This window comes from Chenopodium album, chromosome 4, assembly GCF_948465745.1.
Source record: "Chenopodium album chromosome 4, dcCheAlbu1.1, whole genome shotgun sequence".
NCBI classification, from domain to species: Eukaryota; Viridiplantae; Streptophyta; class Magnoliopsida; order Caryophyllales; family Amaranthaceae; genus Chenopodium; species Chenopodium album.
This window is the reverse complement of record NC_137837.1, coordinates 41,473,263-41,545,351: the sequence shown is the minus strand read 5'-3', so window position 1 is coordinate 41,545,351 and position 72,089 is coordinate 41,473,263. Positions and strand designations below refer to the sequence as shown.

The following is a 72,089-nucleotide window of genomic DNA, read 5'->3' as shown; positions in this document are numbered from 1 at the left end:
CCAATACCGAGCCAGAAATATGCGTTCTAATTTCGACCGGTTTTTCGTATTGTTTGCTCGATCCTGCTTCCTGATTAAATTTTTTTCTCACTTTTCTGAAACCCATATGTGTTCTACATATGGACATAACCCTCTGGGAATTCATGCTCCATCTACCCGATTGAACGCTCCTGGCAACAAAGGGTACATCCGAGATGTTGAATTCACCAAACCATGGAAGCGAGTTTTTTCTAAAACTCGCGGTGTCCCATCCACTCGCGCCAACCCTTCACGGTTAGGCTTCCGCGCGGTGCATCCGGACAATTAACCATGGACCCTATTTGACTAAACCATATCCCGAACTTTAGAGAACTAGAGCCATGGTTAGGTTGCGAACTCATTGCATCATATTGTGCCTACTTGACTAATTGTGCATTATTTGTTGTGCATATATATCCTCTGTTTCTCTTAACCGTTTGTTGATTTGTGTTGAGACTAAAATTAATGACTTAAAGAACTTTGCCTAATTAATTAATAAACTATTTAATTTGAGTCAATAAAGTTTATTTTTTTTAATCAAAATTGACCTAGTACGACTTTAGCCATACCCCAGTTGACTAATAATACCGAAAACAGTCCCAGACCGAAGCTCCAATATTGGCGCCAAAGTCTGAGCTGTAGCGCCACATTATAGTGTGTAGCGCCAGACATTTATTAAATTGTCTGGCGCCAACCACCATAGTGCGACGCCAGTCCTGTCGCTTGGCCGACAGTTCGGATTATTTGTCGAGTCATCACCTAATGTCTAATTAATCAGTTTTCTGTTTAATTCGGTTAATTTTGCTGACAATAATGCTTAATTGAATCAATGTTCGAGTTTAGGCACTAAGTCCCATGGTCTTGCACAAGAGTCCAAGCATGTCACTTACACTCAATGCACACACCAATACACATGTTTTGACCATGATTAAGAGAGTTTTGTGTGCGCGTTTTTTTTTCGTCATTCTTTTAAGGGGGTAAGTTGGATATTAATCCTCCAATAAATAATAATAATTAGTTCCCTAAAAATATGTACATTATTGTTGCCAAAAATATACATACTTAAATATACATACTTTTATTTTTTTTTAAAAAAAAAAACCATAAAGTCAAGTTGATTCGAGTCAAGTAATTAAAACGCAAATTGGCTTAATTCATAGCGCGTGGTCAAGAAAGGAAGGACGATTAATCAAAGATAACCTCTTCGTACAAGTCCAACTTTTCGACAAACCTATAGCCCGCAAAAGGAAAGCAATGGCAACTCAATAAGAAGTCAATGATCTCAAGAACCAACTAGCTACTGTAACTGAGACACTGAAGCTTCTCGCACTTAAGATCGATGATCCCGTGAAACAACAACAAATGGACCTCATGCAAGAGAGCCTAAGCAAGTTGTCCAGTGACTATAAGTTTCAAGAACTCACATCCCAAGGGGTCTCGGTGGATAAAGATCTTCTTCCGCAGAAGTTCAGCGCCAACGACATCCCAAAATTTAGGGCAATTGACAACCCTTACTTCCATTTAAGAGCATTTGAAACGATAATGAGTATCAAGGGTATCGATAAGAAAGTCTTCCCTTCTCTGTTCTCACTATCTCTCGAGACCGTTTGCCAACAATGGTTTTTTTCTCTCGAAAAAGAAAAGACCTCTACCTGGGAATCCATAGCAAACGCTTTCGTTGATAGGTACAAATGCAACATTCAAGTCGAAACTGACCATAGAGAACTTGAAATCCTCAAACAGAAAGAGAATGAAGGCTTCACTTCTTTCTTTAACAAGTGGAGAGAAACCTCAGCTAAAATGATTGAGGTACCAAGTGAAAAAGAGTCTGTGAGCATGTTCATTAAAAGTCTCCAAGAAAAATATTCCAAACATCTTAAATATCAAAATAACCTTCATACCTTTAAGGCTGTTTATGATATTGGGATCAATATTGAAGATGACTTGGCTAAATCTAAAGCTGCCAACAATAACTCCAACAGTGGCTGGAAAGGAAAGAAGAACGACAATCCTTCTTCTTCCAAAACCGCCCACTCAAATAATGTTAGCACCTTTAATCTAGGAGAAGTCCTCGCCATGAACAATCAAGGACAAAAGAAACCATTTAGGAGGAACTTCACTCCTATTGGCATGAGTTATGACACCGCATTTGATCGATTAAATGCAAAAGGTCTTATAACTCCCATTGGACCATTCGGGGATCCACCAGTTGAGAAGAGGTCGCCTAACTGGAACCCCAACGCACATTGCAAATATCACCAAGGTAGGGGCCATTCTACCGAAAGTTGTTGGAAGCTTAAGGAAGCTATCCAAGACCTAATTGATAGTAACAAGCTGTCGTTTCCCCCTGCCAGTAAGAAGCCAAGTATCGACAATGCACCTCTAGCTCATACTTTGGCTATCTCCGATGAAGAAAACGAAGTTGACCCTTCGTCTCTCATTAAGCCTGTCAAAGCAACCAATGTCGAAGAAGGAGAAGAAGAGATCTTTTTCGATGTCAGAGATAACCTTCCAGAACCAGCAAACAAGGAAGACATACAATTGCTCACACTGTTTATGAGGGAGACATCGCAACTATTACGTGAAACTCTCAAAGTTGTGAACAAACTTCACAAGAAATATGATGAACTTCCATGTCCAAAGGATAAACCTAAAAGAGAATTCACACCCATAGGAATGACCTACGATGCTACTTTTGATCACCTCTATGATCAAGGACTAATCAAACCTATTGGTCCAACAGAGGATCCAACACTAGAAAAGCGATCTCCAAGATGGGATCCCAAATCCTACTGCAAGTACCATCAAGGAAACGGTCATACCACAAATGAATGCTACAGGTTTCAAAACCTCATTCAAGATCTTGTGGAAGCTAATAAGATCTCTTTACCTCTAGCTAGCAAGGGAACGACTTATGAGGCAAAGTATTTTCCCTTACAAGTCACCAAAAAGCCCAAGAAGAGCAATAGAGTTTACACTCCAATTGGGATCCCATATGCACAAATGTTCAAAATGCTCTCCGAGAGTGGCAAGGTCAGACCCCTCGAACCGAGACCATTTGAATCATTAAACAGGACGAATAGATATTACTGTCAGTACCATCAGTCAGGGGGGAACACCATAGAAAACTGCTTCAAATTCAAGGATTTGGTGCAGAAAATGATTGATGAAAAGGAATTAATCCAAGTTCAACAAGAAGAGGACATAACTGTTAATGGAGTTTGGGACAGTGATGAAGAAAATATCTACCTAAAGGACATAGTAGGACCTTCACCTTCTGTGTCATACACCACAGACGACATTTGGGCTGAAGAAGATTCATCAATAGATGTCCTCACAAGATCCGGGAGAATGCAACCTCCCGTTTTAACACAACCTATGCCTACTGTACAAAAAGTTCCCATACCTATCATCGAAGACAACGACATCGTTAAACAGTTTAAGAAGACAAAAGTTGAGATGAATGTATGGAAGCTCCTGGCAACATCTCGAGAACATAGGTTGGCTGTAATGAATGCCTTGGATAAAATCGGCACAGATTCTGACACCACTCCTAAGGGACTAGCTAACTTCCTCACAAGTGACCTCCCTAGTCCGATTAATCTAATCACCTTCTCTGATAAAGATTTACCCCCAGAAGGTGACAAACACTACAAGGCGTTAAACCTCACGGTAGTCTGCAAAAGGATGAATGTTCCCATGACTCTTGTAGACAATGGATCAGCTATCAATGTCTGTCCACTTAGGACTGCGAGGATGCTCGGCATAAGGGATGAGGATTTAACTCCGTCCACACAAGGAATAAGAGCTTACGATAATACTCGCCGTCAAGCTCTTGGCAAAATTACCCTAAATGTGACGGCAGGAGCAATAGAACATGCTACTACCTTTCAAGTGGTAGACATCAAAGCCTCATTCAATCTTTTGTTAGGACGCCCTTGGCTCCATGATCTAAAGGTCGTCCCTTCATCTCTCCACCAACAAGTGAAAGCCATAGTTGGAGGAATTCCAATCACTATTGACGCTTTGCCGATGAGAATCAAATCCATAGAAAATCCAATCATCAATGTGGAGCACGACGAAGATGACGAAGACCATGGGGCTTTAACGAAGAAGTCTCCTTAATCCAAGAGGATGAAAGGACATCTCTTTGCCACGACCCCCATTCCAACATGATTATCAACACCATGTTGAAGAAACAAGGACACTTCCCTAGGATGACCTTAGGAAAGAAGAAGGAGATAGCAAAATTGATATAGTCACCTGGCCTCCCTAAACTAGATACTTTCGGACTTGGTTTCGAACCGACTCGGAAAGATCTCAAGCGAGCCCAGGACAAGTTGAAAGCACGTAGGGACGCTCGCATGCAAAAGAAAGCAATCCCAATGGATCAGTACCCTCTTACGCTTAATGGTCAGTTTATAAAAGAAGGAGAGGACTATCCATGCCATGAATTTCCCGAGCCATTTGTTGTAAATGGCATACGACAACCAGGATTCGAGATTTTCATGGGATTACTGTTTGGGCGAGAAAAGAATGAGCCAGTTTATGAGGAAGATAACTCCTCACTCATTCAAACGGTCCTACAAAGCGAAAACTTCGACCCCTCAAAGCTAATTACTCCAGCCGAAGGATCATTGCAACGGTGGCGCAAGACTATCAAGGTGACTACTCCGAGTGGAAGGAAGATATCAATCACGACAGGGCAAGGGCCGATGTTCGAAGAGTCGTCAGAGTTAGAGTCCGAGTCAGAGTCTCTCCCTTTAGAATCTTCTAGGTCTTTAGCAATAATACCGCCTCTTCCTATTTCTTCTCCTAGGATAGTTAGTGATCCTGTCCCTGAGGACATATCACTCTTTGATGTAATGATCTCAGAGTATAATAATACTTCTCGTTCTCCTTATTTCTCGTGTTCTTCCCTAACCCAAGATGACGAACATTGCTTAGCTAACGATGAAAAAGATAAAAAAATTATTAAAGCAATGGAAACACTTGAAAAGAAAACACCAGTAATTGAAGAGACTGAAATAGTCGACATCTCGAATGATTCAACTCATAAAAGAGAAGTTAAAATCGGACTAACGTTAAATAGACAAGAAAGAACCGATTTAATTAACTTACTTAAAGAATTTATCGATGTATTTGCTCGGTCATATGAAGATATGCCGGGCATTAACAGAGAAATAGCTCAACACACTATACCATTAATCCCAGGAATGAAACCTGTAAAACAAAAGTTGCGTCGAATGAAACCCGACGTAGCACTTAAAATAAAAGAAGAAGTTCAAAAACAAATAACTGCAGGTTTCATCAAGGTATCTAAATACCCCAAATGGGTCGCCAACGTCGTCCCAGTTCCAAAGAAAGACGGAAGGGTAAGGATGTGTGTCGACTATCGAGATCTAAATAAGGCAAGTCCAAAGGACGATTTCCCTTTGCCTCACATCGATATTCTAGTAGACAACACGGCAAATCACGCGCTTCTCTCATTCATGGACGGATATGCAGGGTACAATCAGATTCTCATGGCAGAAGAAGACATGGAGAAAACGACCTTTATTACACCATGGGGCACTTACTGCTACACGGTAATGCCATTTGGGTTGAAAAACGCAGGTGCTACTTACCAACGTGCAGCAACTGCCTTACTCCATGACATGATGCACAAAGAAGTTGAAGTATATGTTGACGACATGATTGTGAAATCAAAGGACCGTCCAGGCCATCAAGTAGCCTTAAGGAAATTTTTCGAAAGGCTAAGAAAATACAATATGAGGTTGAATCCATCAAAATGTGCTTTTGGAATCACCTCGGGAAAACTCTTGGGATACATCATAAGCTCTAGAGGAATAGAGATAGATCAACCAAGATTAAAGCAATCATGTCGATGCCACCACCCAAGACCGAGAAACAAATTCGAGGATTTATTGGCCGGTTGCAATACATAAGTAGGTTCATATCAAAATTGACAACGATATGTGAACCAATCTTCAAAAAGCTCAAGAAGAATGTACCAGTGATATGGGATGATGAGTGTCAAAAAGCCTTTGACAGGATCAAAGCCTATCTCACAAATCCTCCCGTATTAGCGCCAGCACTTCCCGGAATACCTCTTAGGTTATATTTGACGGTTACCAAAGAGACAATGGGAGCCATGCTAGCACAAGAGGAAGAAAGCAAGGAGAATGCAATCTGTTACCTAAGTAAGAAGATGCTCGAATACGAAACACGCTATACACCGCTCGAGAAATTGTGCCTCGCTTTGGTGTGGGCCACAACTAAGTTGAGACATTACATGTTGGTGCGTACCGTTTTCGTAGTATCCCGATTGGATCCACTCAAATATTTGTTCGATAAATCAACACTCAATGGACGTATTTCAAGATGGATAGTCAACTTAGCCCAGTTTGATGTGCGGTTTATGCCACAAAAGGCTATTAAAGGATCTGTGGTGTCAGACTTTCTTGCAGACTTTCCAATAGAAGACTCGACACCAATACAGGATAATGAATTTCCAGATGAAGATTTGATGGTCACCGAAGATGATACTTGGACCTTGTATTTCGACGGAGCCTCAAACCAAAAAGGATGTGGCGTCGGAGTGCTACTAGTATCACCTAAAGAAGAACACGTCCCAATATCAATAAAGCTTGATTTCGACGTTACCAACAACGCTGTTGAATACGAAGCATGCGTGGTAGGCCTTGAAACAGCCCTGGCATTGGGAGTAAAGAAGTTAAGGATATTCGGAGATTCTTCTTTGATTATCAATCAGATATCTAAAAGGTGGAAAGTAAGGAGCGAAAGCCTAGCCCCTTACCAAACTTATCTGGAAACTCTTACCGATTAGTTAGAGAAGGTAGAATACACATATCTACCTAGAGAAGAAAACCAATTTGTTGATGCCTTGGCAAGATTAGCCTCAATGGTTAGGATTCCCACGGAAATCGAGCAAATGCCTCTAACTATTGAAAAAAGGCACAAACCAGCATATATACAGGCTATAGAAGATGACGACTCAGTTCAAGACGAAGAAGAAGAACAAGAAGAAGAACCATGGTACACAGACATACTCAACTATGTCACCAATGGAGAATACCCTCCTCATGCTGACAAAAGAGCAAAGCGAGCATTGAGACTTTTGGCTTCTCAATATGTACTCATAGACAACGAGTTACATAAAAGGGTACCTAAAGGTCGAGCTCTCTTATGCGTAGGAAAGGCGGATGCACAAAGAATAATGAGAATGGTTCACGAAGGAATCTGTGGAACTCGTGTAAATGGCAAAATGTTAGTCCAGAAAATAATGCGAGAAGGGTATTATTGGACTACAATGAATAGGGATTGCCATCAATACGTGAAAAGATGCCCTAAGTTTCAAATTTATGCCAATTTACAACATGTTCCTCCATCTTTGCTCTACACCTACACATCACCATGGCCATTCTCTACATGGGGAATTGACATAATTGGCAAAATTACTCCCCCAGGGACAAGAGGCCACGAATTTATTCTAGTAGCAATTGATTACTTTACAAAGTGGGTCGAAGCGCAATCATACGCTAAACTCACTGCAAAACATGTAGCACTCTTTATCGAGAGAAATATCATTTTTCGATATGGAGTCCCACATGAAATGATAAGTGACAATGGACTCACTTTCAAGCCGAATGTGAAGAATTGCTACATAAATATGGTATCCAACATCATCATTCGTCCCCTTATAGACCTCAAGCAAACGGAGCAGTTGAGGCAGCTAATAAGAATTTAAAGACTATCATCGAGAAAATGACAGAAAATTATAAGGATTGGCCTGACAAGCTCCACTTCGCACTGTGGGGTTATCGCACGTCAATCCGTACATCAACGGGAAATACACCATTTTCTTTGGTATACGGAATGGATGTCGTACAACCTGTCAAACTAGAAATACCATCTCTACGCATTGCGCTAGAGAGTAAACTCGATGAAGTTGAATGGACTAGGGCACGATATGAAGAATTGATCCTACTCGGCGAAAAACGATTAGAAGCTCTACATCACACTCAGTGCTATCAAACTCGTATGGCTAGACATTTTAATAAGAAGGTCAAGACAAGAAATATCAAAGTAGGAGATTTGGTATTAAAAGCCCTAAGGAAAAATGTTTTAGATCCAAGGGGAAAGTTTAGACCTAATTGGTCTGGCCCCTACATTGTCAAAACAATCCTGTCAGGTGATGCAGCAAAACTAACTGATATGGATGGCAATGAATTCTCAAACATGACCAATCTTGACCAACTTAAAAAATACTACCCATGATTACTTGAGTAGGATACTCAAGAGAGCTACGTTTGGCCTGATTCCTTAGGAAAGGATACGTAGGCAACCCTTTACGGGTGCGGTTACTTTATTTTTTGACATCTCCGCGTTCCAGAATCAACTAAAAGACAACAAAAGTCGGCAAATTATTGGTGTCGCATAACAGAGTCTGGCGCCAGCCATAAGCAATTAGCGCCAGCCGATGGTATTGGCGCCTGGCGCCAGACCTCAATAGCCGGCGCCAAACTGCAATTACTGGCGCCAATTCAGCAATAAAATCTGGGCGAATTTCGGTGTTTTTTCGGAAAATTTTCGACTTCCGTACTCGAAGAATTTCTGGAAAATTAATTTTTTTTAAATTTTCATTGCTTTAATAAAATAAATTTAAAGTAACAATTTAATTGAAAGCTGAAATTTCATTAATAAAATAACATTACATTGTTAATGGAATTTAAATAAGGCTGAAATAAATTAACTTTAAATAAAAATTAACAATCTAATAAATCTAAAGCTAAGCAATGTTCTTAATCTTTCTTTTCATTTTTAGCTCTTTTCCAATTCTTTTCTGTTTCCTCCTCTTCATCCATTACTTTAGCTAGTAGGCATCCTTTAGAGGACCTACATTCAATTTTGGAATAGATTGTTTCCCCTTCAGCTAGCACCCCATGATTCTTTTCCACCCAAGCTTTTTTGTCCGTGGTGTTAGCTTTCCTTTTTCCTTTGTCTCTAGTAGTATTCTTCTTCCTAGGTATTGTAGGTGTTTTGAATTCAATTCTTGCACCTAAGCGTTCTTTGGTCGGTGTCACCCTATCACCTAGACGATTCTTCACATCAGTTCTACCCTGATCAATTGAAGATTTCTTCAGCAACCACTTCTTTACATCATTAGGTAAAGAAGGGGGAACCTTTTGGGTAATCACTTCCCATAAAGGTCTAGCGCTCCAGTAAGTGTCGGATCTATCTACTTCTTGAGATACGGGGTACTCGTAGGGAGGACGAAGATCCCCGGAAGGAATATTTTGAAGTAAGCCGTATTGTCTCTTTACCCTGCAAGGATAATAATATGTCACGCGAGACAAGCTTGGAAGACGGCAGAAAGGTTGCTTGTTAACACCAACCATCCTTTCTATTTTCCACCATGGGATGACCCACTTGATAGCAAAATCACGTGATTCAAAGACTTTTCTCCACCCATGACGCCCAATTTTGGGGATGCGCTTCTTCCTTCTCACGAAGCAATTGGGAGTATATTTTTCAATGTCGTCCGGAGGGCTAATTAATCCTAGCCTCTCCATTAGCCACATCTGTAAAAAAAAAAAAAAATTGCAATGCAAATAAATTATTATTACAATACAAAAATATATTTTTTGATTTCTGTAATTAAAAAAACCATTTTTCTACCTGTAATAAAATTGGAGAGCCGCGAAGAGGCGCTTTTGGGTCCCTTTTCAATTCATCTAGACTAATCATAGTCTCTCCAACTATCAGTGGCATTGGATTTCTCCCTGATTCAATTTGTTCTAGTACAGTGGTTATAATTGATTGACCCTCGTTATTTTTACCACTACTAAGAATAAATTGATTAAGCATGCAAAATAAGAACGCCCTTCTTCTATATATATGAAAGGATTCAGAAAGAGGTTTATCAAAATAATAGCGTGTGAATTCTTTCAGATTAACTATATTGCCATCTACTATTTTTGATAAATCCCTATCCTTTAAATTAAAGAAGCGTTCGAAATCCTTATAGTAATATGCATCTACTCTAGGGATTACTACCAGGTCTATTGCAGGGAAGCCTAAGATAGCACCAAATTCCTCTGGCAAAGGGCTAATTTCATCATACCCTATTCTAAAACAATGTGTATCAATATTCCAAAATTCTAAAGCGGTATTTATGAAGTCTATGTCTAAATCTACCCCTTTGATGCCATAAATCCCCCCCAAGTGAAATAAATCTAATTCTTTTCTTTCTCTAGCATTAAGAGATCGACACCATTCATGAGTATATTGGGTGAAGGTTTTAGTGGCTAAAGACATGATTATTATTTTCTAAAGAAGAGAATTGTTTTATTCGCTGGAATTATGAGAAGAATCGGCTGGGCAGGGGGCTATTTATACAAAAATTGCGAAGAATTTCAATCTGAATGAAATACGGAGTCATCATCAATTAACGTCAAAACCCCGACATTGGCGCCACCCTCCATTGCTTGGCGCCACACGCTAAGTGTAGCGCCTGGTGCCACGCGCCATAGTGTGGCGCCAGCTGGCGCCACGTCATCAGGGCAGTTGCGCGTGCTCAGCTTGCGTTTTTGATATTAAACTTGAGTCGGTTACTGACTTTATGGCCCCGTTTGATTTTTTCTAAATATCTTTTCTATCTTTTTCCTTAATTAATTAAATATCGCAATTATTTTTAATTTATTTTATTTTATTTCTTTTTTTGGATTTTATATTAATTTTAAAAAAAAACGGCTTTTTTCCGTTTTCTTTTCCTTTTTATTTTTTCTTTTTGGGGGAGAGAGTCGGATAATATCCTCCATCAATAATAAAAATGACGGAATTTTTGCGCAAAATTGTTATCACACTTCCTCTGCACACACTAACATACACTAACATAATAATAAACAGTCAAATGAATTTACGATAACATAAAAATACAAGTGTCGCTAAATGATGAGTCAAAGGCTAAAGTTCTATAAGTCAAAATAAAATACATGTACAGAAACAGACTACGGTGCCGGAGGACGTAGGCCCATCATGCCATAAAAATGCGCCGTACGAGGAGTCACCTCTCCACCAGCTCCAGCCTCAGCACCAGCTCTAGTCTCCGTAGGAGGAGGAAGACTCAAGACAGGACCACTCCAGCCAAAATCAACCTGAGGCTGAGACCGCGGAGGCTTCTGCGCTGACGAGCCAACCTCATACATCCCACCACCTCGGAAAGCCGAGGTAGCCTCTCCTACCGGTGCAGCAGGAGCACCCTCGGAAGAAGATCCCGAGCCCTCAGCAACGTCGGCTCGAGCAGCCTCGGAACGACCACCTCTACCTCCTGACGAAGTACGACGACGTCTCGAGCTAGACCTCGCCGGATCTCTCCGCCCCTCAGGTCGCGTACGGGTGTGAGAAGCGATGGGATGACCCTGCAAAAAAAAGAATTAAATCAGAAACAAAGTAAAACTGAAACCATAATGCAGAAATAATGAGTAAAAAAGGTTACCTCTCGGACAACGTCGTCCCGACGACAGGTGGCCGCGTTCCTCATCCGGACGAGCTGGCTCCGGAAGGCATCTATACATCGTGCCATAGCCGAAACCACCTCGCGTGAGAACTATCAGAAAAATAAGTCAGTGAAAATACATGATAACTGAATACAAAATTCTGAATTAAAAACTAGGCTTACACTAGTCTGGTGGCGAGGAATCGACCGCTCCACGAAGCGCTCGCCCTTAGGAGCCGGAGAAACCATCTCCTCGATCGGCCCGTATATCCCCTGGTAGTGAATGGACATACGGCCGGCACAAACTCAGTGGGACCATCCTGATAAAACAGAGAGGAATCAGTAAGGTATTACTTGGGGGCTACTTAGCGAAAAATAAAAAGCTAAGACTCTTACCCTCACATCCTCAGCCAGTACAGGGGCTGGAGCTAATAAAGGTAGTAGCTCCTCAGCGTAACACCGCCCAAGGATCACATGGGACCGCCAGAAGGAACCAGATCCCTCGGCCATGCTCGACAACTGTCTCTCGTCGAACATATGACGTGGCGGAGGAACGGGAACGACGAAAACATCAGAAGAGTGCTGTCTAGCAACTCTCTCCCCTAAATACACAACCGCTCCGTAGGTCCCCAGAAAATAGCGACGCTCAGCAGAGTACTGTGCGGCTAATCCAGGGACTGCCCAACCGCCCCACGGACGGTAATCTACCTCAGGTCCCTATAAAAAGCACCAATCAGGCAAGAATATGTCTAAAACACCACAGAAGAGCAAGATAAACACTAAGAGTTGTACCAAGATGATCCGGCTCCGGACACGTGCAGTAGACATGTCCACATGGTGGCCGCCCCAAGAGGCGCTCACCAGATATCCCCTCGGCGACGGTCTCGCCGGCGCAACGGAAGGGAAATACTCGTAGAACCAGATCTACAAAAAGTTAAAAGCGTGAGTAAATGCTAACAAATATGTAGGGCTAAACTTTGTAGGGAACAATGTTTACCTCTACGACCTTCCAGACAGCAGACAAAGCAATGTTCGTCCTAAAGGACCGGTGACGACACGAGTCCCTCAGAGCACGAACGAAATCAGCGTAGGCCAAGCTGGCCCAGTCATAAGTCCCGATCCGCTGGAGATCACGGACAGCAGGGAGGTAGTAAAGCAATGCCCTACTACCCTTGTCAGGGGAGAATGTCCCTGACAACAACATCAGCACAAAGATGCGCACCCGCTGCTCTCGGGTGGTCGCATCGTCATCAAGAGCCGCTGCCAGCGTCGAGCGGCGAATCCTTCTAGCACTGAACTGAGTCGCTTCGACCTCAGCTCGGGCCCGAATAGCAATCGGCCCCAACAACTCCTCGACCTCTAAAGAAAAGACGTCGATCCCACCGTCAAACGGCAGCGGCACAGAAGTGAACTCCAATCCTGTGATGAGACTGAAGTCTGTAGGGGTGACCATCATCTCGCCCCAGGGAAAATGGAAAGTGTTGGTGGTGTCCCAGAAGAACTCCACCAAAGCGCGTACTACGTGGTGACCCCCGCTGGAGGCGACCATAGCCTCGGAGGTCTCGAACAGAGTAACTAGCCCACAGGACTCCCATAGGAGTCTCGTCTCACGATCTCTGGCTATGTGCATCCTGTACAAATCACCTAGACCATCACAGCCAGAGCCGTGATGTCGTGTCCTCCCAGGCTCGGTTCCCCGACTCACCCTCTCAGAAATGTGGTGGACAGGGGCAAAGAACAAAGTCTGCTCGTCCCACTCCGGGAGCCGACCAAGCGAAGTGGACGGCGTGGCGTCGTCCTCCACGGGCTCATGCTCCCGTCTAGTGTTTCGGGACCGTGAACCTGAGCCTCGTTGTCTAGCCATGCTACATTGTGCAGAATCATCATAAATTAAGGTTCTATAGTATCTAAGGTTCGCCTAGCCGCATGATACTATGTTCGTAAAAACAGAGTACGTAGTACTAAAACAGAGCACAAATTCAAGTTGAGCATGACAGTATTTTTTCAAGCAATAAAACAATTTCTTGCAACACTATAGTGATTATTGTGACAAATTGAACAAGAATTGCTAGCAAAAACGTCAAGAACAAACCACATTGTTCTTCACGACCTTAAGAGGTCCAACAATGGCAGATTGCTCATTTCTTCACCAAATTGAGTCAAACAAGTCTCAAATTACTCCCAAGGCAATATATAAGCATAAATAAGCAATTTAATGGCATAAAACTTGACAAACAAAGCAAATTGAGCATCATAGAATTCGAATTTCCATAAAATTCGTGAATAAACATGCCAAGAATTCATAAAAATTGGTGTGAGTTTGAGGAAAACTTACATAGATCGGGAAAATAGATGAAAAGATCTTTGATTTGCAACAAATTTGAGCAAATTCGGTTGAGAAACGAGTGAGCAATGAGCAATTGAATCTTTCGGTTTCTTCGAGCAGCTTTCGCGACGAACAGAGCCAAGAAATGAACTGAAAACGGGAATTTAAAGAGAATCCCGTGCTGGCGCCAGTCCCTAGGCATTGGCGTCTCCATCTGGGCTTGGCGCCTGGCGCTAATGCAATTAGGTTGGCGCTGATGTTTTTTCAGCGACGCCAAAGCAGCCAGCCACTTGTTGTGGTTGTGCTAGCCTTCTGCAATATATTTTGGGTTCCTTGGTACGCCAGTTAGCCCCTCTAATCAATTTGACATAATTAAGTAATTGGCTTGATTACGTAAAGTGATCGACCTGATAAAAGATCGTCTCACTTAGCTTAAAGCGCCTAAGCATTGGCTCATTAGCAAAAGGCACCGACATATAGGTTCAAGAGCAAAGGGCACCGACATACAGGTTCAAAACAAAAGAGCGCCGACGTACGGGCATAGCAAAGGCAAAGTTCAGGCGAACTTTTAAAGATCGACAGGCGTGGATCTTCGGTAATTTCCTTTGGAATATTATCGCATCAAATGAGGATGACTTCAAGAGAAGATATCTTCGACATCATTCCCTAGCTTGCGGAAAGTTGTCACAAGCAACTGAAGGTAATTTCGGGCGAAGTTGTCTTCGATCATATTCCCTTAGGCATGGAAGATGATCATAATGCGGATGAGAATTATTTCAAGAGAAATAGTTTTCGATAGTATTCCCTTGGACGTGGGATATTATCAATGCGGATGGAGATTGTTTTGAGAGAAATAATCTTCGATGGTATTCCCTTGGACGTGGAATATTACCATTGCGGAGGAGGATAGTTTCAGGCGAAGCAATCTTCTAAATTTATTGGAAGCGGTTACAGGCGTAGCGGTTTTCAAGCGGGATGGCATTCTCTAGCTTGCAGGAGGTCATTAAAAAAAAGTAAAGCAGCAACAATCGGTTACTTTCAGAGACGTGTGCTCGACGGTGCAAGATCCGCGTTTCTTAACTCTTTTATTTGTTTAACTAATTCTAGTTTTGCAGGTATCGGCGTTACAAGATTGATTTAGGATCGCAGAACGTTCTGAATCATTCTCCGTCCCTATCGTTACTTTGACTTTTGTTTTCGAAACTTGCGTTTCTCCAAACTCAGTCAAAGTGGGGGGCTTCTGTAGACACCCAAATGTGTCTCCCCAAAACCAAACTCAGTGATGAGTACTTTTCACGTCGAATCATAATCGAATGAAACGAAAGTGTGGAAAGGTCTAGTGTTGCGGAAAGTTTTTATTTCTTTTCTCTTCTCCCTGTTTTGGAAAACTTTATTTTTAGAAAACAGCCAATCAAGTTTGGTTGGTCCATGATATGGGTCCAATAGTGGTGTAGTTGGATGGGGCTTGCAAAGACCTTTCCAACGATATATTATAAGCCCAATTCCGAGGAATATTGAGGAAGTTATGGCCAATTTACTAAACTGGGCCCGGTTTGAGCTTTATGTACGGCCCAATGATCTAGGGGAGGGCCTAATATGATTTATCATTCCTAATGCAATTAGGAATGGTTTTAGTCTTCTAGAATCTTCTAGAAGGTTCTTTTCATTCCTAATTCAATTAGTATTGATAAGTTGACTTTGTTGACTTTTCAGAGTTTTAATCAAGATCAAATAGCATTTTCGAAGGAATTATATTATTTTATCTTCCAGTACGGGAAATTTATCAGATTTTTGAAAACGCGTTGAAATCCAGACTGGCGTCCAACCCCAGGCCTTGGCGCCTGGAACCAGGCTTGGCACCAGGCGCTAGCCATTGGCGCCTGGCACTAGCCACTGGTGCCTGGCGCCAGCTAGCCAGGGTTGGCGCCAATCCTGTTTCGTGATCGTCAGACTCTGTTTTGTTAAATTATCTTTTTGGGCTGATTTTCTCTATAAATATCGTATTAAAAACTCCGTTTTCAAAAACCATTCATCATCAATTCTCATCTACGATCATTCATCATCTACATCTAGTTTTCACCAATTCTCTCATTCTCAAGTATTCTTTTCTTTCTTTAGCATTCTATTCTTTCTTGCTTTTTCATACAAAATTCCGCATTCACAAGATCTAGAAACACCTAGCCATATTCGAGGTTGCCTTCGCCCTAGACGTGAAAGGTTTAATTTCTGAGGGTTTGGTCCCAAATCTCTATTTCAATTATTTAATTTAATTGTTTGTTTATTATTTTCCTTGAAGTTACTAACGCGTGTATTTTGTAATTAGAAAGAGGTACGAGGCATCAAAGTAAGTACTTTAATTGATTTATTATGTAGACATCATGTTTATATTGTTATTATGATATTCCTAGTATCATGTCTAGGGTATTTTTAATATTAAATATGATTGTTACGATGCTTTCTATGTTCTTCCTAATATTTATGATTGCTAGTATCATGTTAGGGTTAAAGATTTGATTTTTATTTCTTAGTGACATGTTAGGGTTTGTTATTAATCTTGTTAGTATCATGCCTAGGATCTTGCTATTTTTATTATGCTTTAATATTAACATGAACATGATTATGATTATAATCGTTATAATTTATGATTATGAATATTATTATTGTTATTATTATTTTGATGATGATTATTTTATTTATAATTATTATTCATGATATTGATTATTATTATGTTGCTTGACACATTATTTTATATTTATTGCTTGATCACCTTTTTATGCATGTTAAAGGGAATTGGTACTTGTAATCACGCTTAATAAGATAATTAATAATCTTGTTTAGGGTTAATGTGACTATAATTCAAGTGATCGTCAATAATAGTATATTTGTGCATTAATATTCAACCAACATAGATTAAACAGGTTTAGGGTAAATCTATTGATTGTATGTTAGTCAGAAAGCGCACATGAATACGAGCAGAATAAAGTAGAGGCCTATTATTAGGGCAGGTTCAATCTCTTTTAGGTTGGATTTGTACCATCATCCCCGAACCCTTATTTGGTTCATGACCTTATGGAGTTGACGATCTCTTGGATCGTTAAGGGGTGTAACCTTCACCTCGTGAACGGTTTACAAGTTCCTTAAAAACTTGTTGGCGACTCTTTTGCTCTATCTTCTTCCCTTTTGGACGCCACCGTACTTTAGTGTATGATCACAGTGGAGTTCAAGCTAGTGGGATTTTAAAGGCTTGAAACTATTCCCTACAACTAGTCATGCCCATAGGGCCCATCAAAGATCCAGCTCCAGAAGCCAGGCCACCTAAGTGGGACCCTAATAAGCACTGCAAATATCATCAAGGAAAGGGTCACGACACCGAGGAGTGTTGGAAACTCAACGAAGCTATTCAAGATCTCATCGATAACAATGAAACTTCTGAGATTCTAGCCATCGAAGTAGATCAAACATCCTTCGATCCATCACTTCTTATCACACTTGTAGGAGAGCCCATGATCGAGACAGCTTATATGACCTTTCTTGATGAAGTGGCCATAATTGAGGAGGATGAAAGTCTTTTCTTAGATAATACCAAGGAAGACTCGTCAAGTCTAAAAGAGGATGTTCGAAAACTGCAAGATGTCATTGCCATGCTCTTGAATGTGGTAGAAGGATTAGCAAATCAGGTGATGGCCATTGAACAAAATTCTCGCCAAGGGTTTAATGAAGAACTCAATGCTCCTAAGCCACAGGAAAAACGGACCATTGAAGAATACACACCAATAGGAACAACTTACAATGAAGCTTTTGACTGTTTACATGATCAAGGTCATATTCACTCCATTGGTCCCAGTCAAGACCCTCCATCTGAAAAACGTTTTCCCAATGGGGATCCAAATTCCTATTGTCGATACCATAGAGTTCGCAGTCACACCACTATCGAAAAGTGTCTCGCCCTCAAGGATCGTGTTCAAGACTTCATTGATTCAAATCTCCTTCATGTTCCTCCGCGCAACAAGAAGGCCAAGATTAGTAACAATGGTAACAGTGGCTGTAAAGGGAAGAAGAACAACTATCCTTCTTCTTTCGGAAACACCTACTCCAGTAATAGTGTTGGTACTTTCGACCTTAGTGAGATCCTAGCCATGGGTAATCGAAAGCAACCGAAAAGGGAATTTACCCCTATTGGAATTAGCTACGATGATGCTTTCGATCGACTCCATGCCAAGGGATTCATTACTCCCATTGGACCTATTCAAGATCCCCCACTTAAGAAAAGATTGCCTAGTTGGAATCCAAACGAACACTGCAAGTACCACCAAGGTAGGGGTCATGCTACTAAGAGCTGTTGGAAGCTAAAGGAGGATATCCAACATTTGATTGATAATAACAAGCTTCCCATACCTCTAGTTTACAAGAAGAGCGAGTGATGATAAAGGAAACAACGCAAGACAAGAGGCGAGCTTCAACGACAAGATTTCGTGACCTTTTTTTTCTATTTCTTTTTTTATTTACCTTTTCCCCAATAAGTCTAGCATAGGCACCTTTTTATTCTCCTTAGATTTATTTTGTAGAATCATTATATATTTTCTTTTAATAAAATGAGCATTTATTTCCTCACATATGATCATTTCATTATATTGCATAAAAAAAAAAAAAAAATAATAAAAATAAAAAGAAAAAAATAAAAAATCCATGTCGAATTAAGCACAAGGTATACCAATGATTTAAGGCACCCCTTTGTAGCCACATCATATCATCTTTTACCCTTCAAATATGCAATCTTTTTTTGATAAACCACTTTGAGCCTCATCTAACGATAGACCCTTCATTTTTCAACCTACATCTACCTAACCTTGGGATGGGATAGTGTGCAACTTATGCAATCTCAAAAGGCTTGAGTGAATTCAAAAGATTAAAATATCAAAAATAAGCAAAAACAAAGAATAATAAAAGTGTACAAAAAGGGTAAGTGTTCCAATGTCTTTGATAAGAACATGTCTCAGATTGCGTCTCTTATCAAGTGCTTGGTACCGTGCCTGAGAAATATGAATGCCAAGTGAGTGATAGACCGCATGATCGGGATTGCCCACACTTATTAAAATAGAATAAATGCTAAGGCAAAGAGAGCTAAAAAAGAGTAGAAACTCAAGTAAAAATATAAAGATTCAAAAGCGAGGTTGCACACCTTGGGGGCTTATCTAGGGTCTTGAGCCTTTATCCCCTTCTTCTTCAGCCTTTAGCCTAACCGCGTTACAACCCTTAAAAGACCTTTTTGAGGTATACACACACTTGTGCGAGGTTTGGCTAGAGCTACGTTCGGCCTGATTCCTAACGGATACGTAGGCAACTTCACATCGAGGTGCGGCCGTAATAAACATGCATTCATATTCACATTCACACACTTACACCATGATCATATCCAGGGATATCCTATGCTCATCCCTATTCATTTAGAGCTAAACTTGGGGGCTTGATCCCTACATCATTAGCTTACCTAGCCTAAAGAGTTGCCACCATTTGACTCTTTTCAATAATATTCTTTCCACACACTTAGCTCTTGCGGCCTAACTTTAGTGTCACTTTCACACACCGCACAGACACATGACTAAATATATTTCCCTTAGGAACCCTTTGTCATGAAATCTTAACACTGAAGCATGCTTCGTCAAAATCACTCATAATTGTCATTGCATCACGAAGTATGAAGTACTTAGCCTCCGTGCCTAAGTTACCCAAATACTTTCATCATGGACTCAAAAATTGAGATAGCCTAGGATGGGTTAATCCTTGCACCTTGAGAGATGGTATCAAACGACATTTGACTAAGTTCATTCAACATGCATTTTCTAAAACTTCGATTCTTTTTCGCGTCTTTCTTTTTCGAGAGAAAGCCGGTACCCTCCACAAAAATGACGGAAATTTTTTGCTTTTTTGCATTTTTCGAGTCGCACGATCACATTATAATGCACACACGGGTCACGAGTCACACGTGTCATTTCACTTCGAGTCGAGTCAACCTCGAGTCAGTCAATCATATCGAGTCAAGTTTATGCCTTGAGTCGTGTCAAGTCAATGAGTCAAGCGACGTTAAACATTAGGTCAACCCTAAGATAATTAAGCCTTAGGTCAACCCTAAGATGGTTAAAGAAATTGGCAAAGTTCTATAGTCAAAATAAATACAGGTGCAGCAGAACAGGGAAGACCCTACTCCAGCGCCTGGCGCTAGATCTTTTCAGTAGCGACAGAGATCGAAGCCTCTCAGAAAGGTGATTTCGACCTCACACAGCAATAATTTCGGGTTCCTTGGTACACCAGTTAGCCCCTATAAGCAATTTGACATGATTAAGTAGTCAGTTTGATTACAATCACAATAAGTGGTCGACCTGATGAAAGATCGTCTCACTTAGCTTAAAGCGCCTAATCACGGAAACACCGACATACTGGTTTTAGCGGAAGCAAAGTTCAGGCGAGCTTTAGAGATCGACAAACGTTGGTCTTCGGAAATTTTTCTTCGGAATATTATCGCAACAAACATTCAATCATCGAAGCTCTTTGTTCAGAGACGCGTGAACATCTTCATCAAAGCTCTTTGCTCCAGAGACGCGTGGGCATATTATTCAAGCTCTTTTGTTCAGAGACGCGTGAACATTTTCATTCAAGCTCTATTGTCCAGAGACGCGTGGGCATATCAATCAAGCTCTTTTGTTCAGAGACGCGTGGACAATCCTTTTCAAGCTCTTTTGTTCAGAGGCGCGTGGACATTTCCTACAAGCTCTTTTGCTCAGAGACGCGTGGGCATCCTATTATCAAGCTCTTTGTTCAGAGACGTGTGGACACATCATTCAGAAGATCATATCAAAAGGAAGAAACATTTTTTTTTTGTATTGCGTTTGGGAATATTTATATTTATATATATAATTGAATTCTTGTTTTTAATATTATTTTTGTATCTTATTGTAATAATTAATAATATTATTATTATTAGTTATTATAATAATAATATTATTAATTATTATATTTAATATAATTGCTGGAATTACAGGTTATTATTATTGCTGGAAACAGGTTTTTTTTAAAAATATTATTGCACGAAAATTGGAAAAACAAAAAAATTGGTGAATAGGCACCGGTTAGGCAGCAACCGGTGCCTAAAATAGCTACCACCAAAAAAAAAAATTGGCGGGAGAGCAGTTTAAGGCACCGGTTAACCGGTGCCTAAGTGGGCATATAGCACCGGTTAACCGATGCCTATTTCACCCTATGGCACCGGTTTTGAACCGGTGCCAAAAATTGGGGTTTTGGCACCCCCCACATAGGCAGTGGTTCAAAACGGTGCCTTAGACCGGGTTTGAACCGCTGCCAAACCCCTTTTTTCACCTAGTGAAAGAAGCTCTTTGTTCAGAGACGAGTGAACATCAAAACAGCAAGGTGGCGTTCCCTAGATTGTGGAGAGTTGTCACAAACAACTGAGGATTGTTTCAAGAGAAATAATCTTCGATAGTATTCCCTTGGACGTGGAATATTATCAAAGCGGAGGAGGATCGTTTCAGGCGAAACAATCTTCTAATTTGGAAGCAGTTACAGGCGTAGCGGTTTTCAAACGGGATGGCATTCTCTAGCTTGTAGGAGGTCATCAAAACGACAGTAAAGCGACAGCAATCGGTTACTTTCAGAGACGTGTGCTCGACAGTGCAAGATACGCGTTTCTTAACTCTTTTATCTGTTTAACTAACGCTAGTTTGCAGGTATCGGCGTTACAAGAGTGGTTTAGGATCGCAGAACGTTCTGAATCATTCTCCGTCCCTATCGATACTTTGACTTTTGCTTTCGAAACTCGTGTTTCTCCAAACTCAGTCAAAGTGGGGGCTTCTGTAGACACCCATTTGTGTCTCCCCAAAACTAAACCCGGTGATGAGTACCTTTCGCGTCGAATCATAATCGAATGAAGCGAAAGTGTGGAAAGTCTAGTGTTGCGGATAGTTTTAATTTCTTTTCTCTTCTCTTTGTTTTTGAAAACTTATTTTAAGAGAACAGCCAATCCAGTTTGGTTGGTCCATGATATGAGTCCAATAGTAGTGTAGTTGGATGGGGCTTGACAAGAGCTTTCCAACGATATATTATAAGCCCAATTCCGATAATATTGAGGAAGTCATGGCCAATTTACTAATATGATTTAGGGGAGGGCCTAATATGATTTATCATTCCTAATGCAATTAGGAATGGTTTTAGTCTTCTAGATTCTTCTAGAAGGTTCTTTTCATTTCTAATTCAATTAGCATTGATAAATTGACTTTTGTTGACTTTTCAGAGTTTTAATTAAAATCAAAAAGCATTTTCGAGGAAAATATACGATATTATCCTCCAGTACGGCAAATTTATCTGATTTTCGAAAACGCGTCAAAAACAGGACTAGCGCCTGACGTTAGGCATTGGCGCCTGGCACTAGGACCTGGCGCCTGGCGCTGGCATTGGCGCCTGGCGCTAATGAGCTGGTGCTGGCGCCAGCTCTGTTTCACGTGCGCCAGATGCTCTATTTTTATATTTTATCTTTTTGGCTGATTTCTCTATAAATAACGTATTAAAAACTCCATTTTGATTCACCAGTTTTCAATTCTCTCTCATTCTCTTTAATCATTTGCTAATTCTCATCAAGATTTCCTTCATCCTTCATTCATCTCTCTCTTTTTCTAAACTTGCTTTTCATACAAAATTCCGCATTCACAAGATCTAGAAACACCTAGCCATATTCGAAGTTGCCTTCGCCCTAGACGTGAAAGGTTTAATTTCTGAGGGTTTGGTCCCAAATCTCTCTTTCCATTATTTAATTTAATTTAATTGTTTGTTTATTATTTTCCTTGAAGTTACTAACGTGTGTATTTTGTTATTAGAAAGAGGTACGAGGCATCAAAGTAAGTGTTTTAATGATTTTTATTGATATTCTGATGTAGAAATCATGTTTAAATTGTTATTATGATATTCCTAGTATCATGTTTAGGGAAAATGTTATAATATCAAATATGCTTAATATGATTGTTACGATGCTTCCTATGTTCTTCCTAATATTTATGATTGTTAGTGTCATGTTAGGGTTAAAGATTTTATCTTTATTGCTTAGTGACATGCTAGGATTTGTTATTAATCTTGTTAGTATCATGCCTAGGATCTTGCTATTTTTATTATGCTTTAACATGATTTATGATTATTTTTATAATTGTTGTGATTATGATTATAATTTTATGATTATTATGATTATGATGATTATTATTTTAATTATGATCATGATTATTTTTATTATGACTTTACAATTATTATTTTATTTATTATGTTGCTTGATATTTATTGTTATTGCTTGATCACACCTTTTATGCATGTTTAAAGGGAATTTGATACTTGTAATTACACTTAATAAGATATTTAATAATCTTGTTAGGGTTAATTTGATTATAATTCGAGTGATCGCCAATAATAGATTTATTTGTGCATTAAATTCAACCAACATAGATAAACAGGTTTAAGGTTAATCCTATTGATTGCATGTTAGTCTGAAAGCGCACATGAATACGATCAGAATAAAGTAGAGGCCTATTATTAGGGCAAGTTCAATCTCTTTTAGGTTGGATTTGTACCTTCATCCCCGAACCCTTATTTGGTTCAAGACCTTATGGAGTTGACGATCTCTTGGATCGTTAAGGGGTGTAACCTTCACCCTGTGAACGGTTTACAAGTTCCTAAAACTTGTTGGCGACTCTTTTGCTCTATCTTATTCCCTTTTGGACGCCACCGTACTTTAGTGTATGATCACAGTGGGGTTCAAGCTAGGGGTTAACACTTGAAATTTATTCCCAACAGTAACGCTAGCACCCAAATTACATAATGAATTATCAATCATTAGATTGCCAATGTGAAAAGGGATAGAAAAACTACCTGGATCTTTCAGTTTAGGTGGAGATTTATTTTGTAGTACGGCAGTACATTCTTTTTTTTTTTTTTTTTTTTGGTAAATAAAATTTTATTACCAAGGAAAGAAAGTTACAACTTACAAGAGCTAAGTTATAACTACCACCAGAACACCAAAAGACCTGAAAAAAAAAAAAACAGGCCAGCCCCCAACACCCAGTTCTAGATCCTATCCTAGCCACCTTCTAGGAAGGGTTCTAGGAAGGGCCTGGAACAAACTAGACTCAGATTTCCAGCCACCTTCTAGGAAGGGTTCTGGAAACCAGGACTAGACAACAGCCCAAGCATACAGATCTGCAAACGTACCAACAAAACAATAAAAGCCTAACAACAAAGGTTTACACAAAAAACTGCAAGCTTGAAAACCTGGTGAACACCAAAAAAAACCCCTGCACCCAGCAAAGAACCAGAAGAGCAGAAGCAGACCAGCAGCAGCAAAACTGCAACAGCAACAAACCAGCAGCACTGGAACAAACCAGCACTGCAACAGCAACCAGAACGAGCAAACAGGAGCAACACAGCAATAGAACAGAAGCAACCTGCACAAAACAGCAACAGCAATTGCACAGAGCAACACAGCAGACAAAAAGCAGCAACAAAACAGCACCAGAACAAACCAGCACTGCAACAGCAACACAGCAAATAGGAGCAGTACAACAACAAAGCAGAGGCAAACTGCGAAGAACAACAACAGCAACTGCACAGAACAGTACTGCACACAGAAGCAGCAGCAGAACAGCACCAGCAACAGAACCAGCAGCTAGAACAGGACAGCAACACACAACAGCTGCAAACACCAACAACCAGACACACACAACAGAGCAACAACAAGCAGAAACACGGCAACCTACCAGCTGCCACCCAGAGCAGCAGCAACAGCTAAGAACGGCAACCAGAACCACCAGCTGCCACCAAACCACAGCAGCAAAAGAAGACTGCCACAGCAAAACAACAGCAACAGAGCAGAACCTACACTGCACCAGCACAACTGCAACAACAGCAGCAACCAGCAAAGAGAAGCTACTGACAAGCTGCCCTCAATCAGAACAAACCAAAAAAACAGACAGAACAAGAACAATCAGTGAACCAAAAGCAGCTTTCTGTCTGTTCCATTACACCTAACAGCAACATGATAAATAATGTCATGAAAGACAGTTTCTGAAGGTTTACAGTCACCCGTAAACATCAAACTATTCCTTTGCAACCATATCCTATAGATAGCCTTAGCAAAACACATAGAGTATACTCTACCCTTGTTGCTCGACTTCCTACAATTCTTAACAATCCATTGGTGTTCAATGTGAAAAGGTTGAACTGCTTTTTTCACATCAAGAAGCTTCAAAATCTGTTCCCAAATAGTCTTAGAGTAAGAACAGCAGAAGAACAAGTGAGAGACAGATTCGCAAGTATTCTGGCAGAAAAAGCAAATAGGGTCACAACTTGCATTCCACTTCACAATTCTACCCTTAGTGGCAAGTTTGTCAAGCAAAGCTAACCAAGTAATGAAAATACTCTTAGGAGCGGCTTGGTTGTTGCAAATAATTCTTTTCCACCCTACTTTAGGAGCTTGAGGTCGAATCCGGGCATAGAGTTTAGCAATACTCATTTTCCCATTTTTCATAATAGAGGACCAACCACCAATATCATCAATAATACCTCTGCAAGTCAAGATTTTCTTCAAAACCCATGAGCATTTCTTGGGAATAGTGGCAGTCCAAAAATTCCTATTGTTGAAATAATAGGTATGCACCCATTTCACCCACATATTATCAGATTTGTGAACAAGATCCCACAAAATCTTGCAAATAGCAGCTTTATTCCAATCACTAAGAGAGGTAATATTCCAGCCACCACACACCTTAGGAAGAGTCATATGATTCCAGGAGACAGGGGCCTTTTTTGCATAAGTGTACTTCCCAGTCCAAAGAAAAACCCTAAACTTGGTTTCAATTTCCCTAAGAATCTTCTTAGGAAGAATGAAAATCTGAGCCCAATAAGCCTGAATACCAAAGAGAATACTTTTGATAAGCTGTAACCTGTCAGCATAAGACAAGTGTCTAGAAGTCCAGCAATCAATCCTAGCAGTAACCCTTTCAACCAAAGGCCTACACTGAGCAATAGTAAGCTTTTTAGAAGACAAGGGCACCCCAACGGCAGTACATTCTTCAGTAAAAGCGATTGCTCTACCTCACTAATAGACCTTTTTCTGGTTAATATTTCCTTCATGAATTTAGCGTACGCAGGAATTTGTGTAATTAGTGCTGTAAAAGGAACCGTTACCTGCAAATCTTTAACCATCTCTAGAAACTTACCAAACTACTAATCCAAATTTGTTTTTAAATGTCGATTAGGGAATGGAAGTTTGATAACTGGATTTGGAGCATTGCTGCTCTTATCTGGAGTTGTTGCCTTCTCTGGAGTTGTACCCTTCAATGTATTATTAGAAATATTAGTACTACTCTTTAGCCTTGTAGGGCTATCAGCAACATTGTTAGGTTTAATGGAATCAAGATTAGCATTATTCATTAAAAAAGGCTCATCATCTCTGGGCATAAGGGGTCCATCATAGTGTGAACCACTCCTTAGTGTAATTGCAAAAACTTGATCCGTAGGCCCAGGTGGCTGCGCTGGTAAGGCTCCCTATTGACGGGCTTGTAAAGTAGAGGAAATCTGCGCAATTTAATTGTCTAAAATTTTACTATGTGCTATGATCGAATCAATTTGAGCATCTCTACTCTCCATGTTCTTTTGCATACTAGCCAACATCGCTCTAATTTCTGCCAATGCAGGGTTAAAAGATGAGGAGGGTTGTTGCGGTTGGTTCTTCTGGCCAACATTGGGACGGTAATATTTCTGATGTGGTTGTTGTGGCGCCTGTGATTTTGTGGAGGTGGCGGATTATGAACATTGGTGCTCCGGTAGGAAAGATATGGATGATTCCGGAACCCAGGATTGTAGGTGTTGGAGTATGGGTCATTCTACCTATAAGCTTGAAAGGCATTGACTTGCTCCACAAAACTCCTGCAATCTTGCTCCCAATGACCTACAATTCCACAATTTTCACAGAAAGCCTCATTAGTATTATTATTAATTGCAGAAACATTAGCTATATTTGCAGTAGTAAGATTATCTAATTTTTTACAAATAGAGGTTAATTGAGCTTGTAAAAAGGATACAGAGTCGACAGTATGTTTCCCTTTGTTAGAAAAGCCTCTAGAATTCCCATATTGGGAATTTTGAATTGCCATATCTTCGATAACTTGACCTGCATCATCAACATTAAGGTTCATAAACCTCCCACTAGCTACAGAATCTAATATCGTTCTAGATGAATTTCCAATCCCATTATAAAAGGCTTAGATCAACCGTCACCGCGCTAAATTATGGTGGGGACACTCCCTCTGCAGATCCTTTAATCTTTCCCAAGCCTCATATAAAGTTTCATCTGGCTCTTGGGCAAAGTTCTAAATTGCGCTTCTTAGCAAAGTTGTCCTCTCTAAAGGATAGTATTTATTATAGAAATTTAAAATAAGAGTCTCCCAGTTAGTTATACCAAGTGCAGTTCCATTCAATCCATTATACCATAATTTAGCTTTTCCACATAAAAAAAAAGGAAAGAGAATCTCCCTGATTTGTTCCTGTGTGACCTCAGCTTACTTGATGGTATTACAGTATTGACAGTAGTCTGCAATATGAAGATTTGGGTCTTCACCCTTAGCTCCACTGAATTGCTTCCTATCTATCATCATGATAAATTGCAGTTTAATCTTGAATTACACTCCATCAAGAGTTGGAGTTGGAGTAAGGTGTGGAAAAACTGTCTGCAACGGCTGCGAATAATCACTGAGCTTCTTAGGTGTCGTCATCTCTGATTTTGAATCTGAAGGAACTTTTGAATCACAAGAATCAGTTGGAGGGTCTCTGCAATTATTGTTATCCCCAAAACCCGCCAGGATTTGCCTCTAAAGATTCTTTTGTCTATGAAAAGAGCGTTCGATCTCAGGGTCGAATGGGATATAACCTGATTTGGAACACCTGGGCATAAATAAAAAAACTAAAAAGCAAATATGAGACTTGCCTCAAAGAACTAACGTTCTCTAAGCAAAGAAGAAACAACCTAGACTACAGAAAACAATCAAAAATAAAAATAAAACCGTTTCCCCGGCAACGGCGCTAAATTTTGACAGGCTAAAGTCGTATCACCCAATCAAAAGTATTACCTAAAACCACTAACTAAATATAAATAGGGAAGTAGGATCGAATCAAACTGGTCTTTCTATTCCCAATTAATTAAAGCAATCTAAATTATTAAGTAACAAATTATTATTATAGAAGGGAAACTAAACTACGAAGATTAAGGGTAGAGAAAATCAATGAATAAAATACCAAGGGCATAGGTTCAACAATAAATAACATTCCATGGTAAAACATAATAATCAATGCATCAATGCATCAATTAATCAGATCATAAAGGGCTTTCGCTACGTATTACAATCACAGAATTAATCTACCGGTATTAAATCTCATCTCTCGAATCTCGACTTAACCATTAATAAATTAACCTGCCTATTGAAACTAAGCCTAAATATCAATTGTCATCTCTCGAATCTCGAATTAATATTGCTAAACTCATACATAAAAGACCTACTCATGTCTATTTGCATAGCATTAAATCAATCAATAGAAAATTAATCTAGCATTGATAATCAACAACAATAAATTACCCCTTCATATTATTTATGGATCCCCATAAACCCTAGAAAGAAAACTACTCACGCATAATTAAATATAAACTAAACAAAGCAATTAAAGAGAACATGATGAATAAAAGAAATAGAAATACTGAAATTAATCGCGAAGAAATCGCTACCAAAGTTAACGTAAATTAACTTTGAGAACATGATTTATTTGTTTTTTTTATAATTTTCATGAATTAAGATAAATGGTCCAATCATATCATGAAATGTGTCATGATTAAACACTAATGACTAACGGATTTAATGGCCGTTGGTCATTAATGGCACCAGGTGAATTTTTAAAAAACTGGGTGGCATTTGGTGAATTCTGAAAAGTCTGATGGCATTTGGTGAATTTTTAAAGTGCTCTGTGGAATTGGTGAAATAGCCGATATAATTATTGTTCATAAAATAATCTACTACAATAAATTATTAAAATAATTGTTTGGGTACCTGGTCAATTAATTCGGGTTTAACTTGGATCGAGCCACATTGGGTATCGAATAAATTTGAGTTGGGTTATTTCAGATATTGGGTAACTTTAGGTATCAAGTCTACATTAGATCACTTTGAGTATCAACTCAAAATCAAGTAAACTCTAGTTTAGATTGAGTCACTTAGAGTATTGGCTTAAAAATGGGTCAAATCCAAGTCAAGCCGGGTCATTTCAGAGATCAAGTCCAAAGTAGCTTAGGTTAACTTCATACTGGGGTGGCCCGGGTGGGTCATTCAATTTTTAGTTCAAAAGCAAGTCAAGTCCATTTTGTGATTTAGGTTGTTGTTTTAAGTCCAGTTCGAGTCTCGGGTCGAATAATCAGGTACCAGTCAAGTTTTTCTAGTCTAATTCTAACTTAGATTATTATAATGTTAATTAAATATACCTATACAGCGTACTAAGTTATTAATCAAATTCTTTAAAAAAAAGGTATTAATCAAATAAACAAAATTAATAGCTGCAATGCCCATGTCAACTAGCTTGATTCATCCTTAATAGTTGGAGAACCTAAAGGAAACTAAAAAAAATTACATGATACATAAAAAAAATTGATCTTTTTCAGTGTAAACTAATTGTTTCAAACATTGTATAGTTGGCAACATATTGACTTATTTTGTACTGTGTACGTAATAAATTAATAGCATAAAGGATCAACATATAACAGTACATAAGTGTTACATTGTTTGCCAACAATTGCATTGTCGTTATCTTTTTCATTACCATTTGCTAAATTGGTGTCTTAGAGAAGAGAAAGACAACACTTTAGGTGATTTTGTCTTTAATGGTCTATAGCAACGCTTTTTTAATTGTTGCATAGATATCTAGTATTATTATTTTAATTCAAAGTGACATTTTACTATTATAGCCTTAGGTTATCAAGGGTAATAGTTTTTTTAGTATTGCAATTTAAGGTGTTGCCTATTCTCATTTTTTTGTAGTGTTTTTAACATTTCATTCTAGTGTATGTGTTTTGCCATTTTTGGGTCAAAATGATGTAAGGTACATTATATTCACTTATATCTATTATGTAAAACTAAAATATTTTTTTTCCTTTTATTTTTCTTAAAAATTACCTAAATAACTATTAAGAATGAGATACATAAGAAAAATAATGGAGAAACCCATGATTTTCATTTTAAACATTTGATTAGATAAATATCAGATAGTTGGTAGGATATCAACTGATGTTTATGTAATAGATGATCAACATAAACATAAGTGGTACATTGTTAGGGGACAATTATTTTTTTGTTATCTTTTCAAGCAATATGTTTCCTTACACAAGAGAAAAGCAACACGTTAGGTAATTGTTGCCTTAAATGGCCTATAACAACATAATTTGAATTGTTGCATAGGGACCTAGTATAATTATTTTAGTTTATAGTAACATTTAAAAATTGTTTCCTTAGGTTATCAAGGGTAATAGTTTTTTAAGTGTTGCAATTTTAGGTTTTGCTATTCTCATTATTTTTGTATGTATATATATATATATATATATATATATATATATATATATATATATATATATATATATATATATATATATATATATATATATAACAAAGTATATAGTTGTAGAGAGAGAAAGTAAAGCTAAGTAGAGAGAGAAAGTCTAAGAGAAGAGATTAATAAGAGATAAAAGAAAGTGTTGAACTTACTTAACAAAATCGTATTTATATTAAGCAAGTTAATCCTAAACTAAAACAACTAATCGACGCTCTAAAACTCATCAGGGACACGCGCCCGGTCGAGTGCCACACCGCCCGGTCGGGCCAGCCTTTTTTCAATCAAGGGCATCTCTCGCGCCCTACCGAGCGTGAGCTCGGGAGAAGGGATGCTTCATTCTTCTTTCGCCCCACCCGTCCGGGCGCGCCTTCGGGCGAGACCAAATTGGTCGGGCGAATCTCTTGGGCTATCTTGGACTTCTTGATTGGGCTCCAATCGTTCGGCCTAATCTGGATTTCCTCTTTCGGGTCTTGAATACTCGGTCCAAATGCCTCGGTATCAGATATGTTGAGCCCTTAATAACCGATTTGATGACTCAAACCGGCCCTGGGCTACGAAAACTGGTCGTGCTCCTCCAATGCTCATAGTTGCTCCATAAAATCTCGGGAAAATGCTCCAAAAGTGCAAATCCCTACAAAACTCAACCAAAACTACGAAAACACTAGAAAACACAAATTAGTAGTAAAAATGACTCTAAAGAGCCAAAAACACTACCAATTATGACCAAGGGACGGGGGTAAAATATTATATTAAATAGACATATCAAGGAGTGGGGACCAAACTTGCTCCCCACTCCACTCCTTAAAAACCACCACCTCACAACTTTCATTCTCGCTTGCTAGCCGCCAAATGGCAGCCCCACTTGAGCACCAAGGCACCCCAAGTGGGTTGCCATGCCTCTCCATATGCTTATGGCTACCCATGGCCAGCAAGCCCAGCACGAGCGTGCGGGCTACTACAGCCGTGGGCTACTGCTAGCTCCTCGGCCAGCATGCCACGCACCATATGTGTGAGCTGCTGCCGAGGGCTACTGTTGGCCATATACGCACATGGCTGCAGCAGCCATGCTAGCTCAAGCACGCACCAGCCAACCATAGGCTCGACTTGGTGCGCTTGCTAGCCACCATGTCCCTAGCACTCGATTTTCTTGGGGCATTCCGATGCTAAGGGTAGCTTTGGAAATATGTTGATTTATTAGTTTTTTTCGTCTCGTCTTTTTTTCATTTTCGACTCGACTTTCGACGCTCTAAGCTCGAATTTCCGACGTCTAAATATTAATTACTCGGGCGACTCATTAATTCCTTCCGAATTAATTCGTCGTTTTGGTTCGCTAGTTGCTTGGGTGTGACCCGAAGGGTTCAGTCAAGATTAAGCTGTAATATTAATTATTCATTAATATTACTGATCGGAAGCGGCCTCCACCCAGGCATTCCGATCATTTGACCTCACTGAATAATTAGCTTTCTAATAATTCCGAACCCTCTATCGGAATAATACACTTGTTCAAAGGACGCCATTCATTTCATACAAAACCAAAACTGTGAGTGAATTAGTATGTGAAGATGAAGTTAATATGCAAATGGAAGCTTGCAATGAAATATCTAGTACTAATCCTAATGACATTTATATTCAAATTGATATATGCATTGAGGATTATAATAAATATAAATTATTTGCATATATTGATAGTGGTTGTTCTACATGTTTTAGAAAGAGGTCATTATTTCCAGAATTCTTGTGGAAAAAGGCTAAAAATCCTATGCAAATTAGAATTGCTAATAATAGTGTCATAATACATACGGAGATAATCAAAGAATTACCAATAGAAATTGGAGGAGTTCAATATGTTATTCCTATTTTATGGGCAACTGATCAACCTAGTCATGATATGATAATAGGAAATAATTTTCAAAGATTATACTCTCCATGCACTCAAACCCTTGGTCAAATAATCTTTACTATTAATGGCCATTCTGTTCCTATACAGAAAATAACAAGGGCATATACTCATCAGACTATGGAATTTACGCGCAGCCAACGTGGTGATAAGGTTACTCCTACACAACGAGAGGTTGCACTTAGAATTTCTGAGTGTGATTCATTATTAATAGATCTGATAAATAAGCAGCATAAAAATTTATGTGAAAAATTATATTCAACAAATCCTTTAGAACATTGGGAAAAGGATAAGGCATTTGCTAAGATAACTCTAACAAATGCTAATAAGATTATTAGAGTAAGACAAATGGTCTATACCAACCAAGATATACAAGAATTTGATGAACAAATAAAAGAACTGTTGAATAAAAAGATAATTAAGAATAGCAAGAGTCCTCATAATAGTCCAGCATTCATGGTAAGAAATCATGTAAAAGAAAAAAGAGGCAAAGCTAGAATGGTCATTAATTATAAACAGCTAAATGACAATCCTGTCTTTGATGGCTGTTACATTCCTAATAAAACTGTGTTATTTAATAGAATACAAGGACCCACATGGTTTTCTAAGATGGACTGTAAGGGTGGTTATTGACAAATTAAAATTGAAGAAGAGAGTATTCCATTAACTGCACTATTTAGTGCCCCTCAAGGGCATTATGAATGGTTAGTAATGCCTTTTGGATTAAAAAATGCTCCATAAATATTTCAGAGAAGAATGGATAATATTTTTAGAGAACTTAATCATTGTTGTTTGGTCTATATAGATGATATCCTAATATTCTCAAAAGATATACAACAACATAAAAATGATCTTAAAGTAGTAACTCAAAAATGTGCAGAGCATGGTATAATCCTTGAAAAGGATAAATGTGTTTATGCTAAACAAAAAATTGAGTTCCTAGGATTAGAAATTAAAGCAGGACAAATAATATTGCAAAAGCATATTTTGGAAAAGATTGAAAAATTCCCAGATAAAATTGAAGATAGAAAACAACTAAAAAGATTCTATGCTTCTGATTTCATAGAAAATCTTGCTTTATTAAGAAAACCATTACATCAAAAACTCAAGAAAGAAATAACTTTGAACTGGAAGGAAATTGATTCCAAAATTGTTCAAGAGTTAAAAGCTATGTGTAAAGTTCTTCCTGTACTAACACTACCTACTAGTAAAGATGATTTAATCTTTGAAACAAATGCTAGTAATGAGCACTGGAGTGTTGTGTTAAAAATCAAAGAAGGAGAAAGACTTTGCAGATATAGCAGTGGAAGTTTTTACAAAGCTGAGTTAACTTATCCTACTATGCAAAAGGAAATCCTTGCAGTTATTAGAGGAATTGAGAAGTTCTTAATCTTCTTAGCCCCTAAGCAATTCTTAATAAGAACAGATTGCAAAGGCATACTCATCAGTTTTGTTAAAAAGAATTTTTCTAATATGCAAGCGCAAGGGAGACTCCTGCGTTGGCAATTATGGCTTAACCAATTCTCTTTTACTGTGAACAAATACAAGGATCGAAGAATTCTTTAGCCGATAGTCTAACCAGAGAATTGGCTAATGGCAAAGAAGCACAAGACATCAGAAAAACCTCATGCCCATCAACTAGAAAAGATGGAGGTAGAGAGAAAAACTCTTATTGAAGAAATTGATAAAGCAATGGAGCAGGTTTCACCCTCCACTTGGGCCTTGATAGAGGTCATGATTGTTTTATCAAAAAGAATCGAGATGGTTTAATTAAAAGTTGTCATGTAGCGATTCGAAGGTTCCTAATGTATGAAGTGATGGTCATTATCGTGAGACTCATTCCTGATATTCAGGATATAATACCAAATAAAATAAAAGATAACAATTTTAGGTGTGGTATGATCTAGTTGTATCAAGGTCATATAAGATATATGATGTCTATGATATATGGGGAAGTAGAATAATATTCAACACCAATTCCAGAGTGGGTACTGTGTCAATTCATCCACATTCACTGGAATGGAGGGCACCATATGTAGCGGAGCACTATAGAGCTTGGGATTATGGGATGGTTCATAATATTGTACCATTTCCTGATAATAATACTACGTTCTTTGAGAAGCCCACGAAATTCCAAAAGTATGCTTTTAGGAGAATTTATGAAGCAACAAGATATAAAAGAAGAGTTGAACAAGTCCAAGTGCAAAGTGCAAACAATGAAATGGTTGAAGGAAAAATTAACTCTCCACATTTCCTGACCGTGTTTGAAGACGTTCATCGAAAACTCAAAGATCCAATCTGTATCCAGCAGAGACGAGTAAAAGATCCACGGAGGCAAGAGCTTATGGATTTTTCTATATTGCTTAGTATCTTAACCAGTTCATAGCGTTAAAAGAAGAACCACCAGTCATAATACATGTGGGAAATACTACTATAGTAGCACCAGAATGGTTAAGAAATTATATAGGAGTAATACATGGTGAATCAGTGTATGATTATCTCGAACAAGTTGAACCTGGGAGATATTTATCCTTAAAGGGAAAAGAGAACTTATTGGAGATCTTTGTCACATGAGATAAATCCTATGCTGCTATATGTGTGATGGATCTAAGTAAAGAAGAAGACAACCAAATGTATGTCCATTATGAAGCCAGTAAGGACAACAAATGTGGTCTACAAGATATGATGAGTCCTGAGCCTACACCAGCAATAATGTATTCTACTTTACTGTTGTAGCACGATTTATTTGTTTTAAAGAATCTTTAGAAAAGCAGTGAACGATATTCCCTTGTTGAGTCATTGTTTTCTGTAAGCCACGTGTCGGTGACCTTTGTGAGTCTTCCCCTATATAAAGGGCATTAGGCAAAGAAGTGAAGGTAGAGTTAAAAGAGTTGGAAGAGTTAGCTAGAGAATTGCTCTGAAATCATTAGAGAGTCCTCTAGTGAAAAATACTTACCTTAAGAGACAGATTGGTTCTCCATCTCTCTTAAAGTAGAGAAAACTCTAGTTCTGATTATGTTTGTTTAAGCTTTCAGCTTGTGTGTTCGTTGTAATATATGAGTGTTATAATCTTTTCTAATTAAATAAAAGTTTCATTCAAGAAGAGAATGTTATCCCCTTGAATCTTATATATCAAATGAGTTATCTTTCTGTTTAAGAAATTCCATCATAAACACAGTAAGAATTGTTTAACTAGAGATTACGGTCTAAGGAAGGAAACAAATTAGATTTGTGTTGAGCCTGGTCTAAGGAAGATAGGGTTGGGGTTAGCTACCTTGGTAAAGCAGGAAGCTCAGAACTTCAGAGATTGTCGACTAAGTTCAGGTATTGGTTAAAACTCTCTAGTTAACGAATTATTATAATTGTGAAGCATGTGGGCTGTTAAATTGTTAAAGTAATTCATTTCAATGTATAAATAGTAGAGTAGTGATAACTAGTACCAATAAAAGTCATTTAAGTAATTATTATATCGAATTATAGTAAAAATCAATGTATTATTAAAAACTGTTATTTTAAATTAAGGTGTTGTTATTAATTTATCAAGTACTATTATTGATTCATTAAGTACTATTATTTACCCTAAATAAAATATATTTTAAAAAAAAAAGCTAACGTCACTTGGTATTGGGCGAAGTGACCTATACTGGGTAGCGGTCCATCATTCCCCAATGGCTAAGGCGTATTACCAAAAGAAAACAACTGTGAGTATATTATAATAATTAAAAATATAAAGATACTACGTATTTGTACAAGTACCCAATCCGCCCAAAGGCTTTCAACAATCATCAGACAAGGAAGGCCCCAACGTACAAGAGCAAGAAGATTTCCAAATGTTTTTCTTTTTTCTTACCCTTTAAAATAATTTTTAAAAAAAATTAAAAAAATTAAAAAAAGCCAGATGATAAATATACTGAAAAAGAAAAGATAATGTAATTTGAATCGGCTGAATTCTGCAGTTGTATTGCATGTTTCAAGAATGAAGCTATGAACAGACCATAAAAGCTAAGAACACAAGACCAAGTCGTGTGCCTAAATTCAAGACTGTACTTCTAAACAAAAGAATGGTGAGAATGAATTTAACAGCTAGATAAAATGTGCAAGCAAAACTAGAATCTATCCTCCTACTCGAGCAGAACCAAAGAGCAAGCAGGTAAAGAAGTTGAAACTAAAGATAGTTACCACCCTTAAAGTTACAAGACAGAAGGACAATCGGACTAATTACAGCACAACAGAAAACCTCACACTAAACAAAACTGAGAAATATAACCTCCCACCATCAACTCTTCAAGAAATTTCCAATGATAACCCCTGTGCAAAACCTGCATCAACAAAGAAAAAAGAGAGCTCAATCAGAAGCTCAGGCAAAATCAAAATACTTAATACATTAATCCAAATAATTGGCCTTTCGCTTCATCAGAGAGCATCAGGGTGACATACTTCCAATCAGATTCATCTAATTTCATAATTACAGACACCAAGCACATATTAAAAAATTCCCCCCATTCCACTGTATTAGTCATAACCAAAATTACATAAATTCGAAAATACCCAACACTGGTTTTTCTTAATCAATTTCTTACAACACAAATGGTTGGTTACACAAATAAAATAGTACATTCTAAAGTGTGAATATCAAACAGACCAGCAATGTGGGATGCATTGTAGTAAAGGACAATCAAGGTGGAACAAGAGAATTGAGTACTTTAAAAGGGCAAAAACCCTAACAACTAGAGCATGACTTCAAAAATATACTAGTTAAAAGTTTGACTTGTCCATACCAACTATGATAATGAATTCAAAAGAAAGACTACATTGATTCGGTAGATATGTATAATTTCAAATGTTGAAGATAGTTGCAACATATTAACACAGTTCCTTGAACATGATTACTGATATGTAACCTATTATTTAGGGATTGGGGGAAGTAAGAATTATCTTGATTTCAAAATTGATTGAGAATATTCAACAAAAGAAAAGACATGCATGGTTTCATTTATCTTAGGAAAATTTGTCAATTACTACCACGTATTAGTGTCATTTTGAAAATTACTACCGCGAATTAAAAAACATAAATTTTTATTTTACTATAAGGCTCGACTTTAAGCCATGACATTACTTTAGACCCTTAACTCATGTTTAACCCCTAGTTAAGCTTTTAAACGTCCTAAAAAAATTAGAAAAAAATAAATCCTTCTATCCCATGGTTATCCCCCTATAACTAACTTGACTAGACCCCCCTTTCCTTTCTTTCTCCCTCTTCACCATTTGTAAAATCCCTCCAAGTTTGCTGCTCTAAATTCATACTAATTCTTCCCATCTATCCTCTAATTGATCCAAGTAAACATTTAATTCATTTAATTTCCTTTTTCAAAAATTAAACTTTTATAATTTTCGATTTTAGGGTTTTATGATTTAGGGATTTTGCAATTTAGAATTTTTGGATTGCAATTTTGGTTGATTAACATAGGGGTTTTATATTTTTCTTTGAATTAAACTATCAAATAAGCATAATATGTAATTTGATTTGGTTTTTTTTTTTTTTTTTTATTTTATAATGTGACAGGAAGATGTTTAGGGGGACAACCGGACAAGGTCGATCGATGGGTTGGAAATGCAAGTGTGCGTTGAAGGCTTCAATTATGAAGTCTTGGAGAGTCTTCAAAGGAACTTGAAGTCAAAGTGTAGAAGAGAAAGAAAATGGGTTGGGTTAGAGGGATTTTATTTTTATTATTTTAGAGGGTGTGGAAACTTAACCAGGAGTTAGACATGAGTGAAGGGGTCTAAAGTGACGTCATAATTGGCTAGAGCTTGGAATAAAATAAAATTTTTAAAACATTTTGCGGTAGTAAGTCACAAGTTTTTTAATACGTGGTAGTAATTTTCAAAATGACATCAATACGCCGTAGTAATTAGCAAATTTTCATTTATCTTATTACTATTTATACGTTCATAGAAATTTAACACATAATTTACCCAACTATTGGCAATTTGGCAGTCCAGCAAAAATAAACCCAACCACACATATATACAAAAATAATCTCCACTATCAAATTTGTTAACAAAGTGTATAAATTTGAAGCTGGCAATGGACAGGGAAAGAATAACTGTAAGTTCTTTAGCCTCTAAGACTTTTGTTTCATTACAATATTCATTCTTCATGTTCAACAAGGTCTGACCTCTTTTTCTGGGGCACTGTATTTGCTGGGAATTTCAATATCAGTTTTATCCAATGCATTTTTGTTCTAATTAGTTTTGCTGGATCACCAATAGTTGTGTTTATCTACATTTAAAATTTCAAATGTGGTGAAAAGATCAAAAAATCAATCTATATCAAATTTCTGACCATACCTTTCTCAAGTCAGGAATCTCTATGCCTTCTTATTTGTTAGAATCTGGAATATCCGTAGACCTCTACTGAACGCTTCATTAAATAAGATTCTTGTTTGCATTGACTGGAAACCAGGCATCCAAGAGAGAAATGCAAGAGGAGTCATAACAATCACACCAAACATGATGTCATACAGACGAGCCATGGCCATAATAACCCTCCAAAGAACAGTTTTCCGTAAAAATCCTCGAAGCACGAGGGCAATAGAAATAATACCCCAGCCAGTTGGAATAAATGCCAAGAAACTTGTAAACAGGTCAACAATTTCCAGACTAGTGAACTTCAGCAACACCACTATCACAAGAATAATCAAGACAATAACCAGGAACTGGATGAGACGGTAGTAGATATGATCTTTAGCAGAATATCTATATCGTGCATATGATGTTAGAAGAAAAACTCCAATAGCAGCAACGACATAGATCCAAGACAGCAAATAAACAAGAATACTTTTACTTCCAGCAGCAATACCCAGCTGATATACAATCCCAAACTGGAAAAAGAAGAATCGGAGATCCAGTATCACCTCCAGAAGCTTCCCCCATAAACCAGTTGTTCTCAGATGATCCTGCTCCTCATTCCACCAAGCCTCCCAGCTCTGCTCAGACTTCACAAAAACACCACCGCTATACCAGACCCAGTTCATGAAATCACCAAAGTCATTCACAGTTTTTAACCAGTCAAAACCTGAAGGATTGAACAGAAAGGGAGCCAGTAACCATGATATCACCAAGAACCAACTTGAGATGGTCAGAGCAATGTACACAAATGTGTCTTTTGCTGCAGGGCTGAATCCAGCATACACTGTGAGTATCAGCCCCAGTTCAATTGCTTTCACAAAATGGCTGCGGGAATACAGTCGGTAATTTTCAGCAAAACTCTTGTGCTGCACAACAAAGCCACGTCCAGTAGCGCGATATTTGGCACCTCCATGTAAAATTGTCCTGCCGAAGTAGTGGGTACGGGTACCCATTGAGAATGTGAAGAAAACAGATGAAAGTTGTAGCTGCATGGTAATGAAGTCCCATATAGAATTGAGGAATCCAAGTTCTAGAGAATTTTCAACAATCATCGGAAGGGCCGTAAACAGACCTATCTGGATGATGAACTGCTGATTCAATATCGTGGCAAGTGCTGCATTGCTATTAGTAGAGTCCGCCTCAATAGAAGCCTCAATCCCACTTAGAGCCAAGTATAGGCGGCCCCACAAAAATGCGTAAACGGTCAGAACTACCATCATTGTATTGAAAAAGAAACCAACTGTAGTGTAGAAGAAAGACAGCATCCTGAAAAAGTCCAACCTATGACCCAAACGATACACATCTCTGCTGAGAACCTGCTCACCATTTCCACTGGCCACTTTAGCCTCAAACATTGATATCTGGTTTAGTCCGACATCCCTTCCCTTGCCTACCTGAATGTATTCATGGTGAGTGACATTACCACCCCGTAGTGTGCAATTGAAGCCAGCAAATATATCCTCACTGATATTAATGACTCTGGATGCTTTACTAACTCCTCCACGAGTCAAGAACCAAAACCTATCAAAGACATCAGGATGACCATAATGCATTCTAACTTTTAAAGGATTGGCAAGAACACGTTGGCCCAAGGTCACAAAGCTCATTTCCTGGGATGACATGAACCGAGCAATAGAAGAAACACCACTAGTGAATATGTGTTCACGGACACCTAAAATTGTTGGCTTGCGAATACCATGCTTATACCTGAATTCTTCCAACAAATTCCGCATCTTGAGAGTCTCCTCGAAATAATTATCTTGATTCATATCAATTGTCTGAATAGCATCCCCACGAGTAAAAATAATGGAGCTGTTCTGATTTTCCGGCTTGCCTTCTCCAAGCTTGATAGGACCAGGCAACTTGATTCGGTAGATTTCCACTTCCTGCTCTAGCTGCTGATCATACTTTACAAGAACAGAGTAGTAATCTTTGCCAACCCTTCCTGTGGGAACTTCGTCAACATAAGCAACACGAAGGGCTTCATTGTGCTTTAATAATTGCAGTATTTCCTCAGCCTGGGGCTTCTTCTCTGCCTTCTGTGTACCATATATCTGGCATGCAATCACGTAGGTAAATTTCATTAAAGCAGTTCCATACTCATGACCTTTGTACAGTTCACTGATAGAACTACTGGCTCGACTCAGACTCCCCCCACTTCTCAATGATGATAACCTTGCAGAGCCAAAACCACCCAAACCACTGCTCTGTCTCGCAGTAGCAAGCTCAAGTGCCCCCTCCTTAATGTCCATCTCAGATGCCGAATCCAGGAAAGCTAACATCTTAAGGGCACGATAATAATACATCATCCCCCTAACAGTGCGAGAAAGGGTCTGACCTCTGTAGGATGCCCAAAGCCTAAGGTCTCTAAGCTTACAGTCCCAACCTTCTTTATCATCTGTCAGACCCTCTCGATGCATACGCTCCATGAAATTCTCCCACTCATCCTTATATATAGTCTGCAAGTAAAATAGGGTAGAAATTCCATCTTCATTCTCCTTTTGCAGCTGTTCCTTACTGTACATGACCTCTTCACTGTAGTACGGTGTCAGAACACTAAAAGACAGCATTTTTTCCACCTGTGGGGCATGAGGCATATTCATGAAGAGGGAATTGCTGAAGAAGGCAATCCTCCGTCTCGCCTCAAGATTCTTCGGGACATTGTGCATAGAGTCTTTGGAGGTAAGAATGATGTTCAAACGTCGGAGCTGCCTGTAAAAGGATTCATTATCCTCACCGGGCAACTCAATGGCATCCTCAAAAAGCAAGCTCTTTCCAGAAGCAGATCGAGGAGCCAAACCGTCCTCCCTTAGGCGTTCGGTAGGTCTCTGATCTAGATAAAAGTCCCTTATGGCTGTCTCATAAAGGGCCTGCAATGCATCCACCACCTTGCTGAGATCAACCTTTTTAGGTTGGATCAGCATCAAAACAAGAACACTCAGTTTCTCATGTATTTTTCGAAGAGCATTCAAATCATATGTCTTGGTGAATTTCTCAATCTCAATAGCCTGATCAATTTCTTGAAACAAGACCATCATGATAGAATGTTCTTCAGTACCTTTTTTAACAATTGCAAGCAGCAAATACCTTATAGCGTCGTATGCTTCTATCACAGCACACCGGCGGTACTCATTCTTGCATATCTTATGCCAAAGCCACCTATCAGGTGCATCAACCAGCTCTTTTGCCTGACCAAGTGCCAGAAGCAGCTCATTGCAAAGAAGTATACATGGCCAACGAATGACCCTTACATTCCAAGTATTCTGAGGGAGCTCCAGCAACTCAACTTCTTTATCACTTATGATGTCCTCTTCTCTGAAAATACTAATCACTTCATTCCATACCCAAGCAAACTTATTTGCCTCCACCTGACTAGACTCAAGTTTTTTGTAAGGGCGGCCAAACCCATACCTGAGCTTCAACCGATGGATTGCATCCTTAAATTTGTTTTTAATCCCACTTGAATTCAGCAGCTGCTCCCCAGGCATGAGATTAAATTGAATTGCACTAGCAAAGAACTGAAACCTCAACCTTAATTGCTGTATGTTTCGGATCTCACCCAGATGAGAAAACAATCCCACTGCCGCACCAACAAAGGATGAGTAGATAGAATACCATATCTGCAAGTCCATCAGGTAAATCAAAACAACAGGAAGCCACAAAATCCCAACTGCAAATCGGTTACTGCCTCGGAAGAACTCATACCACTCATATTCAACATCCTTAAGATTCACCAGGATACGTGTCGGTTTAATCATAGGCCTGATCTGAAGGAAATAACTAAACACAAACTTGGAAGCAAGCACCAAAATCCAAAACAAGGTATACTTGATATTATCTGCAAGACCTTCTCTCAGTCCACGACCCACAAATATCCTGGTCTGAAACCACCAAGTAAACATATAAAATATCTTCCAATTTGTCTCCTCCACAAAATTCCGAACCCAGGGGATAATAAACAGAACCAAAGCCAAAACCTCAGGAAGTACAAACACCGCGACAGCCAGCAGAAAATTAATGATCTGCCTTTCAGCAGCACCAGACCATCCCCTATTATTATTCCTCTGCGTCCATATCTTTGCATAAAAAGTCCCAAAGACAATCGCCCACACAGCAGAAGTAACACACTTCAATAACATCCTAACTCCAACCATCAAAGTCTCCCTCGAAACCAATCGATACTGCATTCCAATATCAAGAAGGGACTGTAGAAACCTCATCACACTCCATGTCAAGAACACAGTCAAACACTTTACTTGAACTTCCCTATGAGTCAATGAAGACCATGGGTACCCTCTACCATTAACCTCCTGCTCCCAAGCAACAATAATCGCCGCTTGCAAGAACAGCACCAGCATCACCCACAAACGATCGAAACTATGATACAGATTCCAGAACGAGCGTTGCTCGACAAACCCAGTTTTACCCACATGTCTCTTCCTCCCTTGAACCACAAAGAAAGTACTTGACTCGTCAATTGGCCACTTCAACTTATCAAAACACCTCCTACTCCAAAAATATTCATTAATATCATCATAATTTCGCCACGCACTATGAGGGTTCGTCCCATTCCCACTACTCTCAACCTCTTTACTAATCGAATTATAAATGGGTTTCACAATTTGATCCAAAAAAGCATTTTCCCCAGTAATTTGAGGTATATAAGGTCTCCCAGTATTCTCATCAATATAATCCTCCAATATCTTGTTCAATTCCAATGCCATATGATGAAAAATATAGCACAAACATTCAGGAACAAATCTCAAATTAGCAGACTCACCCCAAATAAGCAAATACAAAGCAACATACAACAATTCCCGCCGTAAATCATCATCTCGGCGACGATTCTCCACGATCCAGATGCTGGACCTCCGACCAAGATACCCGCACCAAAGGGTATAATTCTTCAAAATCTTACGGCGGAAGCGGCGGAGAACAGCATGGTCGAGGCAGTCGATGTTGTCGGGGGGAGGTTGAAGGCGCATTTGAGAGTTGGCCAAGTGAAGCACGAGGTGTTCCCTTTGGTTGCGGATGTTGTCGGACTGAAAGCCGAAGAAGAAGCCGAGCCAATCGAGGAGGTCGTAATGTGGGTCCCATTGGATGTAAGGTGGTTTGCGGAGGTCGCCGGTGGTTCGAAGAGCGGACTGTGCGGCGCGAATTTCGGGGTACCGGAGAGATGGGTGGTCGGCTAAGAGGTCGTGGATAGGGATGATGTTGTAAGGGGGACGACGCGATGATGACGTCATCGCATCGGAAATAAGAAGAACAAGGAGGGTTTATTAGTCTAGAGAGAGATGGAATTTTTGAAAATTATAAGTATATTTAGAAATAAGGTGACCAGGTTACAGATGTAGATCCAGCAAGCATACAGTTGCTTGGCAGTGTTCAAAATTGTTTATACTGTAAGTATTTAATTTTATTCTATGGTCGGTCAACAGGACAGGTTTAAATTTTAAGTAATCCTTCCATTTTTAAATATTTGCTCTATTTTTTTACCTGCGGAGTTTTAGAAAAAATTGGAGAAAGTAATAAAATATGGAGGTAGTGGAGTAGTTGAGAAAATAAAAAATTGTAAAAAGCAAAAGTAGTTGAAGAATAGGAGGAGAGAGAGTATTATGTTGGGTCCACTAAGTGTGAGAAATTAATTAAATATTGTAAAAGCTTTCCAAAAAAAAGAAATGGAGCAAGTATTTAAAAACGGCCGAAAAAGAAAAGTTGAGCAAGTATTTAAAAACGAAGGGAGTATAAATTTTGAGTATCTCCGTTTTTAAATACTTTCTCCATTTTTTCATGCACAATGTTTTAGGATAAATTGGATAAAGTAATAAAATAGGGAAGTAGTGGGTTGTAAAAAATTGTAAAAAGAAAAAATAGTGGAGGGAATTGGATGAGAGAGAATATGAAGTTTATAAAATTTACCAATAAATCTATAATCTATATTTATAACTTGTGTAACACTCGTGCCATGCACGGATACAATTGAATTATTATTATTATTATTATTATTATTATTATTATTATTATTATTATATGACATTTTTATATTGTTAATTTTTTTACGGAGAATTGGAAGTTAAATTAGTAAATGTTTAGCCATTTTTTATAATTAAATACATTAATACATATATAAACCAATGAGTCTAAAGATATCGTCTCAAGATTATTCTTTTATATTGATTTTTTTTTTTTTTAATACCATCCAACATTTATGTAGTTAAACTTTTAGATTCATATATAAGGTTGTGGTATTAGACTTATGTTTGCTTATTATAATGATTTACTTAAGTTATTTTCTATGGTTGTAATAAGGACTTTATATGTTTTATGAATTTATATTATGAACTATTTGGGAGTTTTTAATGATTTCTTATTTTATCATCATTATTTGTTTTTTTATGCTTTTTTTTTTTTTACATATATTTTATTTCATGAAGAACACGGATATTACTCAAGTTGAATTTGCTATGAATGGTGAAGAATTATGTCTTGCTGATAGTGCAATTACTCATACAATACTTAAAAATAAAAAGTATTTCTCTCATTTGATGATGAAAAGGATTAATGTGAGTACCATATCGGGTAGTACAAATATTATTGAGGGCTCCGGAAGAGCCACTATAAAATTGCATTGGGGAACTGAAATTAAAATAATTGATGCTTTATACTCCCCATTGTCTTAAAGAAATTTATTATGTTTTAAGGATATTCCCAACAACGGTTATCATATTTGTAGGGAATATTTCAAGCATTATCCCTAGCTTGAACCCCACTGTGATCATACACTAAAGTACGGTGGCGTCCAAAGGGAAAGAAGATAGAGCAAAAGAGTCGCCAACAAGTTTTAGGAACTTGTAAACCGTTCACGAGGTGAAGGTTACACCCCTTAACGATCCAAGAGATCGTCAACTCCAATAGGTCTAGAACCATGACTGGTAGTTCGGGGATGAAGGTACAAATCCAACCTAAAAGAGATTGAACATGCCCTAATAATAGGCCTCTACTTTATTCTGATCGTATTCATGTGCGCTTTCTGACTAACATGCAATCAATAGGTTAACCCTAAACCTGTTTATCTATGTTGGTTGAATATTAATGCACAAATAAATCTATTATAGGCGATCACTTGAATTATAATCAAATTAACCCTAAACAAGATTATTAATTATCTTATATAAGCGTGATTACATGTATGAATTCCCTTTAAACATGCATAAAAGGCGTGATCGAGCAATAACAATAAATATCAAGCAATATAATAAAAATAAAAATTATAACAATTATAAAAATAATCATGAATCATGTTAAAGCATAATAATAGCAAGATCCTAGGCATGATACTAACAAGATTAATAACAAACCCTAGCATGTCACTAAACAATAAAGATAAAATATTTAGCCCTAACATGATACTATTATTCTATTAGGAAAGAACATAGGAAGCATCACAATTGTCATATTTGATATTAAAGTTACCCTAAACATGATACTAGGAATTTATTGTTGTCACCCAAAACATCAAATTAAGAAAAGCATCCTAACATGATACTAGAAATCATAATAACAACCTAGACATGATTTCTACATCATACTAACAATTAAACAATTAAAGCACTTACTTGGATGCCTCGTACCTCTTTCTAATAACAAAATACACGCGTTAGTAACTTCAAGGAAAATAATAAACAAAACAATTAAATTAAATAATTAAAAAGAGAGATTTGGGATCAAACCCTCAGAAATTAAAACCTTTCACGTCTAGGGCGAAGGCAACTTCGAATTATGCTAGGTGTGTCTAGGTCTTGTGAATGCGGAATTTTGTATAAAGGTTGGTTTAGAAAAGAGAGAGAAAGAAAGCTTTAGCTTTGAGAGAGAAGAGAATTAGAGAGTTGATGATTGTAGATTGTAGATGAGAATTGATGATAATTGATGATTGATAATTCAAAACGGAGTTTTTAGGAGGCTATTTATAGAGAAAATCAGCCAAAAAGATAGAAAAATAAACCAGAATTCTGATGTGAAAAAACGAAGTTAATGCCAGACGCTGACATTAGCGCCAGACGCTAACGCTAGCGCCAGGCGCCAAGCTTAGCGCCAGGCGCTAATGCTGGCGTTAGGCGCTAACCAGTTTTTTTACGCGTTTTCTAAAATCAGATAAAATTTAACCGTACAGGAGGATAAAATCGTATTTTCCTCAAAAACACTCTTTTATTCTGATTAAAATTCTAAAAAGTCAACAAAAGTCAATTTATCAATGCTAATTGAATTAGGAATGAAAAGAACCTTCTAGAAGAATCTAGAAGACTAAAACCATTCTTAATTGCATTAGGAATGATAAACCCATATTAGGCCCTCCTCTAGATCATTGGGCCGCATATAAGGCTCAAACCGGGCCCAGTTTAGTAATTTGGCCATAACTTCCTCATTATTCATCGGAATTGGGCTTATAATATATCGTTGGAAAGCTTTTTACAAGCCCCATCCAACTACACCATTATTGGACCGTCACACGGACCAACCAAACTGGATTGGCTTTTTTCTTAAAATAGGTTTTAAAAAACAGATAGAAGAGAAAAGAAATTAAAACTATCCGCAACACTAAACTTCCCACACTTTCACTTCATTCGATTACGATTCGACGTGAAAAGCACTCATCACCGGGTTTGGTTTTTGGGAGACACAAATGGGTGTCTACAGAAGCCCCCACTTTGACTGAGTTTGGAGAAACGCAAGTTTCGAAAACAAAAGTCAAAGTATCGATAGGGACGGAGAATGATTCAGAACATTCTGCGATCCTAAACCATTCCTTCAACGCCGATACTTGCAAACTAGCGTTAGTTAAATAGATAAAAGAGTTAAGAAGCACGTATCTTGCACCGTCGAGCACACGTCTCTGAAAGTAACCGATTTGCTACTACATTGCTGTATTTATGTATTTTTTACGACCTCCTGCAGGCTAGAGAATGCCGCCTGATGACTGCTACGCTTGTAACTGCCTCCAATTCCGCTATGATAGACTCTGCAAGCTAGAGAACCCCATTGAAGATTTCTTCACTTGAAACGACCTTCTAGCACTTTGTGACCATCTTCCGCAAGCTAGGGAACACGATCGAAGACAACTTCGCTTGAAATCACCTTCAGTTGTTTGTGACAACTCTCCGCAAGCTAGGGAATGCTGCTGAAGATATCCTCGCTTGAAGCTATCCTCATTTGTTGCGATAATTTTCCAAGGAAAATTATCGAAGACCCACGCTTGTCGATCTTGAAAAGCTCGCTTGAACTTTGCTTCCGCTATGCCTGTACGTCAGCGCTTCTGCTGCTTTTGAACTTGTATGTCGGTGTCTTTTGCTGAATGAACCAGTATGTCGGTGCCTCGCTACATGAACCAGTATGTCGGTGCCTTGCGATGAGCCAATGCTTAGGCGCTTTAAGCTAAGTGAAACAATCATTCATCAGGTCGATCACTTTATGTAATTGTAATCAAGCCGATTACTAAAATCATGTCAAATTGCTTAGAGGGGCTAACTGGCGTACCAAAGAACCCAAAATATATTGCAAGAGGTTGGAATAACCGCACTGAGTGGATAGATAGTCTGGCGCCACTGAAATATTGCTAGCGCCGCATATTTAGCTGTAGCGCCAAACACAGGCACTAGCGCCAGGCGCTAAGCCTAATCGATTGGCGCTAAGGTCTGTCGCTTGGCACTAGAGTCAGGTTTTCCATAAATACCCTTCTCTTCTTCATTTCCGCTGCTGCTGCTCGTGTTTTGCTCGAGAATTCGCTTAAAACTTCATTTGGCTCGTTCTTGCTCATTTCTCAACCGAATTCACTCAAATTGTTTGCAAATCAAAGCTTATTCCATCCATTTTCCCGATCTATGTAAGTTTTCTTCAAAATCACCCCGGTTTTAATGAATTTTGCATGTGTTTGTTCACGAATTTCTTAAAAATTCGAAACTTAAATTGCTTAATTCTCTCTGTTTGTCAAATTTTATGCCATGAAATTGCTTGATTATGTTTATATATTGCCTTGGAAGTACTTTGAGACTTGTTTGACTCAATTTGGTGAATCAACGAACAAATCACCATTGTTGGACCTCTTAAGGTCGGGAAGACAATGTGGCTTGTTCTTGACATTTTTGCTAGCAATTCTTGTCCAATTTGTCACAATAATTACTATAGTATTGCAAGAAATTGTTTGAATGCTTGAAAAATGCCGTATATGCTCAATTTGAATTTGTGCTAAGTTTTAGTACTGCGTACTCTGTTTTTTTGCGAACATAGTATCATGCGGCTAGGCGAACCTTAGATACTATAGAACCTTAATTTATGATAATTTTGCACAAAGTAGCATGGTTAGACAGCGAGGTTCGGGTTCGCGGTCCCGAGACATTCGAGGGGAGCACGAGCTCGTAGAGGACAATGCCGATCCGTCCACTTCTCTCGGCCGACTCCCTGAGTGGGATGAGCGAACTCTATACTTCTCTCCTGTTCACCACATTTCTGAGAGGGTGCGACAGGGTATCACTGTTGGTAGGACGTGCTGCCATGGTTCGGGCTGCGACATCTTGAGCGACTTGTACAAGATGTACATCGCCAATGACGACGAGGCAAGACTTGTATGGGAGTCTTGCGGACTGGCTGCGCTTTACGAGACCTCAAAGGCTATGATTGCTTCTAGTGGGGGTCACCATGTTGTTCGGTCTTTGGTGGAGTTCTTTTGGGACACCACCAACACTTTCCACTTCCCTTGGGGTGAGATGATGGTCATCCCGACCGACTTCAGTCTCATTACGGGACTGGAGTTTAGCTCTGTTGCGCTGCCGTTCGACAACAAGATTAGCGTCTTTTCTCCCGAGGTCGAGGAGCTGTAGGGTCCGATTGATGTTCGGGCTCGAGCTGAGGTGGAGTCGACTCAGTTTAGCGCGAAGGGGATTTGTCGCTCGACTCTAGCAGCGACTTTGGATGACGATGCGACCACCCGAGAGCAGCAGGTGCGCATCTTTGTACTTATCTTGCTGTCAGGGACGTTCTCCCCTGACAAGGGTAATAGAGTGCTGCTTTACTACCTGCCTACAGTCTGTGATCTACACTTGATTGGGACTTATGACTAGGCTAGCTTGGCCTATGCTGACTTCATCCGAGCGTTACGAAACTCGTGTCGACACCAGTCCTTCACGGGGAACGTCGCTCTATCCGGCTTTTGGAGGGTCGTAGAGGTATACTTTATCTCCCATAAAGTTAAGCTCTAAACCTTGATTAGCACTTGCTGATGATTTTTGCCTTTTGTAGATCTGGTTCTACGAGTACTTTCCCTCGGTTGCGCCGGCGAGACCATCGCCGCGCGGGTTTCCAGTGAGTGCTTCCTGGGGAAGCCGCCGTGCTGGGATGCCCACTTCTTATGTCCGAGATTGGATCATCTCGGTATGGTTTTTTGTATATTTGGGTACTTTGCATTACCTTCGATAGATTCTTATCTGATAGGCTTTCTTTGCAGGGGCCTGACGTGCTGTACCGGCCGTGGGTTGGCGTGGTTGTCCCTGGACTAGCCGCGCAGTATACTGCTGAGCGTCGCTATTTCTTGGGGACATATGGAGCGATCGCGTATCTTGGAGAGAGGGTTGCTATTCAGCATTCCTCGGACACCTTTGTCGTTCCCGCTCCTCCACTACGTCACATGTTCAACGCCGCGAGGTTGGTGAGCATGTCAGAGAGAGCTGGTACCCCTTGGCGATCTTATACGATCCTTGGGCGGTGCTATGAGGAGGAGCTACTGCCGTTGTTAGCTCCAGTCCTTGTACTGGCTGAGGAGGTGGCGGTATGATGTTCAACTTTTACTTTTTATTAAGTAGCCCCCAAGTAATGCTTTACTGACTTCGATTTGCTTTCGTCAGGTTGAACCTACTGAGTTCGTGCCACCCCGTATGTCTATTCATTATCAGGGGACGTACGGGCAAATTGAGGAGATGATTCCTCTAGCTCCTGAGGGTGAGCGCTTCGTGGAGCGGTCGATCCCTCACCATCAGACTCGGGTAAGCTTAGTTATTTGCAAATTTTGTCCCTATATGTTATGCATGTTTACTGACTTTATTTTCTTGACAGTTCTCGCGCGAGGTGGTTACGGCGATGGCACGGTGCATAAATGCCTTCCGGAGCCAGCTCGTTCGGATGAGGAACGTGGCTACATGTCGTCGAGACGACACCGTTCAGGAGGTAGCTTCCTTTCTTATGTTTTTGCATCACTGCTTCTATTTTGCATGTTTCTGATTTTAGTTTCTTTTGCAGGGTCGGCCCATTCCATCTCGTACCCGTACGAGACCCGAGGTGCGGAGGGAGCCGACGAGGTCTAGCTCGAGACGTCGTCGCACTAGTTCTGGCGGCGAGGTGGTCATTCTGAGGCTGCCTGTACCGAAGCGGTAGAGGGCTCAGGCTCTTCATCCGAGGGTGCACATGCTGCGCCGGTAGGCCAGGGAGAGGCTACCTCGGCTCTAAGAGGTGGTGGGATGTACGAGGTTGGCTCGTCATAGCAGTAGCCTCAGCAGCCTCGGCCTTAGGTTGATCTTGGGTGGACGGGTCCTGTGCTGAGTTATCCACCTCCCGAGGAGACCAGAGCTGGAGCTGGAGCTAGTGGAGAGGTTACTCCTCGTACGGCGCAGTTTTATGAGATGATGGGTGTACGTCCCCCGGCGCCGTAGTTTGTTCCTGTGCTTTTTATTTTGACTTTGTATAGAACTTTGCCTTTAATTAGACTCATTATCTAGACATGCTTGTATATACATATTACTATGAGTTTATTCAGTATTTATTTATTATTTATTATTTTTTCATTTTTTAATGTGCATGTTTGTGTGTGCAAAGAATTGTGAAAATTAATTTTGCGCAAAAATTCCGTCATTTTTATTATTGATGGAGGGTATCCGACTCTCTCCCCCAAAAAGAAAAATGAAAAAATAAAGGTCAAAAATATTGGATTTATAAAAACTTGGAAGTTAAATCTAAATAAAATCAGAAAAATAATATAATTAATATGATAGAAGAAGAAATAAATAAAATTTAGAAAAAAAGGTATAAAAAAAGAATAAAAGACCGTAAAGTCATTGGTCATACTCGAATCAGGCAAAAAAACACAGTTTTTGGAAAGCGCGTACAATAAGACACGTAGCGCCACCTGGCGCCACGCGTTTTGGTGTAGCGTCAGGCGCTACGCTTAGCGTTTGGCGCCAGGCGTCAGGCGCCAATGTTTGGCGTCTGGCGCTAATCAGCGCTGACTCCGAATCCTTCCCGGATTAAAACTGCGCCGATTTTGTGTATAAATAGCCCCCTGCCCAGCCGATTCTCTTCATAATTTCAGCAGATTAAATATATTCTTAGCTCTTAAAAATCATGTCTCTAGTCTCTAAATGCTTTACCAACTTCACTCATGAATGGTTTCGGTCTCTTAATGCCAAGGAGAGAAAAGAGTTAGATGTGTTTCACCTGGGGGGTATTTATGGTGTCAAAGGGGTAGATCTTGATTTAGATTTTATTCATACCGCTCTAGAATATTGGGATGTGGATACTCATTGCTTTAGATTAGGGTATGATGAAATTAGCCCTTTGCCGGAAGAATTCAATGCTATTTTAGGCTTCCCTGCATTAGATCTTGTAGTAATCCCTAGAATAAACGAATATTATTATAAGGATTTTGAATGCTTCTTCAATTTAAAAGACAAAGATCTAACAAAAATAGTAGATGGTAGCATAGTTAATTTGAAAGAATTTGCTCGCCATTATTTTGATAGACCTTATTCTGAGTCTTTTCATGTTTATAGAAGAAGGGCTTTTCTTTTTTGCATGCTTAACCAATATCTTCTCACTAGTGGTAAAACTAATGAGGGTCAAGCAATTATATCCATTGTTTTAGAGCAGATAGAACCTGGAAGAAATCCAATGCCATTAATAGTTGGAGAGACTATGCTTAGTCTTGATGAATTAAAGAAAAATCCAAAAGCGCTTTTTCGGGGCTCTCCAATTTTATTACAGGTAGAAAAATAATATTTTTAATTACAGAAATTAAAAACATATTTTTGTATAGTAATAATAATTTATTTGCATTGAATTTTTTTTTACAGATGTGGCTAATGGAAAGACTGGAATTAATTAGTCCTCCAGACAATATTGAAAAGTACACTTGACAAAGGAATAATCGCGTCGTTAAACGACTATCCCTAAATCAAATACAATTTATACAACCTAAACAAACCTAATACGAGTATAAGGAAAGCATAGGGGTCGAATCACAGAGAACGAATAAACACCACCAAATGTTATTGACAATTAAGCTAGTCCGGAATAAGAGATAAATAAACTAAAGTCTAAAGATGCTAAAACAAGAAATAAAACATTAAGGGAAATGGTTTAGGTATAGCATTCACTTGAACATAAACAAAGGCATAGAAATTGAATTAATTATGAACTAAACATGCTCGGATATTGAAATAAAGGATCCAATCTAGCCGCCTTCCGAGGTCAATTGGCTTCTCCTAACATAGCCTCTATGTTTCCACATTAGAACCATATACTATGAGGTACTATTAAATAACAATCGATAGTAATGAACCTTAGCTAAGTCAACTTCCGTTCCTTGTTAGCAAAGATTCACTTTTAATCAACCAACAATGTGCACTTGCAAGAAGATTAAAGAATATCAAGCATATAAAGACTTTAATCACAAATAAATCAATTCTAAACCCTTGAACATGCTCAAGATCCAACTACACCACAACCATCCCCTTAATGGGGAAATTACTCACTAATCATGCTAATAACAAGATTAATTAACAAATAATCAAGAATAAACATGATTAACAAGCAATACCAACAACTAAAATAATAATCAAAATAAAGCAAATAAAAATAGAGGAGAGAGAGTTAGAGATTCTCATTGATTGAATATGAAAATCTACAAGCAAGATGATCAATCTTCCTCTTCAATATCCAAGCTCAACAATGGTGAAACCCTTACTTTCTCTCTCTAAACTACTCTAATCCTAACCTAAAACCTAGAGAGAGAATCTCTCCTAAAAACTAATTAGAGAGTTGAATAATTGGTAATTGTTCCTTCTTCCTTTTCTAATTACCCCAAAAATGGGTATATATACAAAGCTAATAAAAAATAGAAAAATAAAGGAAGGAAATTAATAAAGAAAATGAATTAAAAAGAATTAAGGAAAGGAAAATAAAATAAAAATAAAATAAAAGAAAGAAATAAGAAAAGGAAAGTAAAAGAACTAAAAGAAAAAGAAAAATAAAACCCACAATTCCAATTCCCACAAAACCAACAGACGCTTTTTTTCTTTTTCTTAGATTTTATGGCTGCTCTGAACTCCACCACCGCATCACACCATCACCACCGTTCATCAACCATCATCATCGGCTATCCTCGCTTCCGCCTTCAATATCAACCGTTCGATTTTACTAAATATCATGTGCATAGCTCGTGAAATGGTTCAGTCGAACCATGGGTTGGTGCGGCCAAACTACGGGGTTGGTTCGGTCGAGCCATGGGTGTGTTCGACCACACCTCCTCAATTTACAAAACTTCAAAAGTTTCTGACTCGCACTTCGACCGAACTTCTAAGCGGTTTGCTCGAACCCAATTGAAATTGCATTTTGCTATAATTTAGCTGATGCTTGTGCGAATTGGTGATTGGATTAATTGTTGCAGGTGATTTGTGATGGATGGTAGATTCGGTGAAGGGCTGCTGTGCGCGGTGGCCGGAAAATTGCACGACTGCTAGGTGTGGTACGGTGGTGCTAGTTGACGTGAGGGAGCAGGGGATTGTGATTGATTGTTGCGGTGGTGATTGGTGAGTTATGTGTGGGTTTGGTTGATGCTGTTATAGCGCAGAGAGGTGTATTGAGGTGGCTGCTGAATTCGGGGCTAATGGGTTGGTGTGAAATGGTGGTGGCATTGTGGTGATTTTGGTGGTAGATTGGAGGTGAGTGCGGCTAATTGTTGTGGTTGCTATGGTTTGGAGCTGGTGGTGTTTATGTGAGAAGAGGGAGCAGAGGAGGAGCAGGGGAAGTGGCTACGGTGGTCATTGGTGTGGGTTTTGGTGGACGGTGGTGCAGGGGCTGCTGTTTTGGGTGGCTAAAAGTGGTGGAAGGAGGCAGCAACAATCAAAGTAATGCACACTTGAACTCATCCCCGAGCTCTGAACTCACTTGACATGAAACCCGAACACCTACACACAAAATCGAGAATAGAATTGGGACAAAGAATAAAATAAAATAAATAAAATAGAAAATAAAAGAAATAACACTAAACTAATAAAAATTAAATAAAACTATACAAGTAAAATAAAATCAAATAAATAACAAAATAAACTTAAAACTAATAAAAACTATGAAAGTAACAAAGAAAAGGAACGAAATAAAATAAATCGAAAGCAAATAAAATACGAAAATAAACTAGAAACCAATTAAATAAAGAAATTAAATTAAAACATACTAAAACTAAGAAATAAACTAGAAACTTTATTAAAAGGAAAATAAGAGAATAAAAGGGAAAATAAGAGAAAATAAACACGAAAATAACTCTAAAACTACTCCCTAAGAGTGACATAAATGTCACTCATCAACACTCCAAATTTCTTTGTGAGAAGGAAGAAACGCTTCTCTAAGATAGGGCGCCACGAATGGAATAAGGTCTTCGAGTCTTGCAATTTTTCCATCAAGTGGGTCATCCCTTGGTGGAAAATAGAAAAGATGGTTGGTGTTAACAAGCAACCTTTCTGCCGTCTTCCAAGCTTGTCCCGAATGACTTTTTATTACCCCTGCAGGGTAAAAAGACAGTACGACGTACTTCAAACAATTCCTTCCGAGGATCTTTGTCGTCCCTATGAGTTCCCTGTCTCTCAAGAAGTGGACAAATTTGATATTTTTTGAAGCGCTAGACCTTACTACCTTTTCACATTAATTCTGTTTTGTGAACAATATGGTTGACATATTTACTATGTATACATAAATAATATATTATAATATTAAAATAAGAATATTTAAGAATATCTTTTACGACTTCATAAGATCTAAAAAATGACGCTTTTAATCATCTCTATTGATATAAGCTAAAGAACTGATGAATATTGGAGTACTTTTCATAGTTGAATGGAGATATGAAAGAAAGGTAAAGAATATTTCGAGCATCCCACACTTGAGCCCCACTGTGATCATACACTTAAGCATGGTGGCGCCCAAAAGGAAGGAAGCTAGAGTAAAAGAGTCGCCAACAAGTTTTAGGAACTTGTAAACCGTTCATAGAGTGAAGGTTACACCCCTTCACGATCCATGAGATTGCTAACTCCATAGTGGTCTGAAATTATGACTGGATATTCGGGGATGAAGGTACAAATCCAACCTAAAAGAGATTAAACTTGCCCTAAAAATAGGCCTCTACTTTATTCTTCTCATATTCATGTGCGCTTTCTGACTAACATACAATCAATATATTAACCGTAAACCTGTTTAATCTATGTTGGTTAAATATTAATGCACAAACAAATCTATTATTGGCGATCACTTGAATTATAATCATATTAGCGTAAACAAGATTATTAATTATCTTATTAAGCGTGATTACAAGTACAAATTCTCTTTAAACATGCATAAAAGACGTGATCAAGCAATAACAATAATAAATATCAAGCAACAATAATAACATTGACAACAAATCATCATCAAAACAATATTTAATAAAGCATGATAATATTAATTAGCAAGATCCTAGGCATGATAATAACAAGATTAATTACAAATCCTAGCATGTCACTAAACATTAAAGATCAAATCTTTAACATGATATTAGGAAGTAATAAAGACATCCGAACATGATACTAGGAATTAAAATAATACAAGCATGATTTCTATATCAAAAGAGCAAATAAAACAACTTACTTGGATGCCTCGTATCCCTTTCTAATAGCAAAATACACGCTTTAGTAACTTAAAGGAAAATAATAAACAAACAATTAAATTAAATAGTTGAAATAGAGATTTGAGACCAAACCCTAAGTAATTATCAACCTTTCACGTCTAGGGCGAAGGCAACTTCAAACTTCGCTAGGTGTGTCTAGAACTAATGTATGTGGAATTTTGTAAGAGGGGAAGGCTTAGAAAAAGAATAGAGAGAGAAAATAAGTTTCTAGCTTTAGAGAGAGAGAGAGAGAGAGAGAGAGAATTAGAGAATTCAGGGTTGTGAATGCATAAAAATGGGAGATACGACCCCTATATATAAAAAAATAGTCCGGAAACAAATCAGTCGTATTCGGAATAAAAACCTCTGGTCAGCAACGACAGGAGTTAGCGCCAGACGATAGGCTTAGCGCCAGGGGACAGCTGTCAGCGCCAGGCGACAACTGTCAGCGCTAGGCGACACACTTGTCATCTTGCGCTAAGTTAGAAATCAAATGCGCTTTGTACGCGGAATCCTCTTCTTAATACGATTAAGCAGCTAATTCCGTGTTGATCAGATTAAAATCATGTTTGTGACAAATCACATATTATATTCAAAATAAAACTCTGTAAAACATAATTATCAATCCTAATCTCATTAGAATTTAGAAGAACCTTCTAGAAAATTCTAGAAGATTAAAATCAATCCTAATAACTTTAGGAATAATAATTAATAGGCCCTCCTCTAGATCATTAGACCACATATAAAAATCATTTTGGACCCTGTAGGGAATATTTCAAGTCATCCCACACTTGAGCCCCACTGCGATCATACACTTAAGCATGGTGGCGTACAAAGGGAAGGAAGCTAGAGTAAAAGAGTCTCCAACAAGTTTTAGGAACTTGTAAACCGTTCACAGGGTGAAGGTTACACCTCTTAACGATCCAGGAGATCGTTAACTCCAATAGGTCTGGAACCATGACTGGAAGTTCGGGGTTGAAGGTACAAATTCAACCTAAAAGAGATTGAACTTGCCCTAAAAATAGGCCACTACTTTATTTTTCTCGTATTCATGTGCGCTTTTTGACTAACATACAATCAATAAATTAACTCTAAACCTGTTTATCTATGTTGGTTGAATATTAATGCACAAACAAAACTATTATTGGCGATCACTTGAATTATAATCATATTAACCCTAAACAAGATTATTAATTATCTTATTAAGCGTTATCAAGTACAAATTCCCTTTAAACATGCATAAATGGCGTGATCAAGTAATAACAATAATATAAATATAATATCAAGCAACATAGTAACAATCATCATAACAATAATCATAATTATATTAATCATGTTAAAGCATAATATTATTAGCAAGATCCTAGGCATGATACTAACAAGATTAATAACAAACCCTAGCATGTCACTAAACATCAAAGATCAAAGCTTAAGCCCTAACATGATACTAACATGCCATTAGGAAAGAAATAGGAAGCATCATAAAAACATACATGACATTAGAAATCTTAGATAACCCTAAACATGATACTAGGAAGCAATAAAACATCCTAACATTATACTAGGAATCAATAAAACATCCTAACATGATACTAGGAATCAATAAAATAATCTAAGCATGATTTCTATATCAAAAGATCAATGAAACAATTAAATTACTTACTTCGTTGCCTCGTACCTCTTTCTAATAACAAAATACACACGTTAGTAACTTCAAGGAAAATAATAAACAAAACAATATAATTAAATTAAATAATTGAAATAGGGATTAGGGACCAAACCCTCAGAATAATCAAACCTTTCACGTCTAGGGCGAAGGCAACTTCGAACTTGGCTAGGTGTGTCTAGAACTAATGTATGAGGAATTTTGCAACAGGGAAGGTTTAGAAAAAGAATAGAGAGAAGAAAAGCTTCTAGCTTTTAGAGAAAGAGAGAGAGAGATTATTGTGAATGATTAAAAACGGGGAGATACGATCCCTATTTATAGAAAAAATAGCACGTAAATCGAAAGAAAAGAGTTCGAGTCCTATTCGGAATAAAAGACCTCCTGTCGCCAACGACGGGAGCGCGCCAAGCGATAGACCTGTCGTTTGGCGCTGGGACGACTTTTTTGCGGATTTTGTTTTTATCATATCTTTTGATCCAGAAGTCCAAATATGTCATATAATATGTCGTTGGAAAGATCTTGAAGTCTACTTTCCAACCCAATAAGAATTAGATTAAAATCTTTTGTAGATAAAATATATAGCCGAAATAGTTAAAGGGTGTTAGTTTTGGATAGAGTTTCGTATTCCATTCATATATTTTTCATTATAGCTCGGAATTAATATTATAATATATCATTGGAAAAATAATTTCAAGATATATCCAACCATATAAGATTTGGATAAATATTATGAGGCACAAAAATAATATCTAACTGTCTTTGATTTTCAATTTCAAAAAGTTATATTCAATTTCAAACTCTTTGATTTTATCTTTTCAAGAAGGATAATTAAGATCTTTTAGAAACTCATAGAAACTTCTAATAAATCCTAATTAGTTGAGGAATAAGATTAAACCTTTGGATCCTCCACATGATCATTGGGTCGTAGGTAAAATTCGGTTTGGGCCCATTTTAGTATTATGGCCATAACTTCCTCAATATTCATCGGAATCGGGCTTATAATATATCGTTAGAAAGGTTTTTTCAAGCCCCATCCTACTACACTATTATTGGACCCATATCATGGACCAAAATAAACTAGAATGAAAGTTTTTCATAAATAGGGTAAGAATAGAAATATTTTCAAAAACAGAAAGAAGAGATATTTTAATAAAAAACATCCTCATCACTAGACTTTTCACACTTTCGCTTTGTTCGATAACAAATGACATGAAATATATTCATCACTGGGTTTGGTTTTGGGGAGACACATTTGGGTGTCTACAGACCCAATTTAATATAATCTATAACTTCCTCATTACTCATTGGAATTGGGCTTATAATATATCGTTGGAAAGCTCTTTTTGAGCCCAATCCAAATACACTATTATTGGACCCTTATCATGGACCAAACTAAATTAGACTGGATATTTTCATAAATAGAATGTAAGAAGAAATATTTTCAAAAACAGAAAGAGAGATATTTTAATAAAAACAACCACATCACTAGACTTTTCACACTTCACTTCGTTCGATAATCAAATGACATGAAAGATATTCATCACTGGGTTTGGTTTTGGGGAGACACATTTGGGTTTCTACAAAAGCCCCCACTTTGACTGAGTTTGGAGAAACGCAAGTTTCGAAAACAAAAGTCAAAGTAGCGATAGGGACGGAGAATGATTCAGAACGTTCTGCGATCCTAAATCATTCTTGTATCGCCAATACTTGCAAACTAGTGTTAGTTAAACAGATGAAAGAGTTAAGAAACGCGTATCTTGCACCGTCGAGCACACGTCCCTAAAGAAACCGATTTTGTTGCTCCATTTGTTGGTGACGACCTCCATAGTGCCTCGCGAATGCCATTTGAAGGTAACAGTTCCTTGCTATCTTCATTTGCTTGTGACAATCCTCTACAGTGCCTCGGGAACATCGACAAAGGTGACTATGCCTCGCCATCTTCAAGGTTGTGGCAGTGCCTCGCCACGGCTGTGCCTCGCCGCTATAAACCATTTCCTCTCTGCTTCGGGACATCGTCGAAGTCAGCTGCTTGCAGCTATTTTCAATTTCATAGTGATAATCTTTCGAGGAAAATTATCGAAGACCATCGCTTATTGATTCTTAGTGCTTTGCTTGAACATTTGCTGATGTGCCTGTAATACCCCTCATGATTGCTTTATAGGAATTTGATATACTACTCATATCAACAAGGTGCATCTTCCTTTTAGGGAGCTCATTTTCTAAGATACTCCACAGTTAAGCATGCTTGGCTGGGAGTAGTCTAGGGATGGGTGATTTCCTGGGAAGTTTTCCTGGGGCGCACATGAGTGAGGACAAAATGTGCCGAAAGGACTCGTGTTGGTTTGTGAGGACAGTTGTTGGCCCTTGATGCGCATTTTGTGGCAATAGGCCCCTCCCTAATTTGTTTGGGGTCGAGGTGTTACAGTGCCAGTACCTCGGTGCATTTTGTGAATGAGCCGGTGCCTTGGCGCTAGTGCTTCTTTGTGAACCATTACTTCGGTGCTTGCGATGAGCTAATACTTAGGCACTTTAAGCTTAGTGAGACGATCATTTGTCAGGTCGATCACTTATTGCGATTGTAATCGAGCCGACTACTTATCATGTCAAATTGCTTATAGGGGCTAACTAGCATACCAATGAACCCGAAATTAATGTATAAGGTCCACGTAATCATTTATGGGGCCACGCATCTTGTCACCGCACCAACGCACGCTGCTACGCCCTGTTGCCCAGATTTTGCTCTGTTGCCAAGCGACAAGCATTAGCACGTGGCGACAAGCTTGTTGTCTGGCGCTGATGTCGGGTTTTTCGAATTAAACCCCTTTCTTCTTCATTTTGTCGTTGCTGCTGCTGTTCACTCGCGATTTCGCTTGGAAGTTCAACTTGCTTGTTCTCCTCCGTTTCTCAACCAAATTCGCTTGAATTTGTTGCAAATCAAAGCTTATTTCATCTAGTTTCTCGATATATGTAAGTTTTACTCAAACTTGCCTTAGTTTTTGCTGAATTTGCTCATGTTTATTCGCAAATTTTCAAAAATTTCGAACCCAACTATGCTTAATTTGCTTCGTTTGTTAAATTTTATGCCATGAAATTGCTTGATTATGTTTACATATCGCCTTTAGAGTATTTTTAGACTTATTTGACTCAATTTGGTGAAGAAATAAGCGAATTGCCATTGTTGAACCTCTTGAGTTCGTGAGAACACTGTGGCTTATTCTTCGCATTTTTGCTAGCCATTTTTGTCCAATTTGTCACGATATTTGTCATTTTATTTCAAGAAATTGTTTGATTACTGAAAAAATGCTATTTTTGCAGGTTTTGAAATTATGCTCTATTTAGTACTACGTACTCTGATTTCGGCGAACATAGTATCATGCGGCTAGGCGAACCTTAGATATTATGGAATCCTCTTAATTTACTATTATTTTGCATAATACAGCATGGCTAGATGATGCGGTTCCGGCTCTCGTTCTAGGGAGGCTCATCGGGAGGACTATCCCGTTGATGCCGGCGTAGGGACCTTTTCTTCTCTAGGGGAGTTCCTAGAGTGGGACGAGCGCACTCTGTATTTTACGCCCGAGTTTCACATCTCGGAGCGCGTTCAGCGCGAGATTCACTGTGGGAGAGTTCGCAGCCATGGCTCTGGCAACGAGATCATTAGATCCTTGTACAATACTTACTTTCGAGACCATGACGGTTTGCGTCGCCTGTGGGAGTCTTGTGGCTTGACTCCTCTGCTCCGAGCCACTCGGGCTTTGTATTCTTTCGAGTCGAGCCGTTATGTGGTTCGATCTTTGGTTGAGTTCTTCTGGGACACCACCAACACCTTTTATTTCCCATGGGGTGAGATGACTGTCACCCCTACTGACTTCAATCTCATCACGGGGTTGGAGTTTTGTTCGGTCTCACTTTCGTTTGATAGCGAGATCATAGTCTTTTCTCTGGTGGTATAGGAGCTGTTGGGCAATATTGCTGTTCGGGCTCGAAGCGAGGCTGGCCGACGCATCTCATCTCTTAATGTATCCGCTGGTCCACACTCACGTCGGCTTTTCAGGATGGTGCGACCACCCTAGAGCAGCGGGTGCGCATCTTTGCTCTTATCTTGCTGTCAGGGACCTTCTCGCCTGACAGAGGTAGTCGAATATTACTCTACTACCTGCCTGCTCTTCACAACCTTCATATGGTCGGTTCGTATGATTGGGCCAGCTTGGCCTATGCGGATTTCCTGGTCGGATTGCGACTTTTTAGTCATCACGGTTTATTCGAGGGAGATATCGCACTATCTAGCTTTTGGAGACTCGTAGAGGTATACTTTATTTCTTTTTTTTTTATTAAAGTTAGCTCTAGATCTGCACTAGCATTTATTGACACTTCTTTATCCTCGTAGAACAGGTTCTACGAGTATTTTCCGTTTCTTGCGCCGGCAAGACCTTTGCCTTGCGAGCTCCCCATTGCTTCCTATTAGGGAGACCGCCACAATGACCAGGCTACTATTGCTCGCTTTCGAGAGTTGATCCTTTTGGTATGTTTCTTAAATGCTTGTATTTTATTACCTTTTAGTAGGATTTTATCTCATGCATAGCGTTTTGTAGGAGCCTGCCGTAGATTTTCGGCCGTGGGCCAATTTCGACATTCATACGCTTGCTACGTAGTACACTGCTCAGCATCAGTATTTTCAGGGGATGTATGGCGCTGTGGTGTACCTAGGCGAGAGAGTGGCTATTCAGCAGTCCTTGGAGGCTTTTGTTGTTCCTTCTCGCCCTCCTTGGCACATGTTTGACCAAAAGAGATCGAGGACCTTGGCGAGTAGGTCACCAGCGGGCACACATTGGCAGACTCACGCCCATGCAAAGCTATGCTATGAGGAGACGTTGCTGCCGCTTTTGGCTCCACCACCTGTTTTGCTAGAGGGGGCGATGGAGGTATATATACCTCATTTACTGTGTTTGTCTTTTGTGCAGCCCCCAAGTAGATACTAATTACTTGGATTTGTTTTTCCAGGATACGCGTACAGAGTTCGTTCCTCCACCGGTCTCTATCACCTACCAGGGGATGTATGTCCCGATTGAGGAAATGATTCCTTTGACTCCTCCAGATCATTGCTGTATCAAGTGATCAATACCTCGACACCAGACCTGGGTGAGTCATCTATTTGTCGTTTACTTATATATATCTTTGATTGTTACTAACATTGTCTCCTGACAGTTCTCTCGCGAGGTGGTAACGAGGATGACGAGAGGTATGGACGCTTTTCGCTACCAGCTATCATCGTGACGACACTACTACAGAGGTATTTCTCTTATCCTTATTACATGTTTTATTTGCCTATTTTTGCATTTGACATGATTTATTTTCGTAGGGACAACCTATTCCTCCGCCACACACTTAGATGAGACTCGAGGCTACGAGAGAGAAAGATCCGGGTTTGGCTTGAGACGTCGTCGTATTTCTTCCAGGGGCGAGGGTGGCCGGTCGGAGACGACTCATGTTAGGAGATTGGAGGGTTCAGGCTCTTGGTCTGAGGGTGCACATGTTAGGCCGACAGGCCAAGGAGGCGTGACATCGGCTCCTTTAGGGGGTTGGTGGGACGTATGAGGTTAGCTCGTCGTCGCAGCAGCCGTAGCAGCCTCAGCCGTTGGTGATTCAGCATTAGGGTGAGCCTGGATGGGCATGCCCAACTTTGTCGATCCCTACTGTTTGTGATCCTGGAGCTAGCGAGGGGCATACCCCACGATCTACACTATTCTTTGACACTTTGGGAGTTCCTCCCTATTTGCGTCCTCTGGCACCGTAGTTGTAACCGTGTTTATTTTATTTGACTTTGTAGGACTTTGCTAGTTGTATTATATGGCTTCTATGTTAGACACACTGTATATACAAACTTTTTATGCTTATTTTATCTTTGCATTTTTATTTTTCATTTTATGTGCATGTGAGTGTGTGGAAATTGTGATAATTTTTCTGCAAAAATTTCCGTCATTTTTATTATCAATGGAGGGTATCCGACTTTCTCCCCCAAAAGAAAAAAATGAAAAATAAAATAAAAATAAACTTGACTAAAATTAGCCTAAAATTAATTAAGCTCAAAATAATAAAAAAAGTGTTTGAGATAATGTTGGATAAGGTTTTGAGACAAGGGGTCAAAACCGTAAAGTCAATGTACAAAATCGAGTCATAGTCGGAAAAACATGATTTACATAGCGCGCAAAGCTGGTGTCGTGTTTTGCTTTCTGTCGCCAGACGCTGATTGGCGACATGCCTTGTCACTAAGCGCTGCACCTGTCGCCCGGAGCTAAACCTTTTTATCCGAATCCTTTTGGTATTCAAACTGTACCAGTTTTGTGCATAAATAGCCCCCAAATCTGCCAAATTTTGTATATTTCGAACAGATTAAAAAATAGTTATAGTTTTAGTTCTTATCAAGCAATCATGTCTAAGAGTTTTAGTGATTTTACTCATGAGTGGTGCCGGTCTTTGACTGCTAAGGAGAGAAAAGAGCTCGACTTTTTTCAATGGGGAGGTATTTATGGTATTAAGGGGGTAGACATAGACATAGATTTTATTCATACCGTCTTAGAATATTGGGATCCAGATACCCATTGTTTTAGACTAGGCTATGATGAAATTAGTCCTTTACCGGAAGAGTTTGGTGCCATTCTAGGCTTCCCTTCTTTAGATATTGCGGTAATTCCTAATGTGAGTGAATATTATTATAAAGACTTTGAGCGTTTCTTTAATCTTAAGGACAGGGATCTAACAAATATTGTAGATGGGAATGTAGTTAATCTGAAAGAATTTGCACGCCATTATTTTGATAGACCACATTCTGAATCTTTTCATGTTTATAGGAGGAGAGCTTTCCTATTTTTCATGTTTAGCCAATATCTCCTCACTAGTGGTAATATTTGTGAGGGTCAAACAATTTTAGTATCTATCATGGAAGAAATTGAATCAGGGAGGAATCTAATGCCATTAATTGTTGGAGAAACTATGCTTAGTTTAGATGAATTAAAGAAAAATCCAAAAGCACCTCTTCGAAGCTCTCCAATTTTATTACAGGTAGAAAAATAATATTTTTAATTACAGAAATCAAAAATATATATTTTTTAATAGTAATACTAATTATTTGCATTGAATATTTGCAGATGTGACTAATGGAGAGGCTAGAATTAATTAGTCCTCCTGACAATGTTGACAAATATGCGCCAAATTGCTTTGTAAGGTGAAAGAAACACTTTTCCATAAAGATGGGCCGCCGAGAGTGGAGCAAGATTTTTGCCTCTTTTAATTTTTCAATTAAATGGGTCATTCCCTGGTGGAAAATGGAGAAGATGGTTGGTGTCAACAAACAACCCTTTTGATGTCTTCCTAGCTTATCAAAGTTGACCTTTTATTACCCTTGTAGGGGAAAAGGACTGTATGGCCTTGCTCAAACTATTCCATCTGGTGATCTTCGTCGCCCTTATGAATTTCCCGTTTCACAAGACATGAGAGGTTTGATAATTATTGGTGTGCTAGGCCTTTATGGGAAGTTATTACCCAAAAGTTCCTCCTTCTTTGTCTAAAGATGTGAAGCATTGGATACTTGATAAATCTAAAAAGGACAAGACCAAAGTTCAAAGTAAGACCAATGTGAAGGATCGTCTGGGAGACAAGAAAGCTCCTGTTAAGGAACACCTAGGTGAAAAGGTTGAATTCAAGACTCCTGTTATGCCTAAGAAGAAAAATACTACTAAAAGGCAAATAGAAAAGAAAAGTTGACTCTACAGAAAAGAAAGTGTGGATAGAAAAGAAACATGGTGTGATGGCTAAAGGGGAAACTATCGACACCAAGATTGAACGCAGATCCTCTAAAGGATGCTTGCTAGCAAAAATGATGGATGAAGAAGAAAATGTTGACAAGAATTGGAAGAGGGCTAGAAAAGAGAAGACAGATTAGAGCATTGCTTTACCTTCAATTTATTAGACAATTTTTATTTTTCAAGTTAATTTATTTTTAAGTTTTAATTAAATTCCATCAATAATGTAATTTTTATTTTATTTTATTAATCAACATTTACATTTGATTTCTATTAAAGCATAATTATTCTTCTAAAAATTATTCGAGTACGGAAGTCGAAAATTTCCGAAATACACCGAAATTCGCCCAAATTATCGCAGAAAAATTGGCACCGCAGTATAAAGTCTGTCGCCAGACGCTGCTGCTTGTCGCCAGACGTTACAGTTGTCGGCCGACACTAATATCTCTCGTCAGGCGACAGATTTGCTGGGATGCGTTGGTCTTAAATTTTTTGCGCCGATTATTCTGAATTAACTTATCTATGTTGTGATGCGAGATTTGTAAAAATTAAAGTGGCCGCACCCTATGAGGGTTGCCTACGTATCCTTTCCTAAGGAATTAGGCCAAACGTAGCTCCCTTGAGTATCTTACTCAAGAAATTATGGGTAGTTTTTCTTAAGTTGGTCAAGATTTGTCATATTTGAGAACTCATTACCATCCATATCAGTCAGTTTTGCAGCACCTCCTGATAGGACTGTTTTGACAATATATGGTCCAGACCAATTGGGTCTAAACTTGCCTCTTGGATCTAAAACATTTTTTCTTAATGCCTTTAACACCAAGTCTCCTACTTTGATGTTTCTTGTCTTGACTTTCTTGTTGAAGTGTCTAACCATACGGGTTTGATAGCATTGAGTATGATGTAGAGCCTCTAGTCGCTTTTCATCGAGTAAAATTATCTCTTCATATCTTGCTCTAATCCATTCAACTTCATCAAGTTTACTTTCCAATGCGATGCGTAGGGAAGGTATTTCTAGCTCTACAGGTTGTGCGGCATCCATCCCATAGACTAAGGAAAATGGCGTATTTCCTGTTGACGAGCGAATTGACGTGCGATAACCCCATAGAGCAAAGTGGAGTTTGTTAGGCCAATCCTTGTAATTTTCTGTCATCTTCTCAATGATAGTCTTTAAATTATTATAGCTGCCTCAACTGCACCATTTGCCTTAGGTCTGTATGGAGAGGAGTGATGATGTTGAATGCCATACTTTTGTAGCAATTCTTCACATTCTGCTTGAAAGTGAGTACCATTGTCACTTACCATTTCTTGTGGGACTCCATATCAACAGATGATGTTTCTATTGATAAAGAGTGCTACATGTTTTTGTAGTGAGTTTTGCATATGATGCTACTTCAACCCATTTAGTGAAGTAATCAATTACTACTAAGATGTATTCATGGCCTCCTGTTCCTAGAGGTGTAATTTTTCAAATAATATCTATTCCCCATATTGAGAATGGTCGTGGTGATGCATAGGTATAGAGGAGAGATGGATGAACATGTTGTAAGTTAGCGTATATTTGGCATTTTGGGCATCTTTTGACATATTGATGATAATCCCTATTCATGGTAGTCCAATAATACCCTTCGCCTATTATCTTTTGGACTAGCATTTTTCCATTTACATGTGTTCCACATACTCCTTCATGGACTATTCTCATAGCCTTTTGGGATTCCTTTTTGCCTACACATAGAAGTGCTTGACCTTTAGGTACCTTTTTGTGTAAGTCGTCGTTTATGAGCACATATTAGGAAGCCAAAAGTCTTAAAGCTCGTTTTTCTCTTTTGTCAGCATGGAGTGGATATTCTCCTTTTGTGACATAGTTGAGGATGTCTATATACCAAGGTTCTTCTTCTTCTTCTTCTTAGACCATTTCATCATCCTATATAGCTTGAATATAAGCCGGTTTATGCCTTATTCTATCGTTAAAGGCATTTGATTAATTTTCGTGGGAATTCTAACCATGGAGGCTAGTCTTGCCAAGGCATCAGCAAAATTGATTTTCCTCTCTAGGTAGATATGTGTACTCTACCTTTTCTAGTTGGTTTGTGAGAGTTTCCAAGTATGTTTAGTAAGGGGCAAAAATTTCACTCCTTTCCATCTTTTGGAAATTTGGATGATGATCAACGAAGAATCTCCGAGTATTCGAAGTTTCTTTGCTCCTAATGCCAATGCTGTTTCAAGGCCTACCACGCATGCTTCATATTCTGCAGCGTTGTTGGTAACGTCAAAATCTAGCTTTATGGAGATCGGAATATGTTCTTATTTAGGTGATACCAATAATACCCCTACGCCGCATCCCTTTTGGTTTGAGGCTCTGTCAAAGTATAAAGTCCAAGTATCATCTTCTATGACCATCAAGTCTTCGTTTGGAAAGTCATTCTCATGTATTGGTGTCGAATCTTCTATTGAGAAGTCTGCTAGGAAGTCCGAGACCACATATCCTTTAATAGCCTTTTGAAGCATGAATCTTACATCAAATTGGGCTAAGTTGACTATCCATCTTGATATTCGCCCATTTAGTGTAGATTTATCAAAAAGATACTTAAGTGGATCCATCCGAGATACTACAAAGACTGTGTGCACGAGCATGTAATGCCTTAACTTGGTTGCGGCCCACACTAATGCGAGGCACAATTTCTCCACTGATGTATAGCGTATTTCATACTCGAGCATCTTCTTACTTAGATAGTAGATGTCATTCTCTTTTCCTTCTAATTCTTGTGCGAGCATGGCCCCCATTGTCTCTTTAGTGACTGTTAGGTACAACCTAAGAGGGATTCTTGGAAGTGCTGGTGCTAATAAAGGAGGATTAGCGAGATAGGATTTAATCTTTTCAAAGTCTTTTTGGCACTCGTCGTCCCATATTACTGACACAATCTTCTTGAGTTTTTTGAATATTGGTTCACATATTGTTGTTAATTTGAATATGAACCTACTTATGTATTACAACCGACCAATGAATCCCCAATTTGCTTTTCGGTTTTGGGCGGTGGCATTGACATGATTACCTTGATCTTGGTTGCGTCTATCTCTATTCCTCTAGAGATAATGACGTATCCCAAGAGTTTTCATGAGGTGACTCCAAAAGCACACTTAGATGGGTTCAACCTCATGTTATATTTTTTTAGCCTTTTAAAGAATTTTCTTAAGACTACCAAATTACTGGGGCGATCCTTTGATTTTACAATCATGTCATCTACATAGACTTCAACTTCCTGTGCATCATGTCATGGAGTAAGGCAGTCGCTGCTCGTTGGTAAGTGGCACCAACGTTTTTCAACCCGAATAACATACCGTGTAATAGTAAGTACCCCAAGGTGTTATGAATGTTGTCTTCTCCATGTCTTCTTCTGCCATGAGAATCTGGTTATATCCCGCAATCCATCCATAAACGAGAGAAGTGCGTGATTCGCTGTATTATCTACTAGAATATCAATGTGTGATAAAGGGAAGCCGTCCTTTGGACTTGCCTTATTTAGATCTCGATAGTCGACACACATTCTTACCCTTCCATCCTTCTTTGGAACTGAGACCACATTTGGGATCCATTCGGGATATTTGGATACCCTGATAAAACCCGCGGTTATCTGTTTTTGTACTTCTTCTTTTATTTTAAGAGCTACGCCGGGTTTCATTCGACGTAACTTTTGTTTTACAGGTTTCATTCTGGGAATTAGTGGTATTGTGTGTTGAGCTATTTCTCTTTTTTTTCTTGGCATATCTTCATATGACCAAGCGAATGCATCGATAAACTCTTTTAGTAGATTAATTAAATCAGTTCTTTCATCTTTATTAAGTGTTAGTCCGATTTTAACTTCTCTTTTAATGGTTGGATCTTTTGAGATATCAACCGTTTCAGTGATTTCAATTACCGGTGTTCTATTTTCAAGTGTTTCCATTGCTTTAATTATTTTTTTGTCATTTTCATTGTTAGTTAAGAAATGCTCGTCATCTTGGGTTAAAGAGTGACACCAGGAGTAAGCAAATAAAGACATATTATTAAACTCAGAAACCATTACATCAAATAGAGATATGTCTGCTAGGACTTGACTACTAATTATTCTAGGAGAGGGTGCTAAATAGAAGAATTGGGGGAAGGTGCTATAACTAGAGACTTAGAAGACTCGATAGGGGAAGACTCTAACTCGGACTCTGACTCAAACGACTCTTCAAACATTGGTCCTTATCCTATTGTTATATAGATCTTTCTTCCAGTTGGAGTAGTCACCTTCACGGTCTTTCGCCATCCTTGAACTAGCCCCTCTACTGGAGTGATAAGTTTAGAAGGATCAAAATTATCACTTTGTAGTACCGTCTGAATGAGCAAGGAATTATCCTCAATATATGGTGGATCATTCTTCTCGTGCCCAAAGAGAAGTCCCATGACATTAAAGTCAAAGCATGGAGGTGCTTTCTCCTTATGGATGGAGTTGGGTTATCATCCAGAAAGTTACAATCCAAAAAGATTTTGAACCCAGGTTGTCTTATCCCATTCTTGACAAAGGGTTTGGGAAATTCATGACATGGATAATCCTCTCCTTCTCTCATGAATTGTCCATTTAGGCTGAGAGGATAATAATCCATTAGGATTGCTTTCTTTTAGGTACGAGCATTCCTACGTGCATTTGCTTTTTCCCAGGCTCGCTTAAGGTCTTCTAGAGTCAGTTCAAAACCAAGTCCAAAAGTGTCTAATTTAGGAAGGCCAGGTAGTCCTATTTGCTTTGCTATCCCTTTCTTCTTTCCAAGAGTCACTCTAGGAAAGTGTCCTTATTTTCTGAGAATAGCATTTACTATCATGTTAGAGTGGAGTTTGTAGTGAAGAGGTGTCCTTTCATCCTCCTCGATTAAGGAGACCTCTTCGTTATAGCCCCACAAATCTTCGTCATTTTCATCGTGCTCCACATTTATGATTGGATTTTCAACGGACTTGATTCTCATTGATGAAGCATCAATTGTAATGGAGATTCCTACAACTATTGACTTCACTTGTTGATGAAGGGATGAAGGGACGACTTTTAGATCATGAAGCCAAGGGCATCCCAACAATAAGTTGAAGGATGCTTTAATGTCTACCACTTGAATAGTAGTAGCATGTTCTATGAATCTTGCCGTTACACTCATGATAGTGGTTCCAAGGGCTTAACGGCGAGTGTTGTCATAGGATCTTATTCCCTGTGTAGATGGAGACAAGTCTTCATCCTTTATTCCCAACATTCTCGCAGTTCGGAGTGGACACACATTAATTGCTGATCCATTATCTACAAGAGTCATTGGGACATTCATCCTCTTGCAGACTACTATGAGATTCAAGGCTTTGTTGTGTTTGTAACCCTCTGGAGGTAGACCCTTGTCAGAAAAGGTGATCAAATCGATGGGACTGGGAAGATCACTCGTAAGAAAGTTAGCCAACCCCTCAGGAGTGGTTTCAGAATCTATTCCTATTTTATCTAAAGCATTCATCACTGCAACACTATGTTGATGGGTTGTAGCTAAAAGTTTCTACACATTCATCTCGACCTTAGTCTTTTTTAGTTGTCTTCTATGATAGGTATGGGAACTTGCTGAGTAATAGGAATAGGTTGTTGCACGATAGTTGGAGGTTGCACTCTCCCGGATCTTGTGAGAACGTCTATGAGTGAATCTTCTTCATCCCAAATGTCGTCCACTAGATATATCGAGGAGAGTGGGGTTTCCTCCATATCCTTGAGGTAGGCGTCCTCATCATCACTGTCCCAAACTCTATCGATGGTGGCATCTTTCTCTTGTGGAA

General features: G+C 38.8%; 2 non-coding genes and 1 pseudogene across 3 annotated transcripts; 1 reads left to right on the top strand and 2 right to left on the bottom strand.

Annotated features, from left to right (window-relative positions):
- The first annotated feature begins 27,194 nt into the window (after nt 1-27,194).
- On the top strand, nt 27,195-27,301 carry LOC145629803 (small nucleolar RNA R71). Its single transcript, XR_014111943.1, has one exon. It is a non-coding gene; the product is annotated as a small nucleolar RNA R71 (small nucleolar RNA).
- Nucleotides 27,302-36,283: 8,982 nt separating this feature from the next.
- LOC145629100 (callose synthase 12 pseudogene) lies at nt 36,284-44,179 on the bottom strand (annotated as a pseudogene). The gene is made up of 2 exons (XR_014111564.1): nt 38,800-44,179; nt 36,284-36,770 (listed from the first exon to the last, which is right to left on the bottom strand). The product of XR_014111564.1 is annotated as a callose synthase 12 pseudogene (transcript).
- Nucleotides 41,099-41,179, bottom strand: LOC145629823 (small nucleolar RNA J33). The gene has a single exon (XR_014111957.1). It is a non-coding gene; the product is annotated as a small nucleolar RNA J33 (small nucleolar RNA).
- Nucleotides 44,180-72,089: the final 27,910 nt, after the last annotated feature.